This window comes from Streptopelia decaocto (genome assembly GCF_964273445.1).
Source record: "Streptopelia decaocto genome assembly, chromosome: 3".
Taxonomy (NCBI): Eukaryota; Metazoa; Chordata; class Aves; order Columbiformes; family Columbidae; genus Streptopelia; species Streptopelia decaocto.
Window position 1 is genome coordinate 47,132,876 of NC_138656.1, and position 72,089 is coordinate 47,204,964.

Sequence of the window (72,089 nt, forward strand, 5' to 3'; positions counted from 1 at the left end):
TACACACTCATCAGCAAGGCAGAAGCTTCTGAGGAGATTTGTCTGTCTTTACTGGAAATTCATACAGTCTTATTAATGTAGTTTGGCTTTCAATGGCTGCCAAATCCGGCAGAAAAAAACTCCAAACCCCACAGATTAATTACATGCAGGCAGTAATGTTTAGCTATTGTAAATCAGCCTAAATTCATTGACTTCAGTGAGAGTACACTGGTTCACATGGATACACATGTAACCTTTGAGACTGAAAGAATCCTAGATTGTTCTGCTCTTACTACAAACTTACTGGAATCTCTAAGACCTCACTCTGACAACAGTGCCTCTCCACAGAGAGTAACAGCTCATCAGCCAGCAATACAGCTTCCCATCGATTAGCTTTTAAAAGGAACAGAGAGGAAGTGCCATGTATGACTTTGTGCATTTGGTAATGTTCGACCCACTTAATTCAAACTCATTGGATTTACTGGGTTGCATATCACAAACATTCCAATTGTGTGTGCAGCTCTGTGCAAAAGGATATTCTAGGCAACCAGTAGAACTCACACTGGGGAGCATCTCAGTAAGCATAAGAGAAAGATTACAGCGTGCAGTTCCCAGGAGGCTTTAATATCTTTATGTGTGGGTTGAAGAGATCATTTATATTCTATTTGTTTATAAAGCAACCTTAGATGTCTGCTTGAATAGGAAATTTGCATAAAGTAGATGTTCGGTCTTGATGACTCCAATTACTTGTAGAGCATGCACCACTGTTTTCTGGGAAACCAAGGATAAGCAGAAGCCACGCAATCATTTTTTTTCCTTTAGCTCTGTGTGTTAAACACTCCTTTGTTTGTTAAAGTTCTTCACTTGGATAAAACAAGCAAATATGTTCACCTTGTTTGAGTGGTGACTTTCTTGCGAATCCGTGAAGGTCCAATGCTGCCTAGGTAGGTAGGACTACCCAATGCATTAGATACTTAGGTACTTACATGCCTGAGGATGTATTCAAGGCAGCATTGCTGGTGCTATGCCAAGCGATTGCTGCCCAGCTTCAGGGCTCAGAACACCAGCTTCAGGCTCCCAGTTCTTGGAAATGAACAATGCAGAACAGGGCAGTTCTGTAGCTCCTTTCACAACACTGGGTCTGGCGAGTTCCCGTGCACAAACACCCTGCAGGTCTCCCTGGAAGGTGGATGGTACAAATACCAAATACACCAAATACCTGGTAACACCTAAAAGACTACATGGTCCAGGAAACAAAGAAACAAATGGAAAACTGCAGCATGCTGAGAAGGAAAAGAGGATTTGCTAGTATAGCAAACACATACATCTTGTCAAAGGTTGGATTGCAGTGGTCCTGCATATCTTTTCAAAGAAGACAAGACTGCGTTTCAAAGGTTTATCTGAAAACTCGAGCAGACTAAACTGCATGGTCCTAAACAGGCCTGGTCAGAATCTTCTGAAATTTGGTTGTTCTAATAAGAAGAGAGAAATTATGTTTAAAAAAGTAAAAAGAAAATCCTGTTTTTCTAGATGAAGTTGTGTTTGCCAGCATCAAGAGCCACAACTTTTATATTTCTAATTCAGCACAGATATCTCATGACAAGAAGTGCTGTTAGTACTCTTTTTCATGCTCCAATATACAGATCTATTAAGTGATTTCCAATAACCTTTATTTCACAGGATTCCCGTTCTAAGCCAGCTCTTTCCACCTGTGCATTTAACTAGCTGTCCTTGGATTTGCATATTACTACCCCTCTTTCCAGTATAGAAAGCTTTTCCTGTAGACAAAGTGAAAATCACCTTTATATTTAAAAGTGATAGAAACATGCATGAAAATTTGCACAACTGTCAGCAAAGCTTTAATTCCCAGGAGAAAAAACAACAACAACAACAACAACGACAAACAAACAGAAAAAAAAAGGTGAGGGGAAAAAAAAAAAAAGAAAAAAAAAAGTAGATCTAATTGTTACGAAATAATTGTTGAAGGAAAAATAGAAATGAGCAGCAATTAGTATGGATTTGTTAAGAAAAAAAGTTTATGTCACACCAATAGAATTTCCTTCCTATAATGGGTAACAGGATTTGTAGCTAGAGGAGAAGCAGTAGGTATCACATATCTTTGTTTTGTTATGTCGCTGCCCCTGGTTCACTTGGCATCTTCACAAGCAAGCTAGTGCAGGTTGTGTACAAACCCACAGAGAGCTATACCCAGCAACTACATATTCTGTTTCCCGACCAGAGCAGAGATACTGAGCGAGGTCTTGCAAGCATCTATCCTGGATCTAGTCCTGCTTGTTGATTTCACTCATGATCTGGAGGCCTGAATAGAGAAAGAACTGGATGCACCTGCAGAAGATGCTGGAAGAGACCACAAGTGAGACAGAATTAGAATTCAAGATGATTTTAGAAACATCATGCAAGACTTTATAGGCAGGGGTGTCATCTGCAGGACATACAAAGTTACCTCTCTATTCTGCTTGGCACTACTGAGACCTCAGTAATTAGCTCCTACAGAAGCAAGAATAACTCAAGTTATGTATTCAAATAAGCTTATATGAATAAGAGGACTGAAATATATTTCCAAGGAAGGTCCATATCACCTCTTTACTTTGGCGTCTTTAGGAAGAAATTAGACAAATTTTTAAGAAATGACCCTGCCATGGGACAGACCGATGAACTAGAGGAGCTCTTTAAGTCACATGCCACATTTCTTGTTCTCTTTCAACTTTCCTCCTTGGTGCCCACATTCTCTCTCCTTGGGAACAACACAATCCAAATATGTTATTTGATTGCCTCATATCTAAATACAGTGCAATTTTAGTAGCCACACGCGAACAAAGTGTCATTTCATGTCATCAAATTGTCAAATTTCTGCTTTGGTTTTAAAACTCAATAGCTCATCTAAATTGGATGAAAATCAGGTCATTTGACTGATCTGGCCCCAGTTTATAAAGGGTTTTCTGTATTAGTTGCCAAGAGTAGTAAGTACATACAAACACAGGATGCCATGATGGAGTACCTACATATTACCCACCCTTCCCCCTTCCTTTCAAAGCTGCACTGACCCTTATGGATCTTCACGCTGACCTTGCAGCTTTTAACATGATGTCTGGCTTCCTTTTTCATGAGCTTCTGCCAACACACTTCTAAGGGAGCCTTTGAGTCTTTGGAAAGCAGCTTTTTTTTTTTTTTTTTTCATTTTATATGCTTCATGATACTAAATAGGTCTTCACAGCAAGTTCTTAAGGAAAAGCAGAAAGTCAGAGGCAGAGTTTTCTTTGATAATTTGCTATGCCTGGTTTTTGTTAAACAGAGTCAGATGCCAAAGAAGCAGGTTTCCAGGTTCAAATTGACAGGTCAACTATATCCACTATGTTCAGCTTCCCTTTTTATCAACTCGTGGCTCAGAGACTGGAGTTGGGAAGATGATACGATAAGCAAGGTAAAAGAAAGATCAGCCACACCACAGGTGAGATTCTCAGCCTCTGAACAGATATGGAAGAATCAGTCAGGAAAATTAGCTGAGCAACTCCAGGGAAATTACTGAGGCAAGATGCCAAATAAGTTCAATACCTAAGAACCAATCTGATGGAAAGAGTTCAACCAGACAGAAAGAATTCATCAAACTCAAGCAACAAGTAAAACAGTGCTTCTGATTTCTTAAAGTAAGTTCATACAACCCTGTGGTTTTCGGAGCATCAGAATGCTCCACTCAAGAGAAAGGGGCTATGTGGCAACTCTATATCTAGATCTGAATTCTCAGTCCTCCAAAGAACAAGCTATTTAAACCCAGGGATTTGCCCTAGACTGCAAAAAGATTCAAGGCATGAATCCAAAATAAAGACTAAGGCAAGATTCATTACTATTAGCCTAATTTTGCACTATGATCATGTCTAGCAAGAGCTTATATTACCATCTACTTGTCATAAATTTCATAATAGATTCTGTAGACCCGCTACTCCTTTCTCTAGAGGTCACTGTGGACTCCTGGCTGTCTAAGGATACATAAGGTACCCAAGTAGTCTGTAAAAAAACAGGCTCTCTCCATAAGCATCTAGCACCTGAATACATTGCTCATGTGTGTCTCTGGGGAAAGTCTCACAACAGGGCTTCCTGCTTGAGAAGTAAAATCCATCAGGAGAAGTGTCCACAGGGAACTCCCACTGTCCAGTATTATTTCACTAGAGATAAATGTTGCAGTGGTCCTTGGTACAGGAACATTAACTTCAGCCCAGGTTATGTTGTTCCAGGCCTCATATCAGTTTTTCTGCTTATGTTTAAGTAACGTTTCAGGCTATTGCGCACAATGAGCAGAAAACACCCTGACTTGATAACCTTAAATGTGAGTCGATACAGAAACCCACCACCTCCAGTGCTAAAGTAGCAGAAGGCCCTTCATTCTGGTCAGTAGTCCCTCTGAATCTCTATCTGGGAGTGCCACTGTTTCCCCATTAATAGAGACCCTGGATGAGTAGCCAAGACGCTTGATTTCTGGCATCAGAAAGAAGCCTTTCCCCCCTTTGAAGTTTGTGCAGGTAGGTCTTTTTTTTGTTTTTTTTTTTCTTCTAACAGGAGAATGTTAACATAATATTGAAAATAAGTAGAAACCAGGAATGATTACTTTTGCATTACACATGGCAAAACATTTCCTCACTGGGAGGGTAGCACAGCACAGGAACAGGATACCAGAAAGGCCCTGTAGGCTCCCTCCTTTGGACTTGATCTAAACAAAGTCATGGCTGACCTGACTTTGTGCTTGTGGCAACACTACTTGGAGTGGGAGGTTGGAGTATATGGCATCCAGTGGTCCCTTCCATCCAACATTTATGTGATCCTGTAACTTTTACCCAAAAGGATCAACTTACTTATTTTAGATCTGCAGCGAACATACAATATAATGCAGTTTGATTTTTGCTTCCCTCGGATATATAAACATTTTCAGTAGTCTCTCACTTATAGGAGTCAATTTCACAGTCAGTAAATGGTTCGTTTATTGATTCTCATCTACTAAATCCAAGTAGCTTGACAAACAACAATATACTGCTGCTGTACTGGGGGCTAAAAGAAATTACTCACATTTCAGAGAGAAAAACCACAAAGCTACAAATTGACAGCTATAATTTCAAATGTCAAAAACCTTTGACATGCTTCATAGATTACATCTTGAGGAGAGCCATGCCTCTGTTTAAAAATGAAATGAAAGGACTTCTACCCATTTTGAATTGTAATTTCAGCAAACTCTTTAGGCTGCAATATTTAATCTATTTCTCTGAGGTTTGAGTTACTCATTCTGCCAAAGAGCTCTATATTAGCAGAAGCTGATCTCCATTGGAATTCTGCACCTACACCCAAAACTTAAATAGGAATGAGGAAGATTTAAAAGTATAATTAGTTAAAAGCCCATATCAGGATCTTGACTCGTAAAAGAATAGTTGCAACCCAAAACACAGCCTTGAGCTCCGCTAATTGAAAAAACAAGCCCTGAATGCTTTCAGCCCCTGGGATTAAGGTCCTGATGTTTCTCCAACAGCCATGCAAAGAACAAGAACAGGACTCCTTCTGGCTGTTTTTTCATCTCTGTAGAGGGATTCTGCACAGCAGACAGCTAGCTTATAGCCTGCACTCTGATGTACCAAACCATCTCTCCTCATAGCCCTGGTTCCAGTCAAAAGCTACCATGAACAGCTACATTCATACAGACATCCAACTTGTTTTTACTATTCCTCTCCATTGTAGAAGGACCTTCTGGGGAAACAGCCTGTGGACCCTGCACTGTCTAAATCCATGGATGGTCAAAGGCACCAGAGCTGTTCCAGGCACCAGAGGGTCCAAAGTATAAAACAGCCTCAAGGCTCAACACAGGTTCAGCTTAAGGGACCTGAAGGTATCAGCGGGAACTGGACATATTTACACAGAAAGCCAGTATCACTCAGAATTATCAAAATCATCAAAAGCCAGAGTCATTCAGAATCATCAAAATCAAAATTAATTACCATTCCTTCTGGTGAGGTCCCACCTGGAATACTTCATCCAGCTCTGGTGTCCTCACAACATGGACCTGTTGGAGAGGGTCTGAGGTGAGCCACAAAAATGATCAGAGGGTTGGCACAGCTCTGCTATGAGTACAGGCTGAGACAGTTGAGTTTGTTCAGCCTGGAGAAGTGAGGGTTCTAAGGAGACCTTACTGGGGCTTTTCAGTACTTAAAAGGGGCCTATAAGAAAGATGGGGACAGACTTTTTAGCAGGGCCTGTTGCAATAGGACAAGGGGCAACAGTTTTAAGCTAAAAGAGGGGAGGTTTAGACTAGATATAAGGAAGAAGTTTTTTACAATGTGGCTGATGATACACTGGGGCAGGTTTCCCAGAGAGGTGGTAGATTTCCCATCCCTGGAAGGATTCAAGGTCTGATTGGATGGGGCTCTGAGCAACCTGATCTGGTTGAAGATGTTCCTGCTCACTGCAGGGGGTTTGAACAAGATGACCTTTGAAGGTCCCTTTCAACTTATACTCTTCTATGATTCTATGATTCTCTGATTTTGTATATTTATTGAAAGCCTCGTCATGCATGCTCTCGTCCTATGACAGAGAGCTGTGAATGTGTGTCTTCTGCCTCTGATCATTAAAAGATACGAAGAGTTTGATTGTTTAAGAATTTGATAATCAGAAAAAACAGGTTACCAGTCTGTCTGCTATTTTCTAACTGTTGCAGTAAACGACCTGGTGTTCTTTCTCCATGTGATGTGGTTTTACTCCCAGATTTTCTTCTCCCTTGCAGAGCAGAGATCTCACAATGAAAAGGCACCGAGATTTTCTGTAGTGTACTCTGGATTTATTTCTATTGGTCTGATTACAAAAAACACTTATAGTAACTTAAAAAGCTATCTCTGGAAAAGAATGTTTAAGATAAAACTTAATTCAGTCAGTCTTTAATGCTGAATTATTAAAACTACCATACCTCCAGAGGGCTAGCATAGAAGAATCCAAGTTTAGCATAATTTTTGTAATTTCTGACAGTTAAGCATATTGAATTTTTTTTCTTTTAAAGTACCCACAGACATATTTAGTCCACTCTGGTCTGCTTGTTGGCCTTAGGGAATCCAGCAAACAGAATAGAAATGCCTTTTCTCACAGAGAGCCTATTAAAGTTAGCAGTCTGTTAGGAACTAGATATTGCTTCTAGATTTCCTGCCCACTGCTCTGACAGTTTTTCCTACACATTTCTGCAGAGTTGTCCTACAATGCTCGGAAGTCTTTAGCCTCCTGCTTAATCTGACTTTGCCAAGCTTTAACTCTCTCACATGGGAAAGCCAAGGGCATCCATCCCCCAGCCTATGAAGGACTGAAGCTACCGTTGCCAAAGTCACCAGTGGATCCTGGAACGGACCCTTTGAGTGACTCTTAATAGGAAAAAAACAACAAGGATGATTTTCCAGATATGTGATCCAAGCTGAAACTATCTGTATGCAGGGGCTCTTCCTGTGCTGTCACTAAACGACTAAAGAATGGGTGGTAATACACTGTTACTTTTCACCTTCAGGTCCCCACTCTGTGCTGACCTGTAGTGGGGGTAACTGGTAGTCCTCACCATCCTGAAGTTATGGAATGGCTTCTGTGAAATGGATGTGGTCACGCTGATCAGCAATCTCAGCACTCCTCTGGAGGCGGGATCAATTTGGTGGAATATTAACAGTTCACGAGAAATGAATATGCAAGCAGGAATGCAAGCAAAATAGTAATTATTCTTATTTCAGGTGATAAGCAAGAGGTGGGGCTGTGTGTGTCCTGTCTTTTTAAATGCTGTTTGCTTCTTGGTTCAAGGCTCACATAAGGACCAACAAAATGAAGAGGAGTTTCAAAACAAAGATGGGATAGGAGTTTTGCAACCCTCTTGAACATACCGGGGCAGCTTCCATAAAGATCGGTGCAAGATTAGAAGTACACAGACGGCTTGCTAACCTCCCTAAAACACATGTGAAATGTGAAGCTTGTTCAGAGCAGCAACCGTCAAGATGTTCCCTGCTGGACTCCGGTACCTGTTTCCAGGGAGGTCTATCATAGCTCCATAATTTCAAAGTACAGAAAGCTACTTGAAAAGGTAATTTGATTTGATTGAATGCAAGGAGATGCAGACTAATGGTCCTGCAGTTGGAAGGATGTGTGTGGGAGAAGGCAGGGCTGTGGATGGGAGGAAAAGGGTCAGGAACGGCTGGTAAAGAAACAGTGTCCTGGATGACCGCATGATTTACCGATACTGGGGCAAGGGAAGGAATCTGTTATTTAGGCCTGGGAGAGACTCTCTGTCACCCTAGAGGAAGGTTATGGATCTTCCCCATATTTTATGTCACAGCAAAGGCCAGCTAATACAGGAAATCACCTACCCCAGGAATCTGGTAATATCTACTGGGATAGGGAAGATGTTTTATTGTTAAAATTTACTACCGGAAATAAAACAACAACAAAATTGCCTATTCTGATTACTTCCATTATATCTTCTTTTTTCCTCTATAACAACTCCTTTCTCTCATGCCATACTGCACACCAGCCTGAACAGAACAACCCTTTTTTTTTGTTTCACTCTCAAAAGACCCTGCTTGCACTTCTGCAGCTTGGTAGCTCCTGCTCCTATGCGGGGTACAGAAAGTACATGTGAGGGGCAGCAAGGCTTACAGAGGAGAAGACTAATGCTACCTTTTCCTTTTATCTGCCGTAGATATTTGCATTGATAGCAAGTGGGTGGTAAACAGCTGGTAAATATTCCTCTTATGCCAGTCTTCAGCAATAGGTGCAACCAATGGACAAGTGAAAGGTGGAAGGCACTGAAGATTGAGAATCTCCACATCCTAGGATGTCTGTACCGATACGCCTTTAAGCAACCCTGCTTGCTGGGACCAAGCCTCATTCTCCTTATCCTTTCTTAATTCCACAAGGAGATAAATTGGTCACAAGTCTTTGTGCCCTTCAAAAGAAGGTCCTTCCTGGCTGAGCATTATACTCCCTTTTTTGTGCTAGCTTGATAGTGGACATTAATAACATGAGCAGCCACCTGTGAACCAAAAGAAAAGGCAAAAGCCCATGGTTTGGGGTTGTTGACAGAGTCCCATCCTCCCAGCCCACAACATGGGTGTGTGCAAAGAATTTCTGATGCATGCTCATGTGAACAACCAGTATGCAGTCAAGCAGCTTCCAGTGAATGGCTCTTAAGACTTCAGAGCTGCTGCCATACAAAAGCCTATTGTTCATATGCAGGATCCGCCTCCCTGCCCTTTCATTATAAAAGCACAGATCACAACAGTGGCATGTTTATCTTAGCAGGGTGTTAAGTCCTACCAACTGAGTCACAGACGCTAGTTTAGGATTAGAAATGGGTTTAGCCCAGCTATTCCGAAAAACCCAAAATGCAGGGCAAGGCACATGTACTATGCTAATGCTCAATCAACAGTTTTGAGAAGGTAAAATGTGAATAGGCTGAGTCTGAACCAGATTAAAGCACTTTTTTTTAAGAGAATTAATACAAGACAATTCTTGTGGAGTTGTTCACGGGCAGCTGTCAGCCTGGAGAGGCTGATCTTAGCTGTCCTCTGCAGAGAGGTTGGCTGCTACATAGAGCAGGGGTTTACCTTCAAAATGCTTGAATCTCTCCCTAGGCAGGAATTAGTATCTGTGAACACCCTCATAGACGTGTTCATGCATTGAAAGCTCCAGCCGAGAGAGATTAATATCTCAGGAGGTGAGTAACATCTATAAGTCCAACACTTAAAGGAACTGTTTCTCAAGCTCATAAAAATTTATGAGTGAGCCTGGCATCACATCATCCTATCTTAAATTGAGTCCTGCCTTTACTATAGAGACAACATTGATTATTTGGACAGCTGGATTCAGCAGACCAGACAAATGTCCTGCAGGGAAAGTCCCCTACCTACACTGATATAAAAGTCACAACTTTATTCAAGCCTGTGGTCTGCACCCTCTCTCCTCCGGGCTACCAGACCAGAAGACAAGGTGTCTCTCCTCCTCTTCCATAAGGTGGTGGAGCTGGAAAAGGGCCTCATGAGATATTAAGAGCAGTCTTGAAGGAGGAGGGAGAGGGACCTTACAGCCAGCAAGGCTAAAAGTAATGTAACAGTCTGTGAGATGGGAACGCAACCAGAAGTTTTCAGGTGACTCTCCCTTAAGAAGCAAAAAGTCTGTTGGCACTCAGGAGACAATGTAAAGAGGGTGAAACAGAGAGATGAAGGCAGGGTGATGGTTAGAGAGCAGCAAAGCAGTAAGGAAGGACAGCATGCATCAAAGACATAAAGGAAGATTGAGATAGACAGTTTGGTGCCTCCAGAGAAAGACAGAGGACGTCAGCAGGTAGGATTCAGACAGAAGTGGCATCTGATGTCAATGCAGTCATGCATGTAGAGGGGGCTTGGGAGAACAGATGAAAGGATAATATCGGTGGATACATTGCATGGTGGAAAAGAAGCAGTATTTGACAGGAGAGAAGGGAAATACCGGAAATTTGGAAATAAGACTTCAAATGCTAGAGGAGAGGGAGATATTTAGACCTCTAGAGTCATACAGGAGCAACTCACACTGCTGGAGTCTTTGGCAAAACAAAAACTATTTTCCTCTGACTTTGTGGGCAAAATGAGTTCACTGACTGGCCACTCCCTTTCTTCTCCCTTCCCAGGAGAAAACAGCTTTTACTGCTTGATCTGTTTGGCTTAGTATTACGGATCTCACATCTGAGTTCTGACCCATTCTCAGCATATAACAGCCTATATTTTCTAAGGCCACCAACAACAGGTCAGTGCACTTCAGTCCTTTCAGCTCCCAACCAGCACTTACCAGCATGGTATGGGCACAGCCTCGCAAACACCAAGAGAAGCCAGATGTGATGTGACCCTTGCAGATTTGAGCACAACCCTGAGGATATGGGTGAGCTTAACCCCTAGTGAGGTAAACTCCTAAAATCACAAACCCCCTGTCAGGGATGGCTGGACTTTGCAAGGCATGTGCAGCACGTTTACTCATTCCTGCCTCAAGTCCAAAGACAGAAGGGCACCAACAGTGGTGAAGGAGAAGAACAGAGTAACATGGACAGTCTTTCACAGCAAGAGAGATGCTGCGTAGGCAGCCTGGACCAAGCAGTCCTGAATTTTAATTAGCTTTTTTTTGTTGTTCTGAAGGGGCTAATAAAAATCAAGAAGTCAGATATTGATCTGGCAGGTGGAAACACTGCAGGTATGTCAGAACAGTCTAATTTCCTGGGAGAACAGCACTTTGAAAAAAACAGTGGCTGCAGTAGAGTTAGACATGCCTTGGCATCTCCTAGGTATCAGCTGCGCTTTCCTATGCCAGCTGCAAACTGTGAAAGATTTTTCATATAGACATCATTTAATGTTGCTCGATGTATCAGCCTTACGTTTTGCAGGTACCCCACGCTCTGGAGAAGTGATTTTCTTCCTCAGGACACTCACACTGCTACAGCCTTTTGAGTGACAGCCCTGGAAGGTAAGCATTCAGGGAGGTGGTAGCTCAGTCACAGGAGGCTCCTGACTGCCCCACAGTAGTCTCTGGGAAGACAGCTCAGGGTTTCTGTGTCCAACAGGGTGCATTAATTAGCAGCAGGATGGGTTCTGCCAGCTGGGAGTGTGAACCAGGTAGCTTTCTGTAGCTTACCAAGAAGGACCATGCAATCTGCTGGCTTTGCCACAGTTAAGAGCTCCAGAACAAACCAGTACACTAAGGACTTTGTAGTGACGCCATAGCTCAGGACAACAGGCTTAGTCCTGATGTTCCCCACTAGTACATCTGCAATACCTTCACCATGGGATAAGGGCAGCAAGCGGCTTCATTTCTCCAAGGAGGAATATGCAGACTCTGTCTCCCCTCTCTGCATCCCTGTGTTTGGAGGCATCCATGAGCAAGCACATGCCCTCTGCACGTCCTGCTCCATGTCAGCTCCTCAGAGACCAGTGCCACTTAGGGCCAGCTCTGAGAAGAGCACTTGCAACACTTGCCCATACTATGTGGCTCACCAAACCATTTGCATACAAAAGTATTCATCCTTTCTACAGAGACACTCAAGCGATACTATGTACCACCAAGGAGCTAATCAATTAAAAGCCTCCTAAGACACAAAATCCTATGGTGAGTATTCTGGATGTTGGGGTTTTTGTTTTGTTATTGTTGTTAAAATAACTGCCTAAACAATATATTTAACCAGCAAAGAGTCAATAAGGAAGTGATAATTATGAAAGCACAAACCCCAACAAAGATTAGCCTCTGATGCTATAATCTTTTAAGCAAACACTTCCCTCATTTATACTGAGAAAATAAACAAAAGAAAATAAACACAATGGCCTGTGGCATGGAGTAATGAATTTAACCAGCCTCTTCTATCTCCCATTTTTGTGATCACACTCGGCAAGACATTTGAGTTTGGTGGCTGCAGTCCCCTGTGCGAAAGCTAAGCCCTAAATACACTGCACCGCTCCTGAGGCTCACTTAATCTTAGACTGGCAGAAAGAATGAAAGCAGTGTCACGGGTGATACACAGCAGGTCTGCCGGAGCAGCTCCTGCCTGGTACCAAAGGAAGAGCTCCTCGGCTTTATCAGATCTGCTTGGTAAAGACTCTGCACATTCTTAAGGAGGGGCTCAGGACCCGGCCCTGTGATAACCCAAAGCTCTAGGCAAGGGTTGTAGAACAGGCTGAAATGTCTTTGATCAGTCGAAAGGAGAGAAAAAAGAAAGAAAAAAACAACTCCACAAAAGCCCCATCATCTCCTGTTTGCTCTCCGACATTTGCTGCTAAGAGGACATGACTGAGCTAGGAGTTAAGAATTCCTGCAGAGCAGAAGTGCTGATCAAATAACCTATTCAACACTGCATTTTAAAAATAGCATCCAGTTAATGCTCATTTTTTTAAAGCTGTGTTGTTATTACTGCTCATGTCAAGAAAGAGCACCAATAAAAAGGCCTTTATTAACTAGAGCGCGCTTTGCACTATCCTTGGTTATTGCCTCTGCCGGAGAAGGTGATAATTATTTCTCATTCATTTTTCTAGGGGTTTTAAACCTGTGATCTCAATCTCCTAGAATTTTGCAGACTATTTTTAAGGGGTACAAACCAGAAACAAGCATGTTATCACCAGGTGTAAATTTCTTCTGAAATTTCTTCACCTGAAAATTGCAAGTGTTCAGAAAACTTAAAAATATTAGAAAAACTACCACCAGTTTGGTTTATAAGCCTTGTAGAGGATTACAAACACTGCAAAACAAGAGTAGCTTTGTGATCTAATTGAAAGTGTTTGCATGCTGAGCATAAGACTCCGTAAAATAAAAAGCCAGTATTTCACCATCTAGACTTGCAATATAGAAGTACCATTAACAGTAGAGAATTAAAAGATTATGTTTTCTGCGTTATTTCATTCAAGAAGATTATAAGACAAAAGAAGAAAATGAAAAGGCACATACTGGAATTTTCTCCAAAGTAGAAACTAGCTATGACCTCTTTAACACGTTAAATGAATGAATACATTAAGGCTTCCTCCCCGCACCCCTGAACGTCCCTGTGGGAAGCAAAATTGTGCCATCTAGTGGGATTTAGATCAAGCTGTGCGTTCCCACTAGATACTATGGACACCCTACAAACCACCTCCACGTCAATAGGCTTAAGTTATAGCATGGATATATTTTTTATTCCACTTTTCCCTCGAGTTCAAATCGTTCTCTGCTACAGCTGCAGGGAGGGTCTGCAGATAGTCTGCTTGCCCTGCCATGCTTAGGGGAAAAGAGAAGAACTTGTGTGCTCAGAAGGGGAATATTCAAAAGCTCAGTCAGCATTTGCAGGATAGCCAATGTCTCACAACCAAACAGGCAATGCAACTTCATAAGGGCAGGCTCTGAAATGAGGGAAGTGCAAAGGCAAACACAGCCAGGTGGGCTGGCCATGGGGGAAACTTTTCCCTTCTTGAGCTGGGCAGCTCTGGCAAGGTAGATACATCCCACACAGGCTGTTTTTGTTTGTTGTTTGTTGTTGTGCTGTTGTTGTTGTTGTTTTGGTTTGTTTGGTTGTTGTTGTTGTTTGGGGAGTTTGTTTGTTTTTCCAGGGGCCAGTGGAAGGGAGGGGAAGCTGCTTTTTCATTTATCTGCTGAAGCCATGTTTCTTCTTGGCTTCTGAGTTGATGCGAAAGATGGAGTAAAATTATTTTCAGGAGTATGACTTGGTAAATTTGAAACACCAAAGCCGTGGGGTTCAGCAGGGATGAAGGCTCTCCCGCTTGCCAAGCAGCCAACACCCCTGGGTTGCTACACTGCACAGCCATAGGGCTGGTGCATGCAGACAACACTGTAACACAAACAATCTCATTTCCTAGTACTCTTTTGTAACCTTCGTTAAGCAATAGACCTAATACAGACTTTGGTACCATATTTTAACCTTTGCTCTTTATAGATTAGTGCCCTTTATACCAGACAGGCACATCACTTTGTGCATTTTTTCTTCTGTGCTTGTGCTAGTAGAGAGCTGTGTAATGTACGACCGCAACACTAAAATTGGTCCAAGTGTTGCAAGTAACTTCTAGACCTATCTAATAAAACCTGATAGATGTCCTTTGGGAGTGCTCATTTGTGCTTCAGTCACACCAGGTGAATGAGTAACAACTCTGTAAGGAGTTTGCAGGATCAGAATAGGCAGAGTTCACTGGCCAGTCCTCAAATAATTAACAATACTTTCTTCTACAAATGCAGTGAGAAGTAACCTTTTCAAACAAAACATAAGCTGTTTTTCTCCAGCTCAAAGCATCCCCTGGAATAATTGGATCAGCTTTGTCCATTGGCAGACCTTTGTCTTGTGGGAATCAACATGGAAAGGAATCTCAAGAATGTTTTGGTCATTTCTTTCGGATTTTTACTTCTCTTCACTGCTTATGGAGGACTCCAGAGTCTACAGGTAAGTGGAGCATTTCCCACTGGTTGGCAGGACAGCTGGCCTGGAAGGCCAGCTGGTTGTGGGAAACCCGCCAGTCTTTCCATGCTTTCTCTGAGGAAGGCATGCACAATATTTTTTTGAGGTGGGTTAGAACATCAGCTTGGTGCAGGCTGATGCACCAAGATCACTCAGATCCACAGCATTTACTAAATATTTGATTCTAGTACCTCTCAAATAGTTTGAACAGTTGTGTTAGACACATATTCTTCATGTCCACAAAAGCTGTTTGAATTAAAACTAAATTTCTATGAGAAATGTTCTCAAAATAATATATGGCAAAACAGAAAACAAATTCCATTTCTGGAAAGGGTTTGTTTTGAAGATTTCTAAATCACTATAATTTTATTAGTAGTATACAGCAACATAAAATACTAAAAATGTATGCCAAATACATTAAATAATTTCAGTATAAAATAATACAATTCCCGGCATCATAATACAATAATAAAAATATTATTTTACATCAAGGGCAGCTGTATCTTGTATTGGCAATAACATCTTAAAACACAGTAGCAGAAATGGTGCTGTAGAATTACTTGAATGCTTAGGATGCTGACAGAGCTGGCTTGTTCAGCATAGCCAAAATAAAAGACAGAGGGTTAGTGTTGCTGTCTATGGACACTTCAGAGTAGAAAAACACAAGGAGGAACTTCTCAGACTAGATGACTCTGCTAGTCTAATGACAAAAAAAAATGGGCATAAGTCATCCATGAGCAACTTTAGGCATGATATTAAAAGATTACCCTAATCAATTGGGTCAGATTTTCCCACTGGTGTGGGAATCATTGTGCTTTAAAGGTAGAGCTTGATATATTACGTGATCCGCTTGTTTGCAGTAACAAGGGGTTGACCTCATTTCATGAAGAGGTCCCTGCTATTAATAGCCCCATACATCATCTCTCCTCTCCTCCTCTCCTCTCCTCTCCTCTCCTCTCCTCTCCTCTCCTCTCCTCTCCTCTCCTCTCCTCTCCTCTCCTCTCCTCTCCTCTCCTCTCCTCTCCTCTCCTCTCCTCTCCTCTCCTCTCCTCTCCTCTCCTCTCCTCTCCTCTCTCTCCTCTCCTCTCCTCTCCTCTCCTCTCACAAGGTGGGGAAGATAAACCCAAGAAGCCACAAGTCAGCCACATCATCTGAAATGGACCATGCTCACGTTAACTGCTGGAATGTAAAGCCTCCCGTAATGCTGCAGGAAGGAGGGATGTAGATTCACTGAGTAGTCCTCTCTCTCCGTTTTGTCTCAGTGGTTAAAGCAAACTTGCTGAGATACGATTAAGGAGGTTATTTAATTGTATTATAGCCTGTAGGACAAGCATTAGAAATTTACATTATTTATTTCAATATTCCCACCCCCCAAAAAAACAAACCCAAACAAACATTAAAAACCAGTAGCATTTAAGCTAATCATATGATTTTGGAGACCTGGCTTCTAATTTTCGGAAGATGTAGCTGACAAAACCGGGCATGTAGTGTTTCAGAAATAAGACCTCAGTGATCAGGAAGCCCTTTTACAAAACATCTTGCTGTCCTGATGCCAGCTTCTCACCAAGGGTGCCAGGTGGCTGCCACCATGGTCCTGCATGGCCTGACCACGCAGCCACCACAGGGCTTGGAAGTGTTCGGTGCAGCCACCAGCAGCCTCGCTCTCCTCCAGCACCCTCCAGTGCTACCCTCCCAGCATCCATTCCCTCTTCCAAAATTGTACTGGATCATGTCAGCTTTTAATGAAAATAAATAGCAAAATGTTGATAAGCGGCATCTTGATCTTCCCATTGAAACTTTCATGGTATCAAGACAAGAGGAGAACCAGTTTGAGCATAAAAATATAAAACTTATTCAGATCAGTAAAATGTATTTTCTCCCTTTTGAAAATGTGGGTGAATTGATTACTTCCAACTAGAAAGGGCTGCTGTGAGCCTATTAGGATATTTGGACCTTGGTCTCTGAAGAATTTAGTAATTATCAGACCTGTAGTTTAAAGCAAAGAATCTTCCACTGTTGTTAAGTCAGTCTTTGCAATGTAGATCTGAGGATATTCCTGCCTGAGACAAAAAGGGAAGGCAAGAAAAGAGGTTATCCTTCATTCACGTAGCTTTCAAAGACAAATGAGTTACACTGAATAATTTAAAGTCTGACCAAAGCTTTGAACCTGAGCAATTGTCACCTGGTTCTGTATCGCATTTTCATAAATGGGCTATCATTGTGAGAAAAAAACATAAATCCGTAAACAGGTTGCTTTGAGGAATAGAGACAGCAACAGTCAGCCTCAGCTTCCATTTCTATTTCTGCCTGAAGCCACTCTCTGTACACCATAGTAACACATGCCTGTAACAAAAATAATCTCAGCCACTGTTTTTGTCCATGCAGAGCAGCCTCCACTCAGCAGAAGGCCTGGGCGTTGCTTCCCTAAGTGTTATCTATGCTGCACTCATCTTATCGTCCATGTTCCTCCCTCCATTCCTCATCAAGAAGCTGGGCTGCAAGTGGACCATCGCAGGCTCTATGTGCTGCTACATCACATTCTCATTAGGAAACTTCTACGCTAGCTGGTACAATTTAAATACTCCAACCCTGTCTATTGTGTTTGAAAATAATCAGTAAGGGGAAAATTCTTTCTTCTTCTTCTTTTTTTTTTTTTTTTTCCCGTTCCCTTCCCTTCCCTTCCCTTCCCTTCCCTTCCCTTCCCTTCCCTTCCCTTCCCTTCCCTTCCCTTCCCTTCCCTTCCCTTCCCTTCCTTTCCCTTCCCTTCCCTTCCCTTCCCTTCATTTCTCCTCTGCCTCTGTGTTGTGGATTTGAAAGCTGGATGCAAAAGGTGTTACCTACAGGAAAACAGGGATAAATAAATCCAGCAGCCGGTGAACCAGAAAGGTCAACACGTGCAAAAAGCCAGAATGAATGCATCCATCAGCCCATCTGAAAGCTGCTTCTCTAACTCATGTGTGTAGCAGAGATTTTTCTTCAGAAAAAAAAAAAATAATCAGAAGTTCCATTGAAAATCCTAACGACTTTCAGGAATATTTCTGAAAAGACTGGTACAGGAATGCTGTCTTCCAGTCAGTGGCTCCAGGAGCAGAGGATGACAGAAGGCCAGCTCCTGCCTTGCCCTTTCAGAGGTGGATGAACAATTTCCCTCTGCTCTCCAGTGACAGGGAACACAACTCTGCAGATAAAAGTTGTTGTGATCCATCTTCCAAAGTGCAGGTGCAATTTAATTCTCAGTTACAAGAGGACAAGACACATAAGCACAGACCCAGCCAGCCTAGCCCAGACCTAGCCCATGGACACAGCTGGGAGTGCTCACACATCCTAAGTTCAAAACACTGGCTCTTCCATAGCTCCACATAGTAGATACATGGAATCACACAGGGGATAAATATATTTCTTTGTTGTCTATTTTTGCCTCTGGATCTTTGGGCAAATTATTATTATGCTAATGGATTATATCTATGCTAAATAAAGTATTCTTTGGCAGGTACACACTAATCCCTACCTCTGTGATCCTGGGCTTAGGAGGAGCACCGCTATGGTCTGCCAAATGTACTTACCTCACCATTGCTGGCAATTCATATGCTGAGAAAGCAGGAAAAAATGCAAAAGACATTATCAACCAATACTTTGGGGTCTTCTTTCTGATATTTCAGTCCTCCGGCATCTGGGGAAATCTGATCTCGTCCTTGATATTTAGCCAAGATTCCAACAAAGGTAAAATATATTTAACAATCTTGTTGTTTCTCTTTAAAAACATCAGCTAATTCTAGATAGTTAAAAGGTAGTTTTCTGTAGCTGAGCTAGTGACTCTCCATTGCCTTTATAGTCAGCAGAAACAGGCACTTCAGATATGATTTAGCTCATCTGAAGGTAGATGTCTGAAATAGATGGGCTAAATTTCTCTCTGGAAGTGTCTATTTCATATCTACTCTTCCTCAGCTACAAAGGGAGTTCAGACAACAAGCTCAAAAACAGATGTCTACCAAATTAATTTTGAATTCCACCCCTGTGTTGTAGAGCACAGATAGGCTGCTGGCAGTTACAATCTTTCACATTTGCCTTCTATTTAAAGTGGTTAAAACAAAAGGCAAAACACTGAAAGCAGCCTTTTTGCACAGCCTGTAGTACTGGATTAATTTGCTGTTAAGCATTCGAGGTTGGTCACGCTGATGCTGGTGCTTGCTGAAAATTAGTGCTTTACAGAATTGTCAAGAAGAAATAGAAGTAGCTGTTGGCAGGAGCCTGTATGCCAGGGCTCCTCCGCTGTATTTCAGACCCAGACAGGAGATGTCGATGCAGCTTGAAGAAATCACTCAACAGTCCTGCCCTCATTTCCCATGCTTGTAATTTGTGTAAGCTTTAAAGGGGCAGTTGTGAAGATAAATTAATACTTGGATGCCACCTTAGAGATTGAAAGTGCTGCAGTCTATTAGCATTGCAGTCTCCTGTGCATTCCCTCTCCTGTCGAAGTCAGAACAGGATGGGCATGGAAAGAACTTTCCAGATACACGGCTACTATGAATAGCAAGTAGTTACTTCTCTTCCCTGGCTCAGTTGAACAGTATGTCCTCTGGAGGGTATTCAAACAGGTATTCAGTTAAACCTAAATGTCAGGGAGCTGGCATCAAGTTTTAATCTTTGAATCCTTGGTGTTATGGCATGGTATTTGTCAGATGGTGTGACACTTATGGAGAATCATGTGTCCTTTAAACTCAAGCAACTATAGGTGAAACACCATCAAAGCAGAAAGCTAAAGGACTGTATCAAGTGCAGCTGATCCCTGCTGACCTGATCACTGAGCCACACAATGTCTTGGGAGAGAATGGCCATTCTGGTTCCATTTGCAGGGCAGAGGTTGTGGTGCAGCTCTGGGGTCTGCACAGACTGCAACCATTTTACTCTCCTCTGCCTCACAGCACACATCATGTTAAATGATGTTAATAAGAGGATTAAAATACTATTTTTCTTCCTTGTAAATCCTCTCCCAGTTTTACATCTGAGGATGTTCCTCTAAATTCTAACGAAACTCTAACTTTTACTGATTTTTGATCAGTTACACTGGATTTCAGGAAAGGCTGTGCTCGTGGTAAGTGTGCTATGAACAGCTCTCAAAGCCAAAGGCCTTGCATATCTTCACAACAGTGATGAGCAGTCATACTGCAAGTTTCCCAACTGTGCCTTCTCAGTGAGACTCAGCTTTAATCTAGAGGGTGCTTCTTGCAGGGGCATAAGGGTCTCCAGGCACTCACTTCTTTTCCTCTCCTCTGACAGTGCAGCAAAGATATCCACCCATATTGTCCATACATTTAAAATGTATAATTTCACTGAGCAGTCAGAAAGATACAGTATGTACCCACAGAATCAAAATGCCTAAAATTTAGACATGTACGTACACTTGAAATGTTGCTTGCATCACTTGCATCCAGACACAGCAAGGCAGGCTGCACCATGAGGTAATGCTGCCACAGAAGGCAGTAATCAATGTAAATTCTGAGACTCATCCTTTCTCACTCATCAATATTACAGCCTTACTTCTAGAGCAATCCCTGCCTCGCAGCTTCCATATCACTAATTGTATGTGCATCTCCATCTTCAGATGATGTGTGAACATATAAAAAAACTTATTTTACACACTTCCACACTTGACTAGTGTGACTCACCTTTTGCATATGGTATTTTTGCTGAGGGTCTGTTTGTTCAAAACTCTGTGGCAGTAGCCACTGGCTATAATAACGTAATGGTTTTCTTTATGTTATGAAGTTTTATCTGATGTTGAACCTAAAGTTGTTTATGAAGCTAGTTAAACAGCTGATTGACATTGGAGCAGCTTTGATTAGAAGCAGTGGGGAAAAAACACACCAAAAATAATTACACAATAACTCTAACTGAAAAATTACAGTTCAAGTCCTGTTCAAGGAATCAGCCAAGGTATGCTGTATTGCCCTTTATTATGCTTGGTCCAGTGACAAATTCTGCAGTGAGAGCACTGAAATAATTGTACAGCTTTTTGATCATCCTTCCCACTACACAGCTTATTCAGGCTCACAGTTTGGGTTAGTATTTTTCCTTTACAGAAGAGGAACTGGAGGGAGTGGGCACAGTGTCGTGGTGACACATAGGGTGCGTGAGTACATGCACGTTTGTGGCTTTGACACATGCCCAGCACAACACTGATGGGACTGAACAAAGCACGTGTCTTACTCCAAACCCTGCCAAACTGTTCTAGTTTCAAGTATGTTCTCAAAGTGCTATAAAGCCAGTAATAAAGTGAAAAAGCCAGGAAAAGCTGATTTCTTGGAAGGCTACATTAGTGGGTAATCGTAATTTAAACTTATAAAACAAAAAGATGTCTCAAGATGGTTTCTGTTCCTGTAACATATACAGAAATTACCCAGAGAGGGATAATGTGCTCTGGCTGTAAGAACTGTGGTCCATTAGTTCAGTGGTGGTAAACCGAGGGACCTGTTTTATGGGGTATTATGATTAAAAGGTACGGATACACACTGGAACTTTAAATACTGCAAATTGAGCTTGGATTCAGATTGCAGCCTCTGGCTTTAGTCCATGTTTCCATGAAACCATCAATTCAGCGTGTTGTCTTGAGCAACTGTTTCTGTTAAATCTGATTTTTGTGTGTTAGACTGGGATTCTGAAGCTAAACATCTCTAATCAGGAAGGATTTGAAATCAGGACCAATCACCACGTGCTGGATTCCTTTCTCCTTATATCCTTACATATAGTCTGCACTCATCTGATTTTTCCCCTGTCCTACCTTTCTTTTGGTTCTTACTGAATTAGTGGAAATCTCAGAAAAAAACCTGGCATGCTGCGGAGCGTATGACTGCATGACCGAGATCACTAACACCACTGGGTCAGCAGAACCCTCCAACTCCTTAATCTACACTCTGCTAGGGATCTACACAGGTAAGTAATCCACACAATCTTTAATGCATATCACTGATGGAGAACCTACTACTTGTGAAACCTAGCATGGCTTTGCAGATTAAGTTTCCTACTTCCTCCTTCAATCCAATTTGCTAAAAGGAAATAAGATATGTAAGAGCTGTAAACAATTCCTTCCCAAATAGTTTCAAATGCTTTGTCCCAGTGTCATATCATTTTTATCTAAAGGAGCCACTTTACACTTTTCACCCGGAATAAAGCTGAAGCCCTGTATGGTGACCCCACTGTTTCACCCAAAGTCAATGTCGCTTTACAGAGAAGAATCAAAATTATGCCCACATTGCAATTAGAGGATTGCAGCAGCTTATCCAGTTATGCATGAAATAGTTTTAAATTCACTGTCTTCAGGATCAGCAATAGTGAACTAGTTACTGATAGCACTGGGCAGACGTATATGTATGTGCAGAGGTTCAAGATGCTAAGAGCTGCCCAGCTAGTGGTACTTGAACTCACCAATTTCTAGTTATCTGGGGATGCCTATCGGAACTGGCTGATGTCCTGCCACGTGTAAAACAGCATTAGCACAAGAACTGCACTGTAATTAGAGGTGGACCTGAACGGTGGCTCTCAGAACATGCAGTCATTTGGTGGCAGGTTTTTGAATCCCTGCTGAGGTTTTACAACTTCAGTCAATTCTCAGCTGTGATGCTTGAATTATGTGTCTTAGTGTCAAAGGTGAAGAAAACATGAAGCACTAGGCAAATTGCTGTGTCTCCCATTTAGTAACTACAGCTGCTATAGACCTTCCTTGCACAAGGATGGAAAGGAATCAAGCAGAGGGAAGGTTGATGCCATCAGAAATCAGAAAGACAAATACAGATATGCAAAGATTTATTCAGCATGGAAAGTTCAAAACATATCCGGCTCAAAACAAGTTATTCTCTGGATAAAGGGGAAGTATCTAGCAAGGCAATACGCCACCTTAGCTCTGCTAAAATATCTTTGCAGTCTCTGCACATAGATGTACTCTCTATGCTGAGACAGATGCACAGAATTTGTCATACGCTCAAGCAGAGAGTATATGATCTGGTCAGAGCCAGCCCTCATTAGACAAGTGCATCGCGGCTAAACCCCCCTCCTTTTTCAACCTCCATTCCTAATTGGTGAGAAAATGCAAAGAATATCCTCCTAATTCCCTTCCACATTGTGCTGGAGCTTATGCCTTTCTGCTAAAGGCATGTTTGGCTCACAAATTTAAATTTAAATTTGATGACTAACATATACAGTACTCCCTTAGGCTTTGTTCATGCAAAATGAATGCAACTCTGCTGTCTACTGACCGTGCGTCAGTAGGGTTTCATTTTTCTTTTAAGCTCTTAATAAAAGATATGTCTTTTCCTACCTCGAGGGAAACCAAATAGCTAAATATTTCATTCACAGACATTTTTAAAATGTCTCCTCTGTTTGGTTGCTGAACACATATTTTGCTCAGCTTGGGTGGGGATAATAATGGATAAGTCTTCCATTGTTTGGTTTTCTTGAGGACTGTGGATGTTTCTATTTATGTTCACACCAACTATTACTAAGCCATGCAGCTATTTATCTCCTACAATTGCTCTTGATTTATTTGACATATTTGTTAGCATATGTGTCTTGTAAATGTGGATGTCCTGCTCTCACCGATATAAGTCCTGTAATCAGCCCGTAAGCACTAATAAACACCTTGGCAGAACCAACAATGATTTACATGATGAAGGGTTTACAGCTCAGCCACAGTGGAGAACCAGGACACTGGAAAATATAATTTAATTCTGGTAGAAACAATAAAGAATAAAAAGTTGATGGCAATTTAGTATAAATCTGCTAATATATTTGGACATTTTAAGGTTCACAGAAAAGAGCATGCCCATACATAGTAATGTAGGAGCACATTAAACAGGCAATGTGGATGAGAAAAGGTGCCTGGTTTCCCTCTTTCTCTGAACTCCACTTGTTTCCACGGATGGATTTCTAGTCAGCATAAGAGAGGAAACATAATCATGCCTTGCATCTGTAACAAAGCAATCAGTTGTAAATCTGTGGCTGCTTCGTGTGTATTATGAGTCACAGTTATCTTCTTGATTATATGAAAAAAAAACAAGCAATAAACCTAAAGCGATGTATGCATGACCATTTTCTGTTAACTACCCCATGCATTCTTTCATATGCTGCTTCTGCTAGGAAATTAGAGGTTCAAAGCTGTAAATTCCATCTTTTTCAAGTCACCCAGAGCTGCTCACTATCAACTTTAAAATGGCACATATTGTATACTCAAAGTATGGCTCCAAAAAAAGCAACATATACTGAGATCCAAGACAGCAGTTCTACTTTTAGCCCTTTATTTTTCTTTGCATGTATTTGAAGGAAGATCACCTCTAGCCATGAAAACCTTGGCACTGCAAGTGAATAATCCCCTCTTGTGTTGATTTAAAGTCTTTTGATAGCTCCCGAGGGAGCTGTTTCTGGCCAGCTCCCCATCCCCGCGGCCCCTGGCCTGCCCTGGCAGGGTGAGGATCACCCCCTGTGGCCTAGCAGCCGGCCTGGCGGCTGTCACCACAGCCCTGTCACAGCCAGGCTGAAGGGATTTGTGAGGTGCACAGCTGTATGCAGAAGATGTGAATGCTGATCAGGCTGCCTTGTTTTCACAGAAATGGCCTTTGCACTGCAGCAGAATCAGAGGCATCTGCCAAAACATCCCACAGAGAGCTAAGCACTAAGTCAGAACAATAACAGCAGCAAGTGACTTCCCATCATTCTTCCAGCGTTCTTCATTTTTTCATGAACTTTTTGTTTTGTTTTTGCAGCTAGTGGTGTGCTAGCTGTGTTGCTGATTGTTATATTTCTGGACCAGATCAAATCTGAGCAAGCAGAGACTGAGAAAGAAATACTAGAGACTCCATCCTTTTGGTCTACGTTCCTAGCAACTTTCCAGCATCTTAAAGATAAAAGACAGTGTCTTCTAATTCCTCTGACAATGTACAGTGGGTTTGAACAGGGATTTCTTTCTGGTGACTACACAAAGGTGTGGATGACAAAGAAAATCTATTTCTGTCTGATTTTTTTTTGGTGTCTTTGTGTCTTACTATTGCATCTGATCTATATTTACTTGTTAAATTAAGATGGTTTTGGTGGCAATTTGTGGTTTGCTAAATTACTGCTTACTTCTACTTGAATGAACTCTAAGTGACATCTTCAAACAGGAGAGGCCAGCAGTATATATGTCCCTTGGAACAGCCTTAAAGAGAATGTGGTATGGAGCTTAACTCACCAGTGGAGACCACAGCAGAGAGCTACAGGTTCAAGCTCTTCAGCTTGTTGTAAATAACAAACTGGGAGAAAAGCCAGAAGTCTGCAAAGCTTTTATATCTTCCTTCCTTCTGGCTTCCCTAGAGTCTGTATAAGTGCAAGTCAGCACACTTACTGCATATTTTATTTTGAGAACCTTTATGGTAAGAAGGCAAACCCTCTATGTGGCTGGCTGCAGTCCCTCACCAGTCACTAGTGCAACAGGTCCAAACCCTGAGGGACTGAAACGATCAAAACCACCTTTGCTCCTCCAGTTCCTCTACAAACTGACACCCACAGCAGGTGTGTTCTCCAGACATTTGTTGAGAAAACCTCCAAAAAAAGGGGGCAAGCTTCCCCAGTTGCTTATTTGACACTTAAGCTTTCAAACCTTGCACATAAGCAGATGGAGGAGGGGCACTTGCTGCTGTGTTTGAATGGATTGAAAGGGGCACTTATTCCATGGCCATCTCTGTGTGCTGTACATTCTTATAGGTGAGGTCCTCTTCACTTCTTGGGAGCTGCTCTGTAATGGCCATAGTGGTGGCTGTCAATTTTCATCTCTTGGGCTATGAACGGAATAGCAGAAAATTCCTAATGCTACTTTCAGGAGTTTTATTTGCATAGTGAGCAGTGCTCTGGTTTCTTCTCCTGCTTGTTACTGCCTGTTTGCATGGCATCAGTCTGATTGGGAACTGGGTTAGGAATACCGTGGCTGAAGGCCAACTATGTCAGTACGCCAGGGACTTGTCAGCAAACTCTGCAGCCATTGTCCTTTGATCTCATCTGTGCTGACTATTTACCAAACACTCAGGCTAAGACCCTTGAACCTTAGCTGGATATTTTCATAGAAGAAAACATGTCACCACTGTCTCTTCTCTTCCAGACGTATGTGACCTGTGCCCTGGGGATACATTATGTTGGTTATGCGATGATCTGTTTTTCAGCCGTAAATTCCCTCTGCTCTCTGCTCTTTGGAAAGATATCTCAGTTCACTGGTAGAAAACTTCTATTTGCATTCGGTATGTAAAGGTCACTTGAAGGACTGATCACCTCGTGTAACATATCAAATCCAGTGCTCCCTCCTTTGCATGCAAAATAAAGGGAGACCTCACTGCCAGCTATCAATTAAAACCAAAGTCAATCTGGAGGCAAACCTCATTCATGAGAAGAGAGGCAGCACAGTTAACCACTCTATTGAGATCATTGCCATACATCACTTTGCTGGTGGTATAGTTTCAGCCTGCTTTTGAGGGTGCTGTTTACTCAGAAAGTGCCCTAGAGCTTTGATGCTTCCCAGCTCTAATGCAACCAGTGATAAGTGATCTCACAACACAGAGGCTGAGGCCTACAGTAGACCTGAGATGGATTTCTCCATTGGGATGAAGCCTCCTCACCTTAATGGAGTGAAAGCAACAGCAAACCTCATGAGATACACTGTTGATTTGAGTCTCAGGGGATGGTGAACTTGGAATTTAGGCAACCAATCTAGGAATTTCAGGATAATTTTTAAAAGTTGGCTTGATGTCCTTTTCAATACTTGCTCTATAGGGAGAAAAATGAAAGAAAGTCATATGCCAGTGTGTCTGGCTAGGATAACTTGAGGACCTCTGTATGTGTCAGTAATTTTCAGGTTGGCATGAGAAGAGTTTTGTTTATTTAAGAACATCTTCCTCTCCAGAGAACACTGTTCCAATGAGTTGCAGAGTAATGGAGGCAGAAAAATACCAAGAAATATTTCATTTGAGTACCTGTATCCACTAAGGTATTCATACTGAAGTGTACTGATAGCTTACTTCCACTACACAGCAACTTGTATTATTAGAAACGTCACTGACTGAGTCAATGTGCATCTAGACATTCTAGGCAATTCCTCCACAGGAAACTTTAAACCTTGGCAAGGAAAAAGAAATTCAGAGTTCTTTATGCTATAGTCACGAGTTCAGAGATTCTTCTGTACATATCTGTCTTACACGTATGTCTCACCCTGTGAAACTTATTTTAGATTTTAAAAAATCCCAGATAATAAACCCCTACGGTGTTAGTTATGCAAGACCTCTGAACCCCTCTGTTCTGTTTAGTGATCTTGGTACTCAGCCTGTAAAGGTGTTCCTGTGTGAGGAGGAATCAGTGACTCATTTACATTCTGCTTTTAAAAAGAAAAAGTCACCAGACCCTCTAGATATCTGTAACTGTCTCCTCTGGCCCTGAAAGGAAACCTGCATTTAAGGACTAGGTAAGGAGAGCAGAAGGGTGGCTCCCTCCCCCTTCCCACACACCCCACACGATGACTGCAAGTCTTTCAGCAGTTCCTTCTCCTACTCAGGGGCAGTTCTTGTCCTTTGGGCCAACAGCCATATCAGCGCCCAGAATCTCTCAGCTCTAGTCACTGCCCAGAACTATTATCTGAAGCCTGCAAAAGGACTGCATTGTCTTGTATTTCATGTGATAACGACTCAGTCAGTGCAAATCTCCATGAACCAGAAAGATTTTCAGATTGCCTTGTGCTCTAGTTGGGGAAGGAATTTGAAAGCGTTATCTACCACTATCTGTCCTGTTTGTAATAGCGTTTATATTTCTTTTTTTTTTTCTTTCTAAATCAACAGCTACAGTTACAAACACCGCCTGTATAATAGCACTACTGCTGTGGAAACCTCATCCTAAGCACCTTGCTGTGTTTTTCATATTCCCTGCTCTTTGGGGCCTATCCGATGCCATTTGGCAGACACAAAATAATGGTAAGTCCTGGTGACAATGAAATGAATCCTCTTGAGATATAAAAAAGTGCCTGTTTGTGTTTATAAAACAACACGTGCAGGAAAGTGATAATGGGTTTAAGACAGCATCTAAAGGAAATATGTTAGCTCATTGGAAAGTACAAAAACTAAAAACAAGCTGGGAATAAGAAAGTAAAATATTCATTAAACTTTTTTTTCCAAGATGAAGAGAGAAGAACACTGCAGATGATAATGGATATTCAGAATAAATATTCTGGAGGAGTATAAGTATTTCAAAGAAAATCAGAAAACTCAGAAGAATGATACATTTAGGCTGACTTTTGCAACAGAGGAGAGCATTCTCGATAAAAAATCAACTCAAAGCTCAGCAAAAAAACAACAACAACAAAAAAAGCAGAAAATTGGCTGTTAGGAGTTATTAGAAAAAAATTGAATGATAGAACCACAGAGAGCAACATCATGGAATCAAGAAGTAAATCCATGCAGTTCTGATTTGCTCCATTTCAAAAGCTTAATCAAAAGTGATAAGGCATAAGAAGGCAATAAAAAAGAACAGAGTCATGGGAGACTTCCACTTGAAGGAAGACTAACAGACTTTAGCCTGGACAAGTGATAAGTAAGGAAAGCAGTCAGTAAGATTAATAGTATGGAATAGGTGATTAGAAATTCACTTTTCACACAATGCATAATCGAAGGATGGAATTAATTGCTAAAAATGTGAATGTTTTTAAGGTGGAATTAACATCAATTCAGGGGAAAATGTTCTTGGCAGTTATCAAAGTCTGGTGGTCCAGAGGAAATCTCCAACTAAGAAAGTCCCCATGTCTTTGACTGACAGTCAGGAGGGTTGCAGGGGGGAGACCTCACTGTATACTTGCCTCATTTCTCACACTCATCCTAGGAGTCTGTTTCTGGAAGTATACCTACCATTGGACTTCTTATCTGATGTACTATGGTTGTTTACATCATCTTTTATGTTCTACTGCTTTTGTTACAGTGCAATTACTATGTACTGACAGTTCAGATAATGAGCTGATACAAACTGATTTCCGTAAGAGATTATTTAAATTTATCCCTCAATCACAACTAGAGGAAGTTCTCTTATAGAGGCTAAAGACAGACTCTAAAGTGCTGGAGAGGGCAAAAAAAGAGCTATAGTCTGTGATGACTTGAAGTAAAGTATGCTAATCACTGTCAGTCACACTCTTTTAAAATCAATGCCATAGCCCATATCAGTAAGACAGTTACATGTTCTCCCATCTGCTCCCATATTTTTCCTCTTATTTCATGAATATTGTTTTTCTCTATCTCAAATTCATATTTGGCTGATGCCATAGGACTATGCACGTGACAGAACTAGCTCATCTGGGCCCACATGAGGCACTCGCAGCAATCTCCTTTCCAGCACACGTAGAGTCCCCCCCTCTGCACACAAAGAAGTGACCAGCCAGACTTCTTTGGCCCTCCAGCAGCTCCAGCTCATATCCCTTAGAGAAGAGCTAGCACATACATCAAGTGACACCCTCTCATCTTCTCTCTTCCCTTTGGTACAATTTTAAATCAGCACTCTCATTATTCAGGTTCATGGAAGGACAACCTTGGTGAGGAATTGCCCTCTTTGAAGTAAAGCTGTTCATTCCTCCTGCTTTTTCAGACATGGTCTTCCTGACTTTTCATCAGGCTCCTTCCCAACACTCTTGAAAGCCATATCTCAGTTTCTCACTGCGATAAAGGACCTGCCCTTTACCCTGCTTCTCTCTTTTTTAGAAAGCCTTGCCCTTAGACACTTGGCTTTTTTCAGAATCACAGAAGGGCTGAGGTTGGAAGGGACCTCTTGAAGCCACGTTGTCCAACCCTCTTGCTCAAGTAGGGCCACATGAAGCCAGTTACCCAGTACCATGTCCAGTCACCTTTTGAAGATCTCCAGGGATGGAGACTCCACACCCTTCCTGGGCAACCTGTGACAGGGCTCAAATACCCTCACAGTGAAAAAAGCCCTTCTTGATGTTCAGAGAGAACCTCCTGTGTTCCAGTTTGTGCCACTTGCCCTTTGTGCTGTCATTGGACACCACCAAAAAGACCCTGGCTCCATCCTCTTTGGGCATTTATACACATTTGAGATATCTTTTGAGAAAGACTTCTCCTGAGTATTATCCCTACATGCCTGAAAAAGAGGCACCTGATGCCTTTGTTAGGAAAAGGGACAAGTACAGAGGACCTAAGTGTCAGAGAAGGAGCCTGGGAAGTGGCTGCAGTTCCCAATCCCTGGATGAGGCATAGATGGTGGACAAAGTTTTGTCCTTACTTGATGGTTACTGAGCTCTGCAGTGCTGTGACAAGACTGACCTCTGCTACAGCACTGTAACAGGTCATCTGCATTCCCAGATTCCTGCAGGATACTTGTGAAAATCTCACGTTTGTGTTAGCTGGGGAAAAAAACCCACAAATGTTCCTTATGCTTGCACAGTATCTTTTTTTGTCTGTACTTTTTTCAGCTGTTCCATAGCTCCCAGTTATAAAAATATACAGTTTGCCGCGTTGTCACACTGAAACATCAAGGAATGACATTAAACCTTAACAGAGAGGTGCAGTGACATTACTCCATAATGCTGCATCCCAGAACAGGATCTTCAGTGTGACATGCCCATTTAGAACTAGATACCTTCTCTCCTTCATCAGTTTTATACAGTTATACATCACACGAGAAATTGCCAGCTCCAAAGTCTGTGAGGTGAGATGAGACCTCTGAAACAGCATTGGGGACCGAGGTCCGTGGCCCTTCCTTTGGGAAGCTCCCATGACTGATGCTTGGACCTCAGGAGATTAACCACTGAATAAATACAATGGCATTGTGCCACACACTTAAGGCATTCTGTGGCGATGGAAGATGGCTTTCCTTGGCCTGCTGTGGATAGTTAATGCTGGAGTTCCCCCTAGAGGGCATATAGGCTCACAGTAAATTAGTCACTTCATCCTACAAAGTTTCCTAACATGTTTGTGTACGTGTGTGGACACTCCCATTTATTTCCAGTGAAAGCTGCTTTGTTTCAATGCACGCAGTGCTCTCTCTCTTATCTAACAGATGCTATTACTAACCCCCAGCCATAACTGCACTTCAGTCATAACAATTGTATAGCACAGAGCTATAGGATAGACTACAGTAAAATAACTCCAGTAAAAAAACTCACTCCAGGCTGACGTGAGCTTTTAGAAAGGATACGAATCAGTCTGGAAAGTTTATAGACCTGGACTTAAATTATTTCCAGCAGTGCCGTTATATACCCTTTCCTACCCAGGGGAATGAGTGGGAAAAGCGGGAGTGGTAATTAGGGGTAATTAGGGTGGATAATTTCCATTAAGTGAGCTGCAAAAATTCAGATGTAGCTGCCCCTCCCCACAGACAGTCTGGCAGGTCCTGCTAAAACTTCAGCCAGGCAACTTGCACCCCATTGCTCTCAACAGTGTTTGTGATGAGGAGAAAAGTTTAGCTTTGAGACAAAGCCATGATTGTGTTCCTATGTAACTGCTAGCTAATACCACACATGCATCCTGGAAATGAGAATTTTCCTGCCAAGTCAGCCGTTCCTATAGCTGAACCTTGAACTATATCCCCACTGGATTCTCCCATTGCTTTGACCAAAAAAGAAGGCTTCAAAATATCAAGGGAAAACAGGTGCCTCCTGAAAGCCAGAATATTTACGCATTAAAAACCTCCCTATATTAAGCTCTCTTCACTAATCCCTTTTCAGAAGATAGCATAGGGCATACCAGTAAAATGATATTAACAACTTGTACTTGTTCATTTATTAGACAAAACTATGAAGGATTATCAAATAATTCACACTATACTACACTCAGGAAGTTTAATGAACTAAGTACATCTTGTGATGCACTTGTCCAGGTTTTCCATTACACCTAAATTGAATCATTCAGTAAATGTCCTCTTATAGTCATCAGGAAGCAGTGAATTTTTACACATAGTTGATGTCTCGCCCTTCTTGACAAAACTGAAAAGGGTTAGTTGAGCCTACCCAAACTTCTCAAGAACTTCGTAGTCCTCTGTGCCTTTTGGCTGAATATGCATATTTCACACAGATGTGTTTTGAGAGAAGTGGATGAGAAGAGTCAAGGTTCATGATATTCCTCCCCTGCCCTCCCTCCACACCAGAGCTGAGTCACTGGAAATTCCCACTGTTTCACCACCACTGATGCTAGCTCAGCACCCAGAGGGGAGCAACCTCTCTCCCCTTGCCTGTGTGCCCAGCTGGTCAGACCTAGGGGCTGGGAATCCGCCCCTGACTCCCAGTTATGGGTGTGCAGCTGACTGGACTCAGTGGGAGCTTCCCAGTGAACACGACTGCATTAGGATAATCAGTCTAATTATGTCTCTATGTCAAGCAAGTTTTCCAGTTGTGGCCCAGAGGTTCTATATGCATCAAGGGTATTATTTTTGCCAACCCATCCAGGAGCTGAAAATTTGAAAACCTGGTTATCTCAGAGAGGCGAATCTCCTTTGCATATTAAATCTGAGCACAGCTGTAGTGCTCTCCTCAACTTTCTAACTGAAGTGTTTTGGGTCAGCTTGTTTCTCCAAGCAAATATGAATAGCACATGTTGCTACCATAGACAACACTGTGCAAGCCTCACGTGGGGGCTCCTTGAGGCCCAAGTTCTTGTGAAAACAAGGGATGTGCATTTTACATGAAAAGTCTCTCCATGTTCTTAGGTGTGTGAAAGAAATGGTTTCAGGAACAGGTAGACAGCAAGTGCATGCAGGGTCCATGCAGGTTCTCCACGAAAGTGGTGAAGGATGGCAGCAAGGAGGTCCCTATGGTTCTTCGATCCTTTCTACCCCACACTGAAAGGGCAACTTGGTCCTTAAGGACCATGTCCCTAGACAAAACCGCCTGTTCTTTGAAAGCCTGTAAGGACTTGGTATAACCTTACCAATAGCAATATACATGGAGACTCTACAGTGTCAATGGCTATTCCTGGCCATCTCATCTTCTTTCTTACTTATCAGTACAAGAGCCTTCTCTTTTGTGGCTGATAATCTGAAAAACAAACTTCCTTCCATCTCACTTCAATAGAACCCTTCCTTCCTTCCTTCCTTCCTTCCTTCCTTCCTTTTTCCTTCCTTCCTTTTTCCTTCCCTTTTTCTCTGATATTCTCTATTTTGTCATTTTGGCTCTGTTATTTCACTTATAACAATTCACAGGAGTGCAAAAATGTTTTAGAACAAAGCTTGTATTTTCCTTCCTCTGACATTTATGAAGCAGAGTCTTTCTTCCTCATTGTGGTCTATTTATTCCCTTTGCAGAAAATACATGGTTTCAGACCTAATCTTCACAAGCCATGTCTCTCCTTTCTTCTAGGACTCTATGGCATTTTATTTGAGAAACACAAGGAGGCTGCCTTTGCCAATTACCGTCTCTGGGAATCACTTGGATTTGTCATTGCCTTTGGTTATAGCACCAAATTGCAAGTCTACATCAAACTGTACATTTTGTTGTCTGTGCTTATGTTGTCTATGGTGGCATATGGAGTGGTTGAATATCTTGAAGCTAAGAGCTCCCCTGGAGCCCCTACTGCTACAAAGAAGGAAAATGTAGGAGCCCTCACCCAGGAAACATACATGTAATCCAACAGGGTCAGAGCAGTGGAGCCAAAGCAAACTGGCCGGCTCTTACAGGTATGTCTTCAAGGGTCTTTCAACACGTACTGTCTCCAGAAAGGGGCATAGAAATAGATTTCAAGGTCAGTACAACGTAAATGTCTTAGGAGCGAAAATGTCTTTTGACATCTCAGATTTATCAGTGAAGATCATCTAACTTCACTCTTCCATACAGAAATCAAACTAAATGTTTTTTTTTTTTTTAATTAATAAAGTCTCAATAAAGGTAAACAAGACTCTTAAAGTCCTCACATTTTTGTATTTGTGGATCAGACCTAGTACCATAGCTTTACAATCAAACCTGAAAATCCCACATGACAGCAACTGAGTTTGCTCAGGTTACTGTGAACAACACATACAATTTCGTGGAACCACTATTTACAAAGACTTTCACTGTTCTTATTGTGCTTTCTTTAACACTTGCTGTAAATAACATAAAGTTATAAACTGGCTACATCTACAGTTCATACATGAACACTACAAAATCTGCCAACTGCTGAGTCTACCAACCTTAGTTCAGCAGACAACTGTGTTTCTGCCCATGTCACCCCCCTGCCCCAGCACTCTTTTGGTCTTCCTGTTTCCAATTTTTCCCTCACTGCTTACAGCAACTTTCTCCCAAGACAGATGCCTTCTGCATGACCAGATCCTTCAGTCTTTCCCCACTTTCCCATCCACGGACAGAGCTGTTTTCAAGATAAGCAGCCAGGGCAAGTTACTTTGGGAGCCCAACCATGCAGAAGATGCGGGTAACAGTGCGAGTCATAGAGTAAGGAGAAAAGGAGGATGGGTCTGTGCTGTAATATCTCTTTGAGGCTTATATGCATCTAGCAGTGGCGCACATGAGGATTTCCCTCTTCTCATCTCAATTTCTGTTTAGTTTTATACATACTATATTGTTTCTAGATTTTCATTTTTGTGGTTTTACTGCAAGAAGAGTGCTACAGTGTAATTACTGAGCAGTGTCCCTACATCTTGATGAGAAAACACTGCATAGATATCATGATCATTATTGATAATGACACTATGATCAGATCCTCTGTGTGAGGCAGACGGCGTAAAAGAAATTGGAGACAAATGCTGTTCATCTCAAAGGTGAGTGCTGCCCCTCAGAATAAACTACATGGCTAGTTAAGTTGCTGCATGTCACGAAGCTAACACTTGAAACTACTTCTCAGTTATCAGCCATAACAGGAGGATGAGGCACCATATGGTGTGACAGCATGATAGAAATCAATATCAATTTATGTGGAAAAAAATCCCCAAATTGTTAGGGCTTTTAAGTAACAGTATATTTCATGCTACTTTACTATCTCTCTAATATTTCTTGTTCCCGAGAACCTGAACTCCCCTCCAGACTTCCCCTGTGTTGCTTCATGGCTTTTAATATGGTAAGCTTCTTTTCCAGGTCTCCTACAACTAAAGAGAATTTATTATGTACTGCAGAAAAGAAGCCAACAGGTGGGCTCCCTCACAGATCCACCTTTTTCTTGTGCCTTTGCCCTGTCAGCTCAAAAGTGTGCTGTTAATCTCTCTGTTGGAAATACAAATGGCAAAACTATTGTGGCTGCAGAATCCTGATGGCCTCCCAGCTACCCAGAGATTACAGATGGATTTGTTAGGCTGCTGCTGATTCTCACCTTGCTCTGCTTCCATCCCATATAGAAACTTGATTTCACCTCAATAACAGTGAAACAGAGATCTCTGAATTCTCCTCTTTCCAAGCAACCTCTACACATGCTGAGGTCCTGCTTTCCGGGAACTGGCTGGACACCTGCCTGACGATGGGAAGTACTGACTCAATTCCTTATTTTGCTTTGCTTGCACATGCCATTTTGCTTCACTTATTAAACTGTCTTTATCTTGACTCATGAGTTTTCTCAGTTTTGTTCTTCTGACACTCTCCCCCATCCTGTTGGTCAGGGGCGTGAATGAGCAATTAGGTGGGTGCTTTGTTGGTGGCCAGGATGAACCCAGCACACCTCCTTATGTGTTTTGTACTCTGTGCACCCAGGATTTGTCTGCAGTACAATTCAGCAACGGCATCCCCGCCAATGACTCCTCACTCCATAGATTCCAGCTGAAAATGTGAGGAGACACCAAGGAGCAAGAAAGAGGTGTTCTGACTTTGGAGAGAAGCCCAGTGTCACCAACACAGAGTCAACATGGGAGACAGGACCTTGTGGCCTGCAGTTTGGGGAGCTGTTTCCACTCTTTATTTTGTCACAGAACTTTAGTCATTTTCCCAATTGTAAAATAAGGGGAAAACCAACTTTTTCATTCCACAGGTAGCGCGAGGAAAAACTCCATTGCCTTGGTGATGAAAACCACAGCTATATGTGGCAATGCAGAGAACGTGCTTACTCCTAAAACAGAGGGAGGATAAAGCTGCCCATCTGTCTTGGATATGATCTAAACAGAAACTGCCATATAGGATATCATTATGCATGGACAGCACACCGTTATAGAATTTATGTGGGTTTGTTTACTATAAAGGCAATAAGGAGAAGAGAGCACCATAAGCAAGGGCAGCAGGTAAGGACTGAGGTGGGAGAAGGGGGAGCCGCAACTGATGGGTTTTCATCCTTCTGGGCTCCCTGGGTGTGCGCCCTCCCAGGCCGGCTCGGGTTAAAAGGCTTCGGGCGGTTAAAACAACAGCCCCAGGCCCTGCACGGGAAGGCCCGGAGCAGCCGGGGCGAGCTGTGCCGCGCCCCGCCGCCCGCCCCCGCCCTTCCCCATCACCAGGCAACGGACCGCGCCCGCCCGCCGGCCCTTCCGCCGGCGCCGCCCGGGGGTGGCCCGGAGCAGGCGGCGGGGCTGGCAGCGCTCCGGGCGGAAAGCGGGGAAGGCCCCCGGGCCCCGGCGGGCACAGGTACGATGTGCGACCAGGGCGGGGCGGTGGGGGGAGATCGGCCGGGCCCCCGCCCCGGCATAACTAACGGCCACGGCTTTAAATACTAACACTTTTGCTAAGCTGAGCGCGATGTGCAGCAGTTCAGCCGCGCTTCTGCCCCCTCGGGGACGTGCGTTTGGTGCTGCTGGCAGCGTCGCAGCGCTGAGAGGCTGCGGGCGCTCGGAGCGTGTGTGCAGAGATGCCCGGGTGGGTGCGCGGCTGCGGGTGGGTGAGCAGCCCCGGACCCTGCCTGCAACCCGGCGCCAGCCTACGAGTTTTGGGAGGAAGCTGTTCAGCCTGAGACAGACAGGGCGGACCTGGGTGATGTGCCAGACAGAAGCCATCGCTTCAAGAAATGATTAAAATGGGTATTTCTGAAATTAAATCTCAAGGCAGGCAGCTACCAGACCTGTGCTGTGGCCTGTCACTCTGAGGAATTAAACACTTGACATGAAAAAGCACCAGTCAGTCTACTGAGTCTAATTACACAGAGACATTCCATGTTAGCTTGGCAAACCACCACATTTGATACCTAGCCATTAAGGATCGTATTTCCTCCCTTCCGTGTAAAACTGAGTGACTGGAACACATGAACTGCTGGCAGCAGCCATGGCCAGCACAAAGCCCCAGCTCACCTGAGCACTTCCCATGGGATGCTGGTGCAGGGTCTGCTGCTGTGACATCAGCACAACTCCATGGGCTCGGAACCGTGAGGTCACAGATGACAGCGTCCTGCTGTCCTCAGGGGGAAGGTCTCTGCATCTGGGTGCCACTTGGCAGCAGCGTTAGGTATGTGTTAAACTTGAATGTTGTCAGAAACAGCTGTAGCATTTTTTGCGTTATGGAAAAATGTCTGCAAACACACAAGTGGGTTTCCAAGTTATTAAGGAGTGGGCTGAACACAAAGCCCTTGGGAATGCAGGCTAATGAGGAGATGGATGTTCATTTGGGCACATGTTTATACAGAGTATAGGTAGTGAAATTTGTGTTCATTCATTTAGACCAATGCTTTATCCTAGAGTTACTGTTTCATAATTGCACTTCAAGAGCTTCTGCTTATATGATATGACATCCTTAAAAGCAGATAGGTGCTCTTTGTTAGTTGAAATATTTTATTTTCTTTACACTTAATTACCAGGGAATTGGAACCAATTACCTGTAAAGTACTCCCCACATGCCAGAGGTGTGAAAGATGTTCAGTTAATACAAGCTGGCATGAACAAACTACCAAAGAAGGCTTCATTGTTCAGACATTACTAACAGCTTAATTCATTATTACCTAGTGGAGAGTGTGATGGCACAGGATTTGTGTACAACAGTGCTTTTCACTGAAACCTGCTAGTAGCAATGTTGAGCAGCACAGAAAAGACAAAGCTAACAGCAGTCTATAAGTTGACACATCCAAATGCTTAGCATGGCTACTTTCAGTTACATAATTTTTTTAATTTGTTATACTTGCCCAAGTTTGTGAATCAACTACTATAAAACCTGTTTAGTTTTCTCTATTTTTTTTTTTTCATTTTGTTGTGTGACATAGTGCTGTTTAATAAGCAGACAGGAAAGAGAACTCCCTGGAAAGAAAGTGGAAGTGAAGATAACAAACATTTCCTGAGTCCACCACATTAGGTTTCTGTGCAAGCTATGCAGCAAGCCACCAACTTTCTGAGGTCTGTAAAGAAGCAGTGACTGCGAGAGACACAGCAAGACTGCTTACCCCTTCGTGGTGCTTTATGTAAGTCCTGTTAGATCATGACTGCACTTCAGTACCTACTTATCATCTCTCTCTCCTGTTCCTATAAACCACTCACCCAAGGAAAGCTCTCACTAAGGAGAATTCAACTGCTGCCTGTACAAGGAGGGAATCTCTGATCTCTAAGGAGATTCAGAGAAATAATCCCAGTGCTATCTAGATCTTGCTCCCTCCCAACACTAGCTTAAACCTGAGATGGAATGGTACTGCAAATCTGACTGTAAAACATCATTACATACATTCATATCACTATTGTATTACTTTGGAATATAAAAAGTCATCTTATACAGAAATTCAGATTTTGGCCACAGTCTCAGCCCATTAGTGAGGCCTGAGGTCCACTTCCAATAGAAGCCTCATTCCTCGCATCCTGGACCAAAGGCTTGGCAAAAGATTACTCTTGTTCTCTGGAAAAAAGCTTTGCATTTCAACAAACCATAATTTTTTCCACAGAAAAAGCACCCCTGGCCAACTCAGCTGGACACTGCTTTGGGTACTTTCAGATGTGACATATTCCCTTGGTTTCTGTAATTGTTTGGAAGACTCATTCCAGAGTCTAAAACTCAACCTGAAAAGAAAGCAAGGATATCACTTTGGTAGTAGGATGTAAAAGGAGTTGTATCTACTGTATGTCTCACCCACTTTGTATCTTATGCTTGCTATTTTCTGAAAGGAGGTGAAGGTCAGTATGTTAATACTGTATCAGAATGGTCCTCAGCACAAACATTCTTCTTTCATCCAAGACACTCTCCATTCCAAATACAAAGTTTAATCCTCACGGAGTAGGTTTACAGGGTTTCAGGAAATTAAAACTGAGAGAGACAGCAGCACTCTCAAATCTACAGGTTCAGAGGACTTTTTTTTGCCCCCTGTGCCACCAGCCAGTAGGACATGTTTTAGTTTGAACTAGCTGGGGAGGGAAAATCACGCTTCATGAACTGTTTATATGAGAATTGCTATGCCCAAAATAACTCAAAATGTGTTTCTTACCCATTAAAATAGACAGGGACCATAATCTACTTCCACTATAGATAATGGGAAATGGTATTTCATTCAAAACCTACGTATGTTTCTATGGAACATTGTTGTCTTGAGAGGAAAGCAATGAGACAAGAATGTGCCCTACTTTTCAGGATCTGAGAGGAGCTCACTGGAGGAATAGCAGAACATTATCAGTGAGTTAAATCAGCTCGTGTCAAAGGAGGAAAAGAGCATTGATATCAATATGTGTTTTCCTGCTGTCTGCCAGTTTTGCATCGGACTTTATAATCTTAACTGAGTTTACTCAGAGCAGGATAACACAACACATTAGCAGAATGTCTCAGCAGTGCAAAGTTATGACTGTTAAGCTGAAGGCAGTTGCAAAAAGAAAAAAAAAAAAACAACCAAAAGAAAATTTTAGGTATCTAAGAATAAGAGAAGCTTTGAGATAACTACTGCTCTAGTAAGCTGCCTCAAAGAAAAAAGTAAATAAAGGGTGGAGACATATAGCTCTGCAGCAATCAATGCTTTGTGCTGCCTTACAGCTATCTGGAATTTATGCCCTTTTGCATAACTTTGAGCTGAAACACAGCCTTTGACTTCTCAGTTGTGGACCATAGAAACAAATGGGGCGACATGCTTTGCTCATATGTTGGCAGTGATGGCATTAAGAGTACAGTAAGGGTGATGCCTGCTAGCACAATCTGTGGCATTGGTTTCATTGTTTCCTTTGGCGATTCGGTTTCCTTTCAGCTAGTAACATGGAAATGATGGCCCATGACTATGATACAAGAGAGATCTGGAGGCCTTTGGTGTTCCGTCTCCATGAGAATGCCCCTGCAGTAGTCCGTGAGGTTTTACTGGAGCGCGGCTGGACTGAATTTGACAAAGAGGAGCAAGATGATGCCGACTGGAACCTGTACTGGCGGAACTCACCTTTCCGTATGACAGACCACCACAGCATTAAACCCTGGCAGAGGCTCAACCACTACCCAGAAGCCGTCCGGATCACCAGAAAAGACTATTTGGCAAGGCATCTGAAACGTATGAGGGGATCATACGGATCAGCTCTGTATGAATTTAGTCCAGTGGCGTTCATCATGCCCAATGACTACATCAAATTCTTATCAGAATACAGCAAGGAGAGGCAGTCAGTAGGCAGAAGATCTAGCTACTGGATTTGCAAGCCTGTGGGTCTTTCCCGGGGAAGAGGCATACTGATTTTCCAAGACATTAAAGACTTAGTATATGACTGTACAGTTATTGTGCAGAAGTACATTAGCAACCCTTTGCTCATTTCAGGGTATAAACTGGATCTGCGCCTCTATGTCTGTGTCACCAGTTTTTGCCCCCTCACCATTTACACTTATGAAGAAGGACTGGTGAGGTTTGCTACTGAAAAGTTTGACCTTGGTTCTCTGGACAACGTCTATGCCCACCTAACGAACACCAGCATCAACAAATACGGGGCTTCATATGAAAAATATAAGGAAGGCATTGGCTGTGGCAGCAAATGGACATTCAGCAAATTTCGTTCTTACCTTCGAATATTTGGTGTTGATGACATGCTCCTCTGGCAGAAGATCAATAACATAGTGATTCTCACCCTGCTTGCAGTAACCCCTTTACCAGTGGCTTCCAATTGCTTTGAGCTCTTTGGCTTTGACATCCTGATTGATGAGAAGTTCAAGCCATGGCTTTTAGAAGTCAACTACAACCCAGCCTTGCGTTTAGACTGTTCCACTGATGACACTGTGAAGAGAAAACTTCTTCATGATATTGTTGAACTGCTGAACTACAGACAGATCGATGCTTTCAGGCAAAACCAAGTGGCCGGGACAAAGGCTGGTAGAAGACGGGTGCCCTGGAGCGCAGCGGGTGAGAGTGCCACCAGGGAGGCTCCTGGCTTACTCACTTGCCAAAAAGTAGCTAAATGTACTTCTGCTTCTTCTGTACAACGTGCCCTGCAGGCTGCAAGAGGATCAACCGGTAAGGTGGCTACCCCAAGCAAGAAAACCGCCAAAGCATATCCAAGAAAAACACTGACTTCACAGATGCGGGAAAGAATGAACATGCCAAAAACACCCTCCCCAGAAAAAGCTGAGGCTAAAAATAAGCAACTCCAAGGAGCTCGGTATTTTCCACACAAATCTGACCAACTGAGCCACTGGTTACCTACACCTGACTTCTGCAAGTGCAAGTTGACCACACGCCCCTATTTCCTTTCTGATAAAGACCAGAGACCTATCCCCCGGGTAGGAGATTTTGTCCTTATTTTTCCTTTCAATGAAGCTGCACTTCAAGCTTCCAAGGATGGGACAGATGTAAAGAGCATCATAAAGGAAATAAACAAATTAGTGAGCAAACAGTTACCATCAAAAGAGCAGAACACAAAGAAAAGGGTAGGATGTTTAACTTCTGTGTAAATTCATGGTGGTAGGTTGCATAGCCATATCATAAATTACAACTTCAGCTTGAAGGAGGTAGATGTACACTGAAACTGAATTAAAAAGAGAGATATCTCAAACAATACACAATTTTAAAATTGTAATTTAGCAATTACCATGAAAGATTATTTTTTAAAATTAAAATACTAATTTTTTAAGTAATTCTTGCAATATTAAAGTAATCCTAGAATAAAAATGGAGAATTTAATTTCTCAAAACATTCTCAGAAATTACTTTTTTTTTGTTTATTATTTTTCTCCATGATCTTTGCTTCTTTTCTGAACTAAGGGTGCTTTAAGGCTTGGAAAACCAGTCACTTTACATGGGGAACTTTCAACATGCACTCACTTTACAAAGGTGCAGGTAATATGAATGACACAAAATTATCATGTTTTCAAAGAATCCAGTGAGCTTCCCAGCATTCATTTCCAGAAATTAATTTTACATTGTATGAAACAACAGTATGAAATAACTTCCATTTTATTACCAGTAGGATTCTGTAGGAATTCTTAGAGAAAGTAATTGTTTAAAGATATATATGCTGCTCCAGTGTTTTGTTTCAGAAAAACTCTTAATAAAGAAATAATTAGGCTTCCCAAGGTAGTAGAGGCAGACGTCACATTCGGAAGACTGGATCTCTCGCAGGCTCTGAATTAGCCACCTGGTGGGTACAGTGGTTAGGCAGCTTTGTTTTGCTTGCAATAAAACTTTTGCTATCAACTGTGCATGGAAAAATACTAATGCTGAACTGAAGCCTTTGAAATTATGGTCAAAATACTGCCCTGCCCTTGTGCATCTCTGTTGTCCTTAGCTGTTTGAATGGAAGTAACTGTTCAGAAGTTGGAGCATATTCTAAATTTGAATCAAAATTGAGGCCAAATAATGGCTGTAGCAGCCTTGCGCTAATGCCAGAAAACCTGTGAAAAGATGAAAAGTGGGGTTTCCCAACTGTTCTGTCTCCCTGAAGGATTCATAAATTATTTTCACTATGAACCCTCTAGGACAAAAACCATAGTAAAGTAGATATGTGCATTGCTACAGTTTAAGAACATATGCAGTAACACTTAAATTGGATTGCTTTCCTACAACAATGAACTATAGCTGGTAGGGTCATTACTGCTTCTGGTTCACTAATGCAAGTGGGAGGCGGAGGAGATAGGTTGTGAGAATCAGCCTAAGAAAAATAATGTAGCATGTGTCATCACTGGTCTGTGTAGGACTCCCACTTATACCTGGCATTTATGTAGGTGGTTTTCTGTCTCCTCCTTTTCAAACCAAATTTGTGCCCCTTATTTCAATAATCCATTTGCTATTATGCTATAAAATATTACCCAAAAAAGACATCTTGGTAAAAATCGTGGCCAAACACTGGTTGACAAAAGTACCATGAAATCTCTAGTAGTCTCACGTTTTGATTTCACCAGTGGAAGTTTTGCCATTGATATGCCAGAAAGTAGAACCAGGCCCATACTTGGGTACCATCACAAGCTCCCTGTAAGCAGGCATCAACCAGGGCAATGCACACGTCAGCAACATGTTTGCACACATCAGCACGGTGCCTGCACACGTGTGTCTACACAAACACAGTTTTACAGACTGCCTTGCAAATGTCCCTCGTGTATTACACCTCTGCAGGATTGCAGGCCTCGTTATTCCAGAATCCCAGTGCTTCCTCCAAGTGCAGTAGAGAGTCCTTAATGAAGCAAGGAGCAAGCAGCATACAAATAAAATAGTTCCTTATTTGATTTACAATTGGAAGGGATTATATACACAGGTTATTGAATGGCAAATGGTGATTTAAGGCTAAAAGCTGCAAATAAAGCCTGTTTTCTCTATTACTATGGAAACAAAGAGAATGTCAGCATATTAACTGGAGAACAGGGACCTTTTGTTAAAAGGAATTCCTGGGAATAAAAACAGTGATCCTCTACAAAACATTAGTATCACATCTAGTTTCCCAGCCAAACTGAAAACATTAATCACATTCACTTCATTTGTGATGCTTAATTGAGAAGAAAAAAAAAATAAACAATGTAGATTTGTTTTAGTGAGTAAAAGGCATCACTGAACTGAAATTCTTGATGAAACACGTGGAAAAGAATAATCTCTTGGATTTCTTTTAATTAGAGATTCTTTTTACAATACACATAAAATATATTAAATATTTCATTAGTGAAAAGAACAGGTTTAGAAATTGTTCCTTTGTTATACACAAGTATAGGAAAAACAATGCAATTCTATAATCACGCCAGCTGACATCAAAACTGCATGGATATTCAGGGTATCATGATTAAATTAATAAACTGCAGCATATGTATGATCAATATTAGCAATGCTTCTTGTTGTATTCAATCCATTTCTTCCAAAGATCCTCTGTGATTTGTTGATTTGTTGACAGTCTGACTTACTAGAAACTGAAGAGAAGAAAGAGAAATTCCATAATATTGCAATTATTTTGCACTTAGGTATGAGAAAAAGCTAAAGCAGCATGCTATGAAAGTGTGTTTGTTGCTAAGGAAATTGAAGGGCATGAGCAGATAATTGGCCACCTTAGTCAATGGGCAGGTAATGAATAAGTTGAAGTCTACAAGGGAAATGCTTCAGTGCTTTGGAAAAATTCAAGATAGATGATGGACATGCAGTCTACGGGGAAGGCAGTTGAAAGCAGCATGTGATAAATGATTTGTTCTCCTAGGTATCAAGTGTAATCCAAAGAGCCTTGAGGCTGGAAGGATTCACTGACCAGAAATATTTTTCAGCTACTGTCAGAATAAAGGCAGTAGTGAGAGAGGTTGATTCAAAAACAAAGCATTGCAGAGGAGGTCTGATGAAAGAGTGCTGAAGGAAAAAAAGAGGGCTGTTTCATCCAGAATAATGACTAGAATTGAATAAACATTACATTTTGTCTTCAAATGCGTGAGACAGAGTTCTTAGATTATGATCATATAATTATTGAATCATTTACATTGAAAGAGACATCCAGAGGTGTGACTGTTCACTGAACTCCTGCTCAGGTTTTGATCTAATGTACAGCTCATTTTAAGGCCTGATGCACGTTGGGATCTTCTGCTCCAAAGAACCCAGCCAAACCGAAAACATCAGTCGCTTCCACCTTTTTAATGGTGGTTAAGAGAGGAAAAAGGAAGAAAAAACAACAAAAACACAAAACAAACAAACCAACCCCAACCAAACCAAACCAACAACAAAATCCCAAACAAACAAATGTAGATTTGTTTTAGTCAGCAGAAGGCAGCACTGAACTGAAATACAAAAAACTTTGTAGATTTGAGGTTCTTATGCCATGCTTCTTAATTTTAGCCCCTTTTGTCACTAACTAGCGGAAAAACAAGGGAAAGCGTGATCAGTATCATGAAACAAACACTTCGATGAAAAGTACTATGGGCATTTATTTTAATGAGACATACATGACTGCACTTCCTTCAAGTTTCACTTGAAATACATTTCATTTGGGTAAAGTTATTCCACACTGAGCACCAGTCACCCAACCAAAGTAAATTTCAGCTCTACAGATCCATCCATTCTTTTTCACAAGGCTTAAATCTTCTGAACAGTTCTGATGTGATGGGAAAATAGGTTGAGCTACTTACATACAGTGCTGCCCTTGGATGGGAGGAATCACCTCTTGTCCAGGATGATATTACCCTCCTCATCTTTGATTCGAACTCGCCCAGTAGAGTATTTGGTTTCTTGTCTGCCATTGCAGTACACAGTTTTTACAGTGCCATCTGGGTACTCCCGCCTCTTGAACTGCGCAGTATGAACCTCCTTTTGGCCATTACTGAATGTCACTATTTTATCTCCATTCCTGAGAGAAACAGCAATGAATTAAGCGATGAGAAGGCACTATCTGTTATTAACCTGTCTCACTGAGCCATCTAATGTGACACAATGGAAGTGGAAAATAATGTCAAATAACAACTTCCTCACGTTGTAATTCACCTCAGAATTTATGTGGGTTGGCATTAGAGATCTGATCTCACAGTAAGATTTCAATACAAAAGTACTTCAGTACATAGTATAATACCTAATGAATGGTGGGATCTGCCTTTTTCATGACTTCTCCATACAGGGTTCTCAAGGCACTTTGCAAGCAAGAAATCTTTTACAACAGGATCCTCCCTAAGCCCAGAAGAGGCATGTCTAAGAAAGTGCTATTGTTATTTTTCCTCATTTTACATGGAGAAATTGAGAGATAATACATGAAATGCCTTGCCTGAGATCAGAAAGGGTGCCAAAAAGCTAGCAATAGAGCTCAGAAGTCCTCATCCGAAGTCCTGTTGTTAACATAGATGACTGGTCATCTCCCAGTAACCTTGACCAGTGTAAAGTTACATGGAACTAACTGAGGAATATTTCACAGTCACTTTGCCAGTGACAAATGGTGATCTATCATCCAAGGTGGAAGTGAACAGATTTTCAGTGCCTCATTGTAGCAAAACCCTCGTTATCTTACAAATAATTTCTCCTTTCATCTGGAAATTTCCCAGCCATGCAGAATCCAACCACAGTTTTAAATGCCATTATCATTGTACCTGTGCCCAATGCCTGGTTCCTGTAATTAACTCGAGACTTACTTTTCTACTTTTACTATTGTACCATCTGGGAAAAAAGTTTCCTTGGATCCATCACTATAGAGGCATTTCACTGTGTGATCTGGGAACACAATTTCTTGTGTGCCATCAGGATAATGTTTTTCTGGGGAAAAGAAGGTGTAAAAAGTGTGTTTATTATAATATCCTTTCATGTTGCGTTACACAGATCTATATCAGAATTTTTTTTTTTACATTTTAGTGAGGATGGAAATGATATCCAGCATACTGCTGAAGAAATTAAAGGATCACATAATCAGATAATCAAAATTAGAAGAGATGCATTTACACCCCATTATAATCTTTGCTTTGTAGGAGGAAACTGAGCAGTAAAGTGGTGGAACATACTGAAAGTCAAATGCAAAGACAATGCAAATTGAGAAGAAAAAAAACCCAGTCTGCTGGAGTCAGAATCAGATGACACTTTCATAACAGAAACCTTCTTGTGCATGTACTTCACATTTATGAGCTCTTGCATACCTATCTGATTATTAGGGAACTGCAGCACCTCCAGGCCATCTGGATAAGCAGTGTGGGTTGTCTGTGCATCTGCATAATAATAAATCTGGAAGGAGAGTAAAGTGTTTGCAGCATATTCACAATATTTGCATAAGCAGATTCAACCATAACAATATGCTTAAAAATAAGCCAGCTTAAAAAAAGTCATTTCAAGGTCTTTTTCTGTATCTGCCATCCATAAAAGTAGCTATGTTTGCATTGCTGTTCCTTTCCCTCATTCACATCTCTCCTCATGGCTGTACAAGACAACAGTGCACGCACGGAAGTCATCTTCCCATCTCTTTGCTTTGGCTCCCATCCATGCACTATTAGTTTAAAACAGTCCCACTGCTGCCAAGGCCTCACTTATTTCCCCACTAGCTCAAATTATTATTAACAATTTATATTTATGTAATACCAAGAAGGAAGAGCCCCCTGTGCTGCCTACATGAGAAATGTGTGAAATGCAGTCCTTGCTTCAGATGACTGCCCCTGCCCTTCACCTTCTCTCAGTCTCCTTTAATCTTCTTGGCCAACTACCCATTTGTTCCTTTGACTGTTGCCTTCTTCTCTTTCCACCTTTGTCCTTGTAGATGAAGCAGTCCCACCATTCATGGCTCTTAAACTAACACCCTTCCTCATAAATTTCTCTCAGAACCAACAGATCAAGATAAATCATACAACCTTGTTGGAAAATCATTTAGTAATTTAATTTTCCTTAAAGAAAAAACAATGTTACACACCACTCTCTGATCTGGCATGATCTTCTTTACATCTCCATTGAAAAAGCTGATCGTAGTCATCTTTTTATCAGCACTGATCTCTTTTTTAGTACCATTGCGGAAAGTGATGATTCGGCGTCCATCGGTGAGCACCTCTTCTACCTTCAAACACATAGAGCATCTGATGTAAATGAAGTTAAAGGAAATGAGTAACATTGCACTGTCTTCCAATTAAATTGGAGCTTGAAGTAAGTCACACTTGCCTTTGTATTTCAAAAGTTGGCTCTGCAGCACAGGTACATTATTTTTGCTTCATTTATGCGTAAAAGAGACCAAAAGTAATTTTCACAAAATTAACTCACTTCTAGCACTTGGTCCACATTTGCACCCCACCACCTTGCTTTTTTGTTAAGCAAGGTGAAGCGCACAGCCCTGTGGCCATAGGGGAGCCATTCAGGGTTTTCCTTCACCAACTTCAGTGAGTTGCTGACTGTATCTACTTTCACATATGCTGGTACACATTCCACACAAGTCACTCAAGAGACCCCTGTTCTGGATTGTGTGAACCAAAGTGATTGAACTTGATGTATCAAGACAGACTGCTGACATATGTTAACAACTATTTAATTTCAGGTAATGTAAGGTTGTTCAGACATTCAGTACTACCAAATAAAATGTGGCTACATGCAGAGATCTACAAAATTGCTGAAGACTTCTTAACAACAGGCGGCAATAATGTCATCAGTGTGCTCTATGTTCTGTTATTCTATGAACAATGCATTGGTCAAAGAAGACTTCATACCTAGCATAGCCACTGGTTAATCAATTTCCTGGAATTACTATGGCAGCTCCTTCTGTTCAGCATATATCAAATCCCATAATATAGTTATTTTGCTGAAGTTCAAGGAAGAAGACAATCAGAAGGTGCTCTATAGCTCTGCCATATAGTTCCAATTTTATCAGACTCTCCACAAAAAGGGAATAGCTCCTAACCAAAACCAAGGAATAAATATGCTTGAGAGAAATCTATGTCGTATTGCCCCAAACAGTCATTGTAATGGTTATTGAGGGCAAGATTTTAGTTTTTTAGAAATGATTTTATTTAAAAATTACTAGTTTGTATGGAAAGATGTTCTTACACCTACTTATGACAAAAGGCATTGCTGCAAGAAGTTCCATATAGTGTAAATGAGAGTTAATATTTCTTTCTAAAGGTATCAATCCCCCTTTTGACTTCTCTTTCTAGTTGCACAAGAAAGTCCAGCCCAACGCTCAATTTTATTAATAAAATCCAGTGGTAAAAATGTCAGAGTGAAATTTTTTCACAATTATTTTTCTTTTGAGGATCAAAACAACAGATACTGTATTTTCTACTTCTACAAGAGGGAAATGTGATTTTTAGAAGCTTTCACAGAGCCCATCTCAGCATTAGCAGTAAAAGAACTGTCATCTTAAACCAATATTCCCTGAACAACTGCTATATTGCAAAAGCTATTTCTATGACTGCTCACTGGAAGTTATCCATTAATCAATGCCTGTATTGGTGGCATGAGAAGCCCAGAAATGAACAGACACAGAAACCGAATTACTGTCTCAACTTTATCTAGCCAAAAACCTTACCCAGAATTGACAACTGCAATTTGTCAGAGATCACCCTCAGCCAGTATCACAGGAATGTTTTAATCGGAGGAGCCTGCTTAGAGTAGTGTAATTGAAGAAATATCTGGGACTGAGTTCATATCTGGCCCAGATGAGAAGAGACAGTGTTGGAAAGAGTGCTTGCCTATCAGCAGGGAAACCAGCACCAGTTCTCTTGGTCACCTTGCTGACAACCTTTCCCAACAGCAAGACACCAGATTTCCACTGCATGGACTCATCTACAGAATCAGCTTTTCAAGATCATTCCTGAGGTGCTGTGCAGGAAAGGTGTCCTGGCCACTCAGGAACGAATTATCCAGTTTGTTGTCAATGAGTGTAGGGATGCATCGGGAAGCCAGCAAGAATTACCTGCTTGTCCCCTCCTGGAAGACAGGGATTTCCAGAAAAGGGGCAAAACCAGCTGCCATGCTGAGCTATGGGCTTCAGGACAAGGCACAGTTGGAAACAATCTCAAAATGCAACTGGGGAGTTGCTGGGGATTTTGACAGGTGGCTTGAGCAAACTGGACAGGCTGCGTTGAGCACAGCTCTGCTGATGCTACTACAAGTGTAGCCAGCTGTCTATAACAAAAGGCATCTCCCACATGTGGTGTCCAGCTGGCACAGCTCACTGCCATTAGACTCACTTCCAAGAAAATAAAAGTACAGCCTTTAATCTTGCTCTACAAAACACCATCACTACCCCACTAGCACATCTCTAATAGTAAGCATATCATTCCTCCCAGCCTGCAAATGAAGTAGCTGAAACAAAGAGGACTTGGTGAAAGTCATAGAGCAAATCCATGTCAGAGACAAGAAAATAATTTGGTTACTCGATTTCCAGCCAATCAGCTATACATATTGCCTACCATTCATGGTGGGAACTTTACACTTTAGCTCTCCTTTAAGGAATAGACACTTAATTGGAGACATAATCATCTCTGGCTACTTGAAGTAGTAATTCCCATCTATACTACAGTCCTATTGGTGATTTCTGCAAGTAATTTTGCATCCTACATTATCTCACCTTTCCATCACGATACTCTATTTTTTCCTGCACCTTTTCCTCACTTTTTCTTCTTTCTTGATGTAATACCGATCTTTGAGATAATATTGATTTTGGAGGCTATATAATGAAAACATCACAGTCAGTGTTATATAAACAGAACTGGTTTTAACATATTTTAATCAAATATGCAAACCCCATGTTTACTTTCACACACACAGAGGAAAGTTGCCCTTCTTTCTGGTATTGCCTTGCATTTGTAATGAATTTTCATTCGAAGTGAATTTCAGTCATAACTAGAAATGTTGCACATTAACTCCAGTTAACTTCAGTTTGCAGAGCAAAAGATAGCATAGAGAAAGTCCAAAACTGAGGGGACAAGAGTACATTCTGGTCAAACTACACTATAGGAAATGGAGGGAATAAACACAAGAACAAATATCTCTGAACATTGGGTTACTATTTTGCAAAAAAAGGTACATGTATTAACTAGACACACTCTTCCAAACAAATGGTGTGGTTCTTAGCTGTAGGTAATGCTAACTATGTAACTATTCATGATGTTACACATCCAATTTACCGCTACAGTCAGTGCTCTTTGCACTGTTTAACAGTTTTATAAAGGAGCCTTAAGTTAATTGACATCTGGCACTTAGCATCTAGAACAGTTACTAAGTAATATTAATTACAGTTGGAAGACGTGATGTGTTTTGAATTGTGTGATCCAAAGAACAGAGAGTACTACTCCCCAGAGGGCAATGATATGCTCCAGTATAAAGCTGTAAGTACAATGCTTTAAGTTGCCATATCCCTCCCTAAAGCTCTGTGTCCATTGCATAGTATAGGAAATAGGAATGGAAGATTTTCTTTTTCTTGGTGTGTTTTATTTCAGTTCAGAAATGGAAAGAAGATAGGTGCTGACCACATAAAAGCCAGAACCATAAGTTTCTCAAACCTTTGCTTCAGCATCCAGAAAAGCAGAACTGTCTGGAGGTACTTTGTTGTCATATATAGTTATGCCACTTCTCCTGTGTGTGGTCACAAAAGCCACTTTATTCTGAGGTTTTAGTGATTTTTCCAGTTTTTTAAGATTAAGAGTCTCTTCTTCCTGAGCCAAAATTAAAATGTTAACTAGCAACATAAGTTTATTGATGTCCAATGGTTGTGCAGGAATATATTGATAAGGAAATCTACTATATTATTTGAATCCATAGCAATATTGCTTTAAAGAGTGTATTTATTATGAGGAGAGGCAAGAAAATAAAACTAGGACAATATTGTTCCCAGCTATAGTTAGCATACTATCTATGAAAACTAAGATCACAGACTCACTGAATTATTTTATAGAGTTACATAGTGAAATACCTCAGTTACTTCATCATTACTGCAGAGTGCAAAGCTGCAAGTGTTGTTGCTGTGGTTATGTGAGAGAGGCATGTCTTCTGAGCTATAAGAAATGGGCAACGGCCTGCCTATGAAAAAAAAAAAGGGGTCATTGAAAGCATATGAAAATTGCTGCATCACATGTTTCCATACCTATTTCAGAAGACTTTTAAAGATGCTAGCTCTCAGATTCTTGTAAGACATTGTTTCTTATACTGATAGTATTTGCTAATGGCTTGCTCATCCTCATGAAGGTGCTTTATTCTGGACCAAAGACAATGCAGACCATGTCCATTCTCCACCTTCTGAGCTTCCAGGACAGCAAACTAGATGAGTAAATTGCAGCCAATGGCACGATCTGTTCTCCCTCTCTTGTAAAATACAATTTTGTAATTCATCTAAGAATCATAGGAGAATTTTACTGATGACATATTGCCTGTGAGCCAAGAGCTGGCGACCAGTGTCTCCAAGTCATTTGCAGACCACTCTAAGCAGGCAGAAAGTTCCCACAAATCTTACCTTTCACATAAGAAGGTAAGTTAGGCTCCTTAAAATTATGCTGATGTGAGACAGCTCCAGGTAACTTCCTATCATCTGTTCTTCTTCCAGTCAGAGAGAGTTGATGTACAACCTGCAGCAAAATGGAGAGGTCCTGACATACAGTCATGCTTCTCTACAACATGGGAGCTAACAGTGACATGGCCAGAGTGCACTTCCACTTCCTTGGACTTTAGCTGCTTGTGCGCAGAACCTGCTGATATGGTGCAGGTGCCTAATCTTGGTTCAGACTGTTGTGAAGAAAGAGATGTGGGTGAAAGCTAGAAGAAGCCTGAGACAGTCCCCACTCACCCGCTTCTTTTCTCGGTAGCTGCATTTCAGCTGTGGCTCTCACACTTGGTCCTTGTTGGGTTGCATTGCAGCCATGCCTGAGCCTGGCCATGCACTTGATTGATTGAAACCCCAGCCCTGACTCATGGACTGACTTTCTGATGTAACCCCAGACCTGCCTCATCACTATGGGCTTTGACACTTGGTATTCTGGCCTGACCCTGACTCCCATTGCCAGCCTGCCCTTCTCCCTGACTGGGACAATGGGGTGGGCCCTTCCCTGCCAAACCCCCTGGGGAGCCTTTGATGCTCCCAGGCCCTGGTCCCTAGGGAGCTCCTGGCTCATGTGATGTCCCAATGCTTGGTGCTTGTGATGACCTCTGAACTTTTTCTGAGGGCAGGGGTGGCAGGTTTCAAAGCATTCACACATGCTTTAGCCTGCAGGTACCTGAATACCTCAGTGTATGAACAGTCTCTGAGATAATTTCTGCCAAAAAAACCTGCAGTACCAGGGAAAGAAGACAAGAAACAGTTATGTAGGGATCATGATCTCGATCCAGCTTCCGAACAATACTGTAAAAAGAAAATAAAGGCAGCCTAAATAGACCTTGCTACTTGCTTACTTTTTCTGGTTCAAAAGGTGTCAGTCTTTCTTGGTGAGGCATTCTGCCAGTTGGTGTTGTGCTTCTGCCAAGGGAGCAGTTGGATGGTTTCTTTTCTCGATGATCCTTTGTCACCAATCTCAAAGGATCAGTCTTTTGCACAGAGCTTTTTATTGCCTGAAAAGTTTGAATACATTTGTATTAAGTTGATATAAACATCTTCAAATAGCATTAAAAATGCTTCTGCAACAGGTGTATCATTAGGCATTTAAAAATTTTAGGAAAATATTGATTTTTATATGTGGGCATATGCACAGATGCACAACACACACACATTTTATACTTAAAACTTTATCTGGATGTTATTTCGCTTCCCACATTTTTCTGTACTTGGAGAATTATGCAAGTTGCGGGCAATTGTAGGCACATAGTGTGACACCAACAGCTGCTCTCAGGCTCTGATCACACTCTCCAGCAACATGAAAAATATCCTTCCCTGGAACACCACAACTGAGCTAACTCCAGTAAAATATATTGCGTGAGAGTTCATTTTTACTTGCCATCCTTTTTACATTTTGCCCTCACACCTCTCCATCAATTAAAACTGACACAAGCCTTGTAGTACCCTCAGACAGATATAAGCCACAGAAGGGAATTAGATATGAACAGCTTCAAGCAATCTGTATCAGATATTTAGACTGGAAAGATCACAGTTGCTCAAAAGCAAACCAATTTGCTTGGAGAAAATTCCCTGATTTTTCTTGGAGACTTTAGATCAGAGCACAGGGGAAACATACAATATTCCTGTATGATCACTGTGAGATGATGGGATTTATGCAATGACTGCCAGGTGTTGGCAGCTGCAAAGAAAACATTACATTGGTATGACAGTAAAACTGAGGCTGCACTCTTGCCTAGTCAAAATGTTGAAGATACTGAACCAAATGCAGAAATATCTGGCAGTATGAGACAAAGGTATAGTCTCACTGCCTACATTGCTGAAGTCATCCCAGAAATGGCAAGGACAATGTCCTTGTCTAACAGATCTGATAGCAGAAGAATCTCTAATGCATTGATCTGGTGAATGACTACAAGTGAGCACATGATGATGAGAAACAAAGGAGCATTCAAAAAACCTGTGGAAATGGTACCAGGTACTCTGATTTTGAAACCTCTCACACACAGAAAAGTGGCTGATTGGGAAGGTGAGTGTAAACAGTCCATGGAAAGAATATATTTGCCATCAGCTTCATTTGCCCAAGCCTATGAACTCAAGGGACATGGAACTAACAAAGCACAAACACAGGATGATTGCACAATTACTTCACTGACAACAGTCACTATGGCCATTTTTTGACAGCTGTAAAGTTTTCTCCATTTGATCAATTAAATTCAGGTGATTTGTTGTTGTTGTTGTGGATAGTAATCTCTTATTTATATTAATAAATGACATTACAATTTAATGGGTGCGCTTACAAGGAAGAAGCCAAGAAAGAACCCTATTGTAAAATTTTAAAAGGCTAAATCTTTTCCTCCAACCATAAAATGGTTCTGAGCAGGAGACAGGTAACTGATTAACTCCTTCAGACACAGACACTAAAAAGTACAGAAATTAATGGAATTAATGGAATACGATTTGTATTTTAAATTTAAAGATGTTTTCTGCAGACAGATTCTGTGAATATGCCTGAGTCCTCTAAATATAATCATTATTTCAAATACGAATCAGTGAACTGTCAAAATATACCTGGGACTTCAAATCAAGACACATTATATAGTACTAAAGACCTTTAAAACTTTTTGATGAAGAGATATTATCTCAGAAAATGCAGAAGGGTAGAAACAAAGAGATCATAAGCCATCATTTTATTGCTAAAGGTCTCAAGACTGAAACTCCAAAGTGATCTGAGAGAAGTTGAAAAGCTAATGGTGCAGTTTTACAGCAATTCAAGCCAATCTCAGCCCAAACTGCTGGAGTCCCACTCCTCTTCCTCTGTCCCCAGATCTATAGGGCAACAAAGATGATTAAGGGAGTGGAGCATCTCCCTTATGAAGAAAGGCTGAGGGAGCTGGATCTCTTTAGTTTGGAGGAGACTAAGGGGGGCCTTATTAATGTCTATAAGTATATAAAAGGTGAGTGCCATGAGGATGGAGCCAGGCTCTTCTTGGTGGCAAACAATGATAGGACAAGGGGTAATGGGATCAAGCTGGAACACAAGAGGTTCCACTTAAATTTGAGAAGAAACTTCTTCTCAGTGAGGGTGACGGAGCACTGGAACAGGCTGCCCAGGGGGGTTGTGGAGTCTCCTTCTCTGGAGACATTCAAAACCCACCTGGACATGTTTCTGTGTGACCTCACCTAGGCGTTCCTGCTCCGGCAGGGGGATTGGACTAGATGATCTTCTGAGGTCCCTTCCAATCCCAAACATACTGTGATACTGTGATCTATGCTCTCAGGCATGCAATGGAGAAGGTGCTGGTACTCACGGCCCACCTAGGCCAGAGATACTTTAAAAATATGACATTCTCCTTGATTCTTACACCCAACAACAATTCTTTACATTTTCTAATGAGCTTTTTCCTCCCATATGTTAATACTTATAGTTCTTCGTCATTCTGACACAAATCAAATTGTCCTGGAAATCTTTCATTTGCCAATTCCCATAAATAGATATTTCTTGTGACCTTCAAGTATCACAGTTTGTATCACATAGAATTTGCGTTCCCACTAACAGATAAAAAAGTTGAGAAAAAGCAAGAAATACTACAGCATAAAGCAGTGAAGATTTTAATGCTACGAAAGTCCGCCTCCCTGTTCCTAGAACTCATAGTTCCCTGCTTCAGAATTAGTAAATGGTCAGGAAGAACATTCATAGACAATGAAATAACATCTTTAAAGGTCATAAAAATCCCTTGCAAGATTGGATAGTAAAATTCATCTAATAAGATTGGAAGCAAGTGCATGTGACCTTGGTTGAAACATTTCCAAGAAAAACCCTAATAAATGTTATCAGCGTACCTTTAGGTAGAACTGCCCACCTGTGCAAATGAATGTATCTTTTCTCATAGAACTCACACCTATCCATAGTTGCATGTCTGGCAGGAAACTGACAGCTTGTTCCTGCCAAATGTATAACGTGATACATTCAGAAACCAGCTTGTTTGGAGACAGTTTCAATTAATAAATATTCATAATTAATAAATATTAACAATTTTGACCAATCCATACATATTTAAAGCCATATTCTGAAAGAATCACTAATGATATGCAGTTATAATGGACATTTTTCTTGTCTCACCCAAGCACAGCTTGAAGTGGCCCCTTTCTCACCAGCTAGGTCGTGCTGTGGTACAGAAATCATCATTGATAGAAGTATTATAGGGAACAAGAATATATGTTTTTCAGAGATGCATAACATCTCTCAGATATAGTTTTTTTTCGTAAAATCATGTCTTCTAAAAAAATCTGTCTTTAATCTGTACTGATCATTGTCCAGATTTGCTACCCAGTTGTTTTTGTACATATCCTGAAATTCTATTAGCTTTGTCAGATGTTAACTCTTGTTTTTCCTTCTTGATTACAGCTGATAAAAGTCACCAGTCCTAGCTAGCTTTAACTTAAATATCTCATAGAGATATAAACCTGTCCCTGTGGCATGCATTTCTACTTCTGTTACTCAAGGTTATCCCATTCACTTTGATGCACTCCCATGCAAAGTTTCTCAACTCTGGACAAAAACAGCATGAAAGTTTGTTTTATCTATGTCCAAAATTTAGAACTGCCCAGATTCACAGAATCTTTGAGGGAAAGCATCCACCTGCTAGCAAGAGACCTGAAATACAAAGGAAATGCAAGTGAGTCACCATGTTCTGATCTATGGTTACAACACAGATTTTGGGCTTCTGTTTAACTTCCATGTACCTGAGCCTTCAACTCTAGATTCAAATAATCAGCAGCCACTCTGTTCACTGCAAGGCCTTCTTCTGACATCAGATCTGATAAAAAACATGTGTCTCTGTCAAACATTTCAGAGTTCACTCAGGACACATGGGCACTATGCCCACCAGTCTAGCTCTTGCTTGTACTGGATTCCAGCTGGATTAGATCCAATGCTGGTGAAAGCTCAGATAATGGCAAGCTTAAAAGTCTGTTGTCCTCAGCTTCCCCCTTCTCAGAACTGTTGCTGAAGCCACAAATGTTTTTGCATGTGGCTGTGTGCCACAGGAGGTAAATTAACTCAGTAGGTGTTAGGGAGTCTCTATGTAGAACAAATGTTTCTGTTTTTTCCTCATTTTGCAAGAGTGCTTGAGATGTTCAGATGAAACAAACTCTTTCATACCTTGAAAATTTCCAGGGTAAGCTACCAAAGATAGATTTTTTTTTACTTTATTGGCCGCTTTAACTGCAGATATTATATACCCTATTACTTGTCTGGCTTGTAATTCTGTCCACCGCAACACAGAGGAATGGAGAGATCCCAGCTCTAGAAGGGACTGGGGAGATCTGACATCAGTATAGAACAAATAAACCAAATTCCTGCAGCTAGACCCTCAACCTCTGACTTATAAAGAACACATATTGATTAGTCTTGAAGGCAGGCACTTTGAAGCTACTATTTAACATGTGACTGATTCTGCTCTTTTAAGCATATTCAGTTTATAGTAATTCTTATCATTATCTCTTTTCATACAATGCAGAATTCTCTAAAGCCACCGTCTTGTGACTTTCAAGCCACACACTGTCATGATCACTATATTGGAGTAGTTGCCTGCTTTCTCATCTGACATGTTTTACATTGATCTCAGTCCCTAAACAGGCAGAGAGAACAGTGTGTTGGGTGACCTGAGCTAAGTTTTGCTTTAGCCAATGGAGGCAGAAGATTAGTTTCCAGTAAGTAGGAAGAGTTTCAGAGATTGTTCACTTGAACAAAGCACAGATTTCAGCTAACTGTGTGGAAAAGGAAGAATGGGGACTAGTAATAATCAAGATGCTCCTAATAAGAAGCGAGAAATTCAAAGCCAAGAGAAAGAAAAGCATGACAAGATATTTAGATATCTATATATTCCAAACAGTGAGATGTATAAGAAATGTGGTAAACTGGCTGTGGAGGAGCAGCCAGAAACAAGCATCTCACTTGACATACTGAGTTAACTTGCCACAGCTTGTAAAAAGCTAAGTGCTTTTCCCTCTGACTGTATCAGGCAGGAAGGCCACTAGTGCTTATTGGCAAGTGAGGCCTCAAATAGCAAAATACTGCATTTATGGTTTGCTGAGGCAAGGTATGCCAGTCCTCTGTAAAATCAATCCATGGAGTATCAAGTACAATTCATTCAGAGCATATCTGGAAACAACAGACGATTCTGGAAAAGGAAAAAAAGTGTTGTCACCTGCTACAGCAAAACCAGGAAAAAAACTACAAGTGAAGTTGTTCTGAATCACAGCACAATTGCACTGCAAGAAAACATGGCCATGCTTATACAGGGACTTTCATTTGCACAAATTTTGATTACAAATAACATTCTCTTCGATAAATATTTGCAACTATGGAAAAGTACATACCTTGCTATTCACATCTCTAAAGAGATGCTTCTGCAAAGATGTCTTTGGCCCCACATGAGAAATGCTGTAGTTCTTGTGATTATCTCTCCATGATCTTTCTTCTTGTTTGGGAGAAGATGCTGTCTCTCGCAGAATAGCTTCTGCAACCTAATGGAGAATTTATTATAAATACACAATTTTATGTTCAAGGCACAGCTAGTAGAATCAAACAACACTCAAAGCCGTCTGAGCTTTGAGCCTTTCTTTTGTAATAAATATGGTTATATTTAAACACAATGAATGAAATTCAGCATCTTGTTCTCTATGGACTGAACTGCCCTGATATCAGACACAAGAATCTTTGCATATGGCATCCTAGCATCTTTACATACAGCATCCTAATATTACTCTCGCACAACAAAAATCTTCTGTGTCTTGAGCAGTAGTTCTACATCACCAAATGTCCCAAAGCAGTAGAAATAATACAGAAATCTGACCTGCATCAGAAGTCAGTTAGCTTTTGCTTATCATTGCTTTTATTGTAATTTTCATATATTTTCATTCTGTACATGTGACTAAGAGTTTTTTCTGACCTTCACAGTCTGTAAAAGGATGAGTCATATGAACAGGTAAGTTTGCGAAAATTAAAAATAAAGTGAAATGTAACTTGAAATGATGTTTTCTATGGAACTTAATAGTGATAGGTGAAAAAATGCGTTAACAAGTACATTAAAATCAAATAGAGACCAAAACTTCTTCACATCATAAAGCAATCATTAGTGGTTTTAACGTCTTTAAAGATATATTACTAGAAATTAGAGCTGCAAATTAGGGAAATACCTAGGAGTAAATGATGCAATTTTATTTTCTCCTAGGTTCAGCCAGTCTGTGGAAGAGTGGGCTTCATCTCACCAGACTGCACCACCTAGAAGATGATTATCTGGTCTTGTCACCTTGATACACATAGAATGAAACTGATCTCTCTCTAAAGGAACTTATTTTTCTCCCTTGAATACATGGGAGATGAAATGACCCACTCAAACCAGAATTCTGCCTTTTGAATTCTAGTCTGTAACTTTTAATTTCACTAAGACTTGCTGTCTCCTGTGTGTGAAGTGGGTAACAACTCTCTTCTACCTTCAACTCCATTAAATGAAGTTAGGCAGTTTTATCGTAAGGTAGCAAGTAATTCTACAAGTATATTAAACAAATTTAGGCACTGAATGTAAATGAGTTATCTAAACTCCCAAGTTAGTGGAGAGATACATATGCCCCGATATAAATGTCTAAGACAGGTTGGCTGAATTATCTTGTAGAGGTCCCCTTATAATGGATAACTAAGGACAAGTGGAAGAGGACCATAGTAAGAGAGTATTTTAACATGGCTTACTACAGAGCTGAATTTCCCCCCTTCAGGCTAATTGTGGCGGGAATGGAGGAACAGTATTCACACATGCCAGCTCCAAAGAGATACCATGCCTGAATTTTTCAGATGCAGTTAAACAGAGAAAATCTTCCAATACCGGGGTGTCTGATTTTCTGTCCATGAAATTCACAGCTTCTGTGTTTTTTTCTACTTTCCATCTCTGATGTTCTGAAACTCTGAGCTCATCTCGGAGCTCGATGTTCTGCCTGGTCAGCATCTCAACCTGGTCTCTCAGCTTGCCGTAGGCAGCATGCCAGCAGGACTCGTTTCTCTTGAACTTCTCCTGCAGTCCCGCAATCTGCTGTTTTAATATCTACCAACAGAAAAAAAGTGTGCCATGTCATTGCCTGCTCTGGACTAGGCATGCCCACCTTATACACCCAGAAGGAAGCATGGAGTATTTTGTTCTGCTTAAAGGTCTACAGTGTAAAGGTCTGCAATATAAATAGAACACATTTGAAATCATCTCTTAAAAAAAAACATTGCAACCAAAACACTGCCCTGCAAAATGCTGTAGCTAAAATTATAAAACAAACTGTTACAAAACAAGCAGAGAAAAGTCCTTGCTATGTGAAGGAAAAATCAGGAAATGCAAACTAATCAGGTAATAAATAAATAAATAAATAAATAAAAACATTAAATGTGAAAGTTTTCAAAAAAAGCGAAAGATACAAGGTATATTTTATGGCAAAAATGTCTATTTGTTAGATCTTCATGTAGTGATAAGGGCACATGATTAGTTAAATGGTCCTTACAAACAGCAAGGGATCACAAAGATGTAATTTTCAATGGAGTTCAGGAAAATCAAAGTAGTGAAATTTGGTGTACTTTGAAGAGGACTTTTCCATACACACGCATCTCTTTTTTTTTTCCCTCCTTCTTCTTCCCTCAGCTGAGCTGATGCCAGCACTGAGTCCTCTTCCTTTGAAGCACTCACGCTAGATGATGCAACGTTGGTGGAGTTAAGCGAGAAATGTGCAGTTTGTTCTGTAGTCAGCTAGTCAACCAGTTGTCATATGCAACCCTTTCCTACTTTCCCTTCATTTGTGTATCTGCACATTTGTATCCTCATCATCATCCTTTCTTTGCTGCAAGCTGCCTTGGCACAATTTTGCATATCTTTTGGCCATTTTCAAGAAAAAGTAGACTTCTGAACTTGGGAATCACATAGATAAGTGTCTCAGGAAGTGTTTTATAATTGTTTTATGGAAAGCTAATTTTCTGAACCTGCACTCATTATGTTATCAGGTGCAAACAAAGGATTAAAACAATTCTATCAAATGTCATCTCTAGGGCCAGACCTAATCAGGAAACACAATTATTCCCTAGCAGAAATTCTAACAATTTTTTTAAATAGAAGGTGAAAGGTGGAAATAAAGTTGATGTTTCAAAATATTGTGCAGACTATATTCAAAACAGTAAAATAAACTCATTGAAACAGTTAATCAATGCCTGTTGTAAATGTTACCTCTAGAGGAATACGGAACATGAACATAGAAAATATTCACCATGTGTATGGTATAAAAACATGTATTTCAAAAATGTACAAATGAAAAATAAAGAAAGTATAGAAAGTTTGAACAAAGTACTATCTCGCCAGTTTAATTTGTTTTGAAACTTTTCTGGTCAAGAAAATCATTGAACTTGTCAGTTTGCTGTCAAATCTATCAGTTTGGTTTAGATATCTTTTTGCAGAAGAACATTGTTCCAGACATTTCTGAGCATTACCATTGCCTAATCTTTTATCCTAGAAAAATACAGTTTTAGCTGCCCCCATCTCCTTTATCACTGTCTCACATGGCTCACCATTTTTTCTTCTCTTTATCAGTGACTGTTCTAGAAGATTACTTCAAGGTATATTGTGCATAGCTATTTTTAAGAGGGATAATAACCACAGATATTCAGAGATTGCTTTATCACTAAGGAGACTGAAATAGAGGATTCAAAGATATAGAATGCCTTAAAGGAACTTAGAAGAAACCACAATAAATGACTCAGGGATGTTATTAGGCAGGTCAGGTTGTTAGATACACAGATATCATCAAAATATAATACATTGAAGGCAAAGGTCAGGATAGTTTAAGGAAAAAAAAAAAAAAAAACAACAAACTCCCAGCTCAGGGATGAGAATAGAGAATGATGGCAAATAATTCTGTGCCACTAACATAATGTAAAGTTAACTATGGTAAGAGTTCAATATTTTTCAAGAACCTGCTCAGATCTGGTAAAAAGACTACAAGGAAGTACAAGGAACATGGGAACCTCCCAGTCTTCCTTACCACGTATTTTTTGTCTCATATAAAGAAAGTGGGATATACATTTAGAACACAAACCAAAGCAATATCTTATTAACATGATATATCTTCACTGTACACACAACCATCCTCAAGAAGTAGCATGAATAATTTGCCATCTGTGACAAATGGAAGGACTCGGGTACTGCCATAAGATGCCTGTATGGAAGGATATTAATTGTTGAGAACTGCATATTTATTCTACAGAAGACACCTTACTTGCAGTTCTTGTGATTTCACATTTTCTCCAGTGACTCTAGCTGTTCCTTTGAACTTGCTATGGGCAATTTTTTCTTTCTGCGGTGTGTGAATTTGGTCTCTGTTGTTTTCCAAAGGGTGAGTCAGCTCCTGGCTCCTGAAAGTCTTGAACTGGTCCATTTGTGTTCTATTCAGAAGGTAAAGAAAGAGTATGGAGTTGGCATAAAGAATATAACAAAGGACTCTGTAGATGTGCCTTATTTGGGAATGATTTTTGGAGGCCTTGGATGTGTTCCATATATGTTGATTCTGCTGGGAGTGGCAAAAAATTATCAGCACTTGTCAAAATTGAGGTCCTTCATCACTGGGAACACTCATGTATGTATTCAGCTGCAAAATTTGTTCTACTGAGCAGATGGAATAATTCTCATTGAAGTTTTCTGATCTCATAGTGACCATGAACTTAGAGACTTTTAAGCACACTTTCTTTTCAGAGAAATAGCTAAATTAGAGCAGACCTGCAGAAGGCACAGCTTGTTCCCTGGCTTTGCACCGAAGAAGCACTTCATCATGCAAGGCTGCGAACTGAACAGTATTTCCAGTAGCCTAGTCATTCCTACAAATGAGCACAGCCATGGACTTGAATGAAAGGGGATAAAGTACTTTACTTTATCATAGAATCATAAAATGGTTTTGGTTGGAAGGGACCTTAAAAACCATCTAGTCCAACCCCCTCCTGCCATGGGCAGGGACACCTGCCACTAGAACAGGTTGATCACAACCCTGTTCAACCCGGCCTTGAGGACTTCCAGAGATTCGGTATCCACAAGTTCTCTGGGCAAACTGTTCCAGTGCCTCACCACCTTCGTGGTGAAGAGTTCCTTCCTTATATCTAATCTAAATCTACCCTCTTTTAGTTTAAAGCCATTGCCTCTTGTCCTATCAATACATGTCCTTGCAAAAGGTACCTCTACAGCTTTCTTGTAGGTCCCCTTTAAGTACTGGGCTGCAATAAGCTCTTCCCAGAGTCTTCTCCAGGCTGAACAACCTTAACTCTCTCAGCTCGTTTTCATAGGAGAGGTGCTCCAGCCCTCTGATCATCTCTCCTGGACTTGCTCCAACGGGTCCATGTGCTTCTTATGTTGGGGGCCCCAGAGCTGGATGCAGCACTCCAGGTGGGGTCTCACCAAGGGTGGAGTAGAGCTGGGGGAGTCATCTCCCTCAACCTGCTGGTCACACTTCTTTTGATGCAGCCCAGGATACAGTTGCCTTTCTGGGCCGCAAGTGCACATTGCCAGGTCATGTTGAGCTTTCTGTAGGTAAATATAATTTAAGAGTTAGATGAGGGAGCTCAGCACCCAGAAGAGGTTTTGCCTTTGGACTCAATGTCTCAAGGCATTAGTGACCTAGAAATGCATTTAAAAACCCAGCAAGAGGGGAAGAGTATAAATCTTTACATATCCTCAAATAGAGTATATTTGTATTACTATGATCCAGCTGCTGAGTTCATTTTTAATATGATAGTAAATTATTTGCTTGTTTCCTGCTGGCTATTACTGTTGGTCCAGGAAGAGTACAGATTTGATACTACAAGGAAATTATGTATTTAAAATGGCAAACAAGTTGTCCTGGTTGAAGGAACAAGGAAATGATCATCACTGAATCCTCTGACTGATGTCAAGGGTAACTACCTTAGTGCTGCAAGGGTGGAGGCACAGGCTGCTGCCTGGAGCACTCTCTAGGCTCTCTTAGGCACCACATACACACAACACACTATGTCCCAACTGTTTTTACCCCCTTGCCTGTGTTATTTGTGTCTGCAAAGGTCTAAAAACAAAGTTCCTTGAAACAAAAGAATGGATAGACAGGGCAGGTCCAGGCATGTTGTGCCACTCTCAAAAGGATTTTCATTGCTTCCAGCAAGTTGTCAACACAGCACAAGTGAAATGCTGTCGATGTAGTGGCCGTCCTGTCTTCCCTGTAGGCTTACTGGTTTAAAAATACAAAGCAGATTCTCAGATTAAATAAATCGGCACAGGGCCAATGCAGTCAAGGAGGAGAAGCTGCCTTTTGTAATTAGCTTTAGCTCATCAATTACAAAAAGTGAGTGAAAAGATGTACCCATTGTCCTAGGCAGGATTTTTTTGATAAAAAGTTATCTACTATGGCTAATGACATACACAAATTCACAGAAAGCTCTTTTGAAAGCCTGCTCTATTACAAAAAATCAAGGCCATGTGAGGCAGTACTGTCAGCAGGCAGAGAACACAGGGCCAGCAGAGAGTGCACTGCAGTAATTCTGCACCAATATATCCCTACACAGCAATAATTTACATCAGTAAAAGTAAAAACAGCACCTAATTTCATTAGTAGTTTTATGAATTGCCAAATCCCACAGATATTCACATCTGGAACACCTATCATGATCAGCTGGTGATCATCTTCCAGTATGTTAGCAAGATCACAAACAAAAAGGATCCTAATTGAAATAATTTATTTTTAAGACAGTGAAAGTATTTTGCTAAAAGACAGCTATAGAAGGAAATCATTCAAACTGATAACTGTCATTCATAAATATTCTGTCACTAATTCCACAGTTTTTGAAATCAAAAGGAATGAACAAGCAGATGTGAAAACCAATTTTTTAGTTTGCATTATATATTAAAACCCCAAATCAACAAATTAGGCTTATTTTCCACTAGTTAAGAACTAGGCTTGAAATGCAAAAAGGAAAATAATCTCATCTATGTTTAGAGTTGATGATACCTAGTAATTTCTAACAGATTTCATCACATTAAAAATTATGTATTTTATTTGATTGTAAGCATACTAAACTTTGATGAGGCATTTGCATAGCCTATAATTAGTTACAGTTGTAATTGCACATCTATTCCAAACCCCATATTTTCATAGCTTATTTCCTGCAGGGATTTTAAAGTAAGGAATTATTTCACTTCTATGAAGATGTACCAAAACAAACCCAAAAGTTTTCAGCATTTAATAATTACAGATTACAGAAGCAACTCCCATGTGAATTTTCAAGTTCTTCATCTATATGGTAACAAATCCATCCTCAGTCTAGTCTGAAGATAAATATTTCTGAAATAACAGTGCTGTTGGCACTGACATATGCTATACACTTTTTGTTATCTTTGGAAATATGGGCTGCCTTGATGTGACTGTGATAAGAGAAGTTTATCCTTTACTCCATCAGAGGCCTGATCCCATAAAATAGTTTATCCTGAGTTCTTACTGATTTCAGTGTAATCTGAAGACGTTCAGCAACTTATAAAAAGCGTTTGGCATTACTCAGCTTTGAGACCCAAACTGTACCAGTGTCTTCAGAGTTGGCACCCTTCAGTTCGGCACTTCACTTTTTATCCAGATGGCTAAATAAGTGTTTCAGTTCTAAAACAATATAGACACAGCTTAAAAGAGGACAGCTAATAAGCATGAATTTAGCAGCCTGATTTTAAGGATACTAGAGGAAATATTTGCCTTAACTGCACATGCAAATCAGTTTCTGGTGTATAAAGATTTACCTGCAAAAATTGATTGCTTTCTCTTGTTCTTCTTTCACCCTGGTCAGTGAAGGGGTTTGTCCATTATGTACACCAGTCTCTAATCCTCTGGTAAGGATGTTCTGGGTTTCTTCTATATAGATATCTGTGTTAGTACACAGAAATTTGTGAATATTTATGGACTCCCTCTTCATATTCAAAACCACAGACTGCATAAGTGCAATAAGCTCTATTGCTTAATCTATCAAACAGAATTAACGTGTCTTTGCCTAATTATGCAAGTATTCCATTCCCAGCATAGTTCTTAGTAGTGCAATCCAAGACCTACAAATTACAATAAGTGAAACAGATTTGGGGATATATCAGAGTCAGTAGCTGAATTCCTTTTCAGGAGTGTGAATGTCACGTGATAGTTCAACCTTATTTTGAATGCAACTTTCAAAGAGGCCTCAGGGGCCTTTTTTTAATAGCAGCCTGACATGGAGTAGAGTGTGCTTAACAAGTTGTGACAGGTCAACTAAGAGCCATCAGAAATTAATATTTCTGCTCTGGCAATTACTTCAGGTAGGACAACTGATTTTTGACTGATCCTACACAAAGAGACAGCCAATAGGTTTGGGGTGAGGAGTCATTGTGGGGAAAGTCCTTCGGTGGAAACTAGGAAATAAGAAAAGTTGAGAACCAGTTTGATAAAAAGGATACCATATCGTTGGCAGAACTAAGGTCACTGGGCCAAAAGGCTGGAAAGATTTGTTGACCAAAGAACTTGGACCACATTCAGTACAAACTGAGTAAAGGTGTTCTTAGGAAATCATAATTTTCCACTGATGTGAGGCTCTCTGTGTCTTAGGAAAAAAATATTCAAATTTGAGAAATTATTTTGCTCATCTTTTTAGAGTCATGTTGTTTCTGAGGACGGTAAATAGAAAATGTGAACAACTCACTGTCAAGGGGTCAGTGGGAGGAACACACTTAAGCTACGTGAAACTTTAGCACTGACTCCGAGGACTCACTGAACCTTTCCGCCATCTCGTGGGGTCAAAAGTCCACACCTGAAAGTGCATCTAAAGCAAAAGACTTAGGAAAAATGGCTAGTGATGATGGAGAGTCAAGCAAAACAAGGGGCTTGCAGATATATCTCTCCCCTCTTCTCTTTTTCTTTCTTTTTTTTTCTAGTTTAGGACTGAGAAATACTGACAGAGTGGGCATATACCTAGGGAGCACACACAGAATGAGTCAGAAATCCAAGAGAAATTTTTTCCCCTATGGAAAATACATGTAAATCAAAACTTGGGTAGCTCTTACCTAATGTGTCTGTAAGCAGTTTTTTCTGTGGTTCCTCCACTGCAGGGGTTTCTTTAATCTTGAAAGCAGGAATCTCACCAGCCACTGTTGAGGATGGCAGATCCAGGCTTTTAACATCCCTGGCCCTATTCTCATTCTTTGATTCAGGTTCATGCCCTCTCCTTTTTGATCTTGTGAGATGAAATAGGGACTGCTGAAGAGAAGAGCGAGGCTTGCTCCCTTTCAGCCTGACATCCCCGGTACTGGAATCACTGCTGCTTGTGCTGCAGGAGACCCCTTGTTGTCTTGCGATCACTTGGATGTCTTGCTTCCTTGGGCCTGATCTGCTGTACTTTTTAACAAACATTTTTTCATTTTCACTGGGCTCGTCACTGGCATAATCACCATCAGAGAGATCCAAATGTCTGTCAGTATGATCTACTCCTTGAGGCTCATGCTGGGATGGATACTGAATGTGGTGACGTTTGGGGTCATCATCACTGTTGGAGGACAAGCAGCTCGACTCACAAGACAAAGATGCAACATGCCACGTTGAGGCAGCTGTCCCCTTCCTTTGCCACTCCTGCTGCAAGACTGAGGATGAGCTTCTCTTCTCCACAGCCTCAGGTGAGCTATGTGTAATTTTTACTATCTTATCATTGACCATCTTAAACCCAGTACGGATTTTACTTTTGCTTTCTGCACTCTGGCTCCCCAAAACAAGTTCTTGTGGGCATACCTGAACCCACTTCTGTCTCTGTGTGAACACAGGGCCTGCACTCCACTCTGTCGCCTTGATGCAATCTGTTTCTAAATCCTGAAGTGGATAATGCTTTTGCAGGACTTGCAAGGGCATTTTTGCTCCTTCTGTGACATGACCCTTCAAGGTGCCATCCACCCTACCTAGGCCCTTTTGCAGGGTACCCTCCACAGGTCTTCCATCAGCTCTTCCTGCTTGCCCTAGAGAATCCATATGATGAGTTTCCCTTTCCTCACCTACTTGTAGGTTCATTTTTGTGACTGTTTCAGGACACGGTTGTATTAATAGGAGTTCAGGCCACCTTCTCTGTGGTGAGTCAACAGGATTTTCCTTTGCGTCTTCATCTCTCCCAGTCACTTCTTTTTCTTCTGTACTTTGCTCAACCACTTTCGCTTCACACTCACCTTGAGCCTTTATCTCCCACTCAAGTAAAGCACAGTCTGCTTTTTTTTCATGTGTTTCCATCTGCATGGAGCTACTGACCTGCAGATTTAACTGAGAGCATTCCTCTGGCTGTAGTATTCCTACGTCCACTTGGCCAGGCTGGCAGAAATGATCCCAGCAGTCCAAACAAGCTCTCCTGGAATGCTTACTGTCTTCTTTTAAAGACTTCTGTTTGGTTTTTTTGAGCCTTGCCATACCTTCTTTTCGTTTCAGAAAAGCCTTCAGAGGTGTTACTTTTGCCTTACTCTAAAAAAACAACACACGAAAAATCTTGACGGTCACAGTCTGAGAATTATTTTCCAAAAAGGAAGATATTTATGGTAATGAAAAAAGCTGAGACACCAAAAGTCTCAAAGACACTAGCTATGGATAACTGAGTGCATAAGTAACAGCTCTGAGACTACAGGGAAGGTACAAGAACTTTTAGAAACAGTCACCATGTGACACCTCAATTAAGTCTTTAGCAGAGTCAGATAGTTAAGATGGTGCTAAGTGTTTATATAGAAGAAAATGAGACAAGTTCTGTCTGTTTTTAAAGGAAGTTTGAATGTTTTTTTACAATGTGACACAGAAATATATATATGTGTGTTTGTCTGTGTGTGCAACAGTCTGAGATGTTATTTTGCTGAGTAGACATTGAGAAAATTCCTGGATGGCAAAATATGCATCTTCCAAGTCAACAAGCCTAACAAAATACTGAGTCTGACACCCAGGGGTGTCAGACATAAACTCATCTCAAACCGCACATAAGGCAAAAAGCAGAACAGTATTACTGTACTTGGGGCTTGTACAAATACTATATTTGAAAGTGCCCCCATTCTCGCATTAGTTGCACATGAGAGACTACATGGACCATTTATTACAAAATAAACTAACAGAACCAACCTTGAGGTCTAATTTATCCAAGTATGTTGATACTCCGGCACAAACTCTCACCCAGAAAGTATGTGGAAAGAGAAGAAGAGAAGCGTTGGGGAATACAGCTGTGACTGAGTAATATTTTTTTTGCTTTTGGGAAAAATCTTCCAACATGACTTGAATGAATAGTGGAAAAATGTGCTGCCATCCAATGAGCCAAAACAGATCCCAAACAATTCCCAAGTCCATGAGAACTTGCCAAAAACAAAGTGAATGCACCAATGACACAGTACCTGCTGCTCCTTCTGCTCTTTTGCTATGAGATTATTGTCTACTGTAAGTTGTTCTTCAACAAATTCTTCAGAAGGCTTCTGTCCAGTACCAATTTCTTGTATGACTGGCCTAGGCAAGGAACAGGAAGGTACTTATTGATCAGGTTCTCCAACTACAGGATGATTCAAAAAGATTGACCAAATTTGAATGGACTCTGCTTCAAAAGTGGGGCCATCTTTTTGAAACACCCTATAATTTTCTTTCAATAAATCTCATGGAGCTGATGTTGAATTTAGAACTGAGATATTCTCTCCATTTTTTTTTTTTTTATGTGAAACATGTTAGTAAAAAGCCCACTATCATGTGACACGTAAGTCTCACTTTAAAACATCCTGTCTAGACTAAACATTAGTTATGCTTTTAGCAAGTAAGAGTTTTTTGGCTGGGATCAGTCCTTAAAACCAGAAAATAGTCAAAAGGAAAAAAAAATATTTCAGGCATTTTCTCCAGACTAGAGCTCGTTACACTGATAAAGAACTCCCTATCTCTCTGACAGAGTGGTTTGAATTAGCTGGTGAAGAGTGATAGAGGAGAAAAATAATGTCTATAGTGTTGCGGAAGGACAAATTGAACACTGACTCAAAATGAAGCATAATACAGCATACAAGGACATGTCTTATTTCATTAGAAATGTGCTTAGAGCCTTAATTACAGCACTTAGTAATAATTTCTACTGCATATTAAAAAATCCTGGGTTTAATAGAGTTACTAGTCACACAGCAAGTTACTCTTCTTTCTATACTCCACCTCCACCTATCACCGCTGTACCACAGATAATATCTTCTTTTTTGCTCTATTAGCAAGCAGCATGGCCTAACAAGATTAGATTTGTAGACCAGAAATGTTCTTGCTGAGAACTCAGCATTAGACAATAGGCATTTCAAGGAAGTTTACTTCAAGCCTGGTCCCATAGCGACAAGGCCACAAAGAACTGGAGTACATTCTCCGCTTCAATTTCTTCCAGCTCATGCTAAGACCATGATGTGAACCAAAGCACAGTGAGTGGGGGTGACTGGGAAACAGATTTCAGAAGCTCGCTGCTGATCCAAAAAGGCATATGAGGTCAGGTCTGCTAGCCAAGAGGTACTTATGGTCCTGCCACCTCTTCTCAGCTTTTTGCTGTGGAGGTCCCTGTATTCCTTCTCTGCCCAGCTCCCACATGGTTAACACAGTAAAACACACTAATGATGATTACTCCCAGTCTGCACTTGCTTAGAAGTTTGATGCTTCTCTTTTATACTTGATGGAAGGCTCCATGTGCTGAAAAGCTGTTACTTCTATCTGCATCAGCTGAGGAAAGGTAACAACTCTATGAGCTTTTCTTCCATCACTAGTGCCAACCAAGGTACCTTTTTCCTCTCCATATAATTTTAACAAGGATTACTTCACTGACCTGTTCACTATATAGGCACATAAAAATTGGTCTTGACACAGCTGAAGAGGCCGAGCAAAGACAAGAATGAAGCAGTTAATCAGATTGATGCTGCTATTACAGGCTGATGGCCACTGCAGAAGAAATAATGGTATAACAAAAGATCTTACCTCTTTCCCTGCCACCTTTTGCCTTACTTCTAGCCTTTGAATATCATAGTTGCAAGACCAGTTCATTTAACTTGGCTAAACCAGCATCCTATTATAAAGAGGCAGATCAACTGCCAATCCCTGAACTTGTCCAATCCCTGCCCATGCGTACCTGGCCACTCTCAAGCAAAGGTAAGAACTTTTGTGTTACAAATATAACACACACAGTGTATGTACAATCAAGGAAAACATGCTTTTGTAGCTTGACTGACTAGTTAAGGTAATTTCTCACCTGTCTTCCATGCTTCCAGTCTTCATCCTCCCCTCTATACTGAAGGGAGATAGAGGAATCTCCTCTTTTACTTGGTCTCTTTGTTCTTCTCTGACAGTAGAAAAAGCTTCAGGGAAACTTATTTCTTTTAATTTGCTGTTATCTAAGCAGCAAGAAAAAGGGCAATGAAAGCAAAGCCTTTATAGAATGAATAAATGAAAAATAAACATAATGAAATAAATTAGAAATGTTTATGTTTTCAACAACATATGCAAGATTTTGATTTTTGAAAACACTCCACAAAATACAATTGAATTAAGTAGGTGGAAGGATGCAACCCATGAAAAAAAGAGGCTCCTTATCCTCAAGTCTAGTTGCTAGAAATAAGGAATGGGCAAATGGTATGATCTGTACTCTTTCTTTACCTCTAGAGATTTGTAATGCTTGGTTAATATGTTCACTGCTGAACATTGCAATGAAGACTCTTTGCTAGACAGTACTTAACTACTCATGTGTCTGTAATTATGTGACCTACAAGCCAGTTCATTAAACTGTATTTGTACACATGAGACTTTCTAACTAGGCATTTTCTATCCTATTTCACAAAAGTGCAAATTCGTACATCTTTCTATTGAAGCTTACCGGTTATGTTCACTACAAGAAGGCTCCCACTTCAATTAATCTTTTTTCTGAAGTGTCAGGT

General features: G+C 41.0%; 2 protein-coding genes across 4 annotated transcripts; both read left to right on the forward strand.

Annotated features, from left to right (window-relative positions):
- Positions 1–14,833: 14,833 nt before the first annotated feature.
- Positions 14,834–33,547, forward strand: UNC93A (unc-93 homolog A; the record flags this gene model as incomplete). Its single annotated transcript, XM_082048662.1, has 8 exons — positions 14,834–14,920; positions 17,321–17,502; positions 18,426–18,655; positions 21,740–21,865; positions 24,688–24,905; positions 26,055–26,190; positions 27,775–27,906; positions 33,282–33,547. 8 exons carry the CDS (start codon positions 14,834–14,836, stop codon positions 33,545–33,547), a joined length of 1,377 nt encoding a protein of 458 aa, XP_081904788.1.
- Positions 33,548–36,369: 2,822 nt separating this feature from the next.
- On the forward strand, positions 36,370–41,952 carry TTLL2 (tubulin tyrosine ligase like 2). Of its 3 annotated transcripts, none has more exons than XM_082048133.1 (3): positions 36,370–36,452; positions 38,011–38,205; positions 39,958–41,952. In XM_082048133.1, the coding sequence occupies exon 3, from the start codon at positions 39,966–39,968 to the stop codon at positions 41,628–41,630; it is 1,665 nt and encodes a 554-aa protein (XP_081904259.1). In that variant the 5' UTR covers positions 36,370–36,452; positions 38,011–38,205; positions 39,958–39,965; the 3' UTR covers positions 41,631–41,952. The 3 variants fall into 3 exon arrangements, with proteins under 3 accessions (XP_081904259.1, XP_081904258.1, XP_081904260.1); XM_082048132.1 differs by having other exon boundaries at positions 38,028–38,205; XM_082048134.1 differs by lacking the exon at positions 38,011–38,205 and having other exon boundaries at positions 36,371–36,452.
- Positions 41,953–72,089: the final 30,137 nt, after the last annotated feature.

What these genes read in the sequence shown, in the direction of transcription:
- TTLL2 (XM_082048133.1), top strand. Translation starts at nt 39,966, where the DNA reads ATGGAAATGATGGCCCATGACTATGATACAAGAGAGATCTGGAGGCCT.